Source organism: Gossypium hirsutum, chromosome D03, assembly GCF_007990345.1.
Source record: "Gossypium hirsutum isolate 1008001.06 chromosome D03, Gossypium_hirsutum_v2.1, whole genome shotgun sequence".
Lineage (NCBI taxonomy): Eukaryota > Viridiplantae > Streptophyta > Magnoliopsida > Malvales > Malvaceae > Gossypium > Gossypium hirsutum.
This window is the reverse complement of record NC_053439.1, coordinates 6,540,856-6,612,944: the sequence shown is the minus strand read 5'-3', so window position 1 is coordinate 6,612,944 and position 72,089 is coordinate 6,540,856. Positions and strand designations below refer to the sequence as shown.

At 34.0% G+C, this 72,089-nt stretch overlaps 3 protein-coding genes across 4 annotated transcripts; 1 reads left to right on the top strand and 2 right to left on the bottom strand.

The window, feature by feature from the left end:
• Positions 1–35,373: 35,373 nt before the first annotated feature.
• LOC107950373 (uncharacterized) lies at positions 35,374–39,594 on the top strand. Of its 2 annotated transcripts, XM_016885217.2 has the most exons (10): positions 35,374–35,773; positions 36,248–36,343; positions 36,522–36,596; positions 37,074–37,142; positions 37,529–37,605; positions 37,691–37,779; positions 37,864–37,993; positions 38,965–39,055; positions 39,148–39,213; positions 39,298–39,594. In XM_016885217.2, the coding sequence occupies exons 1-10, from the start codon at positions 35,570–35,572 to the stop codon at positions 39,415–39,417; spliced, it is 1,017 nt and encodes a 338-aa protein (XP_016740706.1). In that variant the 5' UTR covers positions 35,374–35,569; the 3' UTR covers positions 39,418–39,594. The 2 variants fall into 2 exon arrangements, with proteins under 2 accessions (XP_016740706.1, XP_016740707.1); XM_016885218.2 differs by lacking the exon at positions 35,374–35,773 and having other exon boundaries at positions 36,248–36,429.
• A 400-nt stretch (positions 39,595–39,994) lies between these two features.
• Positions 39,995–51,345, bottom strand: LOC107950372 (4-alpha-glucanotransferase DPE1, chloroplastic/amyloplastic). Its single transcript, XM_016885216.2, has 16 exons — positions 50,623–51,345; positions 50,462–50,512; positions 50,016–50,104; positions 49,863–49,923; positions 49,710–49,788; positions 48,634–48,770; positions 48,368–48,526; positions 48,200–48,276; positions 47,610–47,749; positions 47,488–47,519; positions 47,332–47,406; positions 41,670–41,742; positions 41,462–41,550; positions 40,859–40,903; positions 40,627–40,779; positions 39,995–40,325 (listed from the first exon to the last, which is right to left on the bottom strand). The coding sequence occupies exons 1-16, from the start codon at positions 50,965–50,967 to the stop codon at positions 40,221–40,223; spliced, it is 1,710 nt and encodes a 569-aa protein (XP_016740705.2). The 5' UTR covers positions 50,968–51,345; the 3' UTR covers positions 39,995–40,220.
• A 7,724-nt stretch (positions 51,346–59,069) lies between these two features.
• LOC107950375 (stress enhanced protein 2, chloroplastic) lies at positions 59,070–60,354 on the bottom strand. The gene is made up of 2 exons (XM_016885220.2): positions 59,725–60,354; positions 59,070–59,619 (listed from the first exon to the last, which is right to left on the bottom strand). Exons 1-2 carry the CDS (start codon positions 60,031–60,033, stop codon positions 59,347–59,349), a joined length of 582 nt encoding a protein of 193 aa, XP_016740709.1. The 5' UTR covers positions 60,034–60,354; the 3' UTR covers positions 59,070–59,346.
• Between the last annotated feature and the right edge of the window lie 11,735 nt (positions 60,355–72,089).

The following is a 72,089-nucleotide window of genomic DNA, read 5'->3' as shown; positions in this document are numbered from 1 at the left end:
AGCATTTGTTGTAGATTCACGTCAGCTTGTGTGAGCAGCATCGTGTATTGGTTAATGTCCCGATTGTCAGCTTGCGTGAGGATTATTTCCCTTGTATCCAAAGTTAATTTGTTATAATTCTCCAGGAAAAACAATTAATGAAATGTATAGAAATGAAATCTTATGGCATAAAAGGTTATGTACTTATTGATTGTGATTTGGTATGTGAGTTATGTTAGCTTGAAATCTTGATGATGTTATATGTTCATACCTAACCATTTGGTATGGTAGGAAAATGTGAAACTTGGCAAGGAATCCTACATATATGTAAATTTTGAATCGCATGCTTTAAATGATAGGTATGTGATATTTAATTATATGAACGTACTAAGCTTTAAGTAAGCTTACCTCGTTTCATTTTCTTCTTTGTAGATTGTCGGATTTGATATGTTGATTGGATCATCTTTGTAGATCACACTATCTGCCAACTCTTTTGGTAATTATTTACTTATTTTGGTTTGGTTATAATTGGCATGTAAATAGGGTTTGACAATATATGTTTATGAGCACTTTGGTTATGTTTTGGTAATTATTTACTTATTTTGGATGTAAGATATAATGGTTACTTATTTGTTTTGGTAGCTTGTGTTGGTATAAGCCTTTCTAGTATCTTTTATGTTATCTTGGTTAGGAGTGTTGTTTATGTATTTGGTGAATTGGTGAATTTGGTTTGTTAAATGTAGTCATGAGAAAATGAAGTATATTTGATGATTGAATAGACATGAAATCTTAGGTTGTTTATGCTTGAATAATTAATGTTTAATGTTTGAATTGTGGTGACAATGATGGCATATTCGTTAGACACTTAGGTTGAATGCTATATGGTGAATTTAGGCAGGTATTTGATGTATTTTGAATAGGTTAAATGGCTGGTATTGCATGAATTGTGACCTAAGTGAACAGTGGTGTGATTGCTTGGTTGAAAAGGCATGCTAAGGTACACGCGGTTTGTGACACAGTCTACCACGCGGCCGTATGCCATACACGGGTGCAGGGTACGACCATGTTGTTTGTTGAATTTAGGTGCAAGTTCGTTCACATGGCATCAGTTTGTTACACGGCCTGGCGACACGGCCGTGTGACCTAGGATTACATGGCATCAGTCTGTTACACAGTTAGGCAACACGACCATGTCATTCGACTTCACTCGACATCAGCCTGTCACTTTTTACCTATCTTTTCGTAAAAGTTTTAGATTAGTCTTGATTTTTTCCTGAGTTATTTTAAGAGCTTCATAAGCTCGATTAAGGTTCGTTTTTGATTGAATATCATTGAATAATTGTATTTATATTACTTTATGGATTGGTTGATTATTTATGTTGAATTATTGAATGATAATGATGTTTAATAGTTGTAATACCTTATAGCTTGGGTCAGGTGACCGGACTAGGTATGGGGTGTAATAGTTACATTCTAAATATAAGGTGGTTGACCGCATTCCAAATAATGCATCATCAAACCAATACAGTTATACTTGGAGATCGATGATATGCATTTGGAATGATCTACAAGAAAATGTCTTGGAAGGTTGTTACTGGTCAGGATGCGAAGTTTTGGATGGATACTTGATTTAAGGACTTGGGATCACTGATTGATTATTGCACTTCGCCAGTACGAACCTTTATGGAAGCTATACTTTTTGCAATGGTGACCCAGAAGGAGATTGTAATTGGCAGTGTCTCATAGGTGAGTTACCACATCAGATAATTCACTTGCTTGTTGAATCAAGTCCAAATTTGGAAGATTGGGGAAGGGATATATGTTTTTGGGAAGCAGCTAATTCTGTTACGTATACAGTGACAAGAGGTTATAAGTATCTTAATCAAGTTTCTTGGTTGGAGGTGAATAAGAAATGGAGAATGATTTGGAGAATCAAGGCGCCACAAGGGATAAGACAAATCATGTGGCTTTGCATGCATGGTAGAGTGCTAACCAATGAAGAAAGATGCAAAAAGGGAATAACGGATGATGGGTTGTGCTACATCACCATATGTTGGAAAGTTTGACCATGTTTTAAGAGCATGCTCATCGGCGCATGCTATTTGGAAAAAGGTTAGTTCGTGATAATTTTTTTAATGATTTCTTTACACTCGATTTTGAGAATTGGTTGATGTTTAATATTAAGAATGTAGCAAACCTACTGGTTAAGAGGATAAGATGGGAAATTATGTTTGTGAATGTTTTATGGAGATTGTTGAAAGATAGAAACTTGACTATTTTTACTGATCAACATCTAAGTACGGATGATGTAGTTATGGCCAGTTGGTATTGAACTCAGGTGTCAATGAATTTTGTCATTGAAGCGCAGCAACATGATTCTAAGCATTGGGAAAACCTTCAAAATGGATGGTTTAAACTAAATACGTATGGTGGAGTTGATGTTAATTCTAGGAATGCAACAACAGAGGGATTTAGTGAGAGGATCGGAAGGAGAGTGGGTAGTTGTTTATGGGAAAAATATAGGTGTGAGTTCAGTCTTAGATGCTGAGCTTCAAGCGATTGCTGATGGTCTAAAAACGGTTGGGAATAAAGGGTGCGGCTGTTGCTAATTGAGTGTGATTGGAAAATAGTGTGGATCGAAACTGAGCATGGAAATTCGGATTTGGAAGGTAGAAATAAGACAAGTTCCATGAATGAGGAATATGGTTGTTGATGCGATGACTAAATGGGTTCGATGTTGCGCGATTGAATTCATGTTTTTGACAACCCGCCCCAAGTGGTTCTAGTTGTTATGGCGCTAGACAAAGGGCAAAGAAGCTGAAGTCGACGATCTGGTTAAGCATTGAGTCTCAACTTCCTATATTGTAAAAAAAAATACAAACTTTGTACAGAAATTGGGTAAAAGACTACAAATTTTTTTTAAAGTCATTGATTAGTTGTAGGTTTTGGAAAAATATGTTTATTTCTTACCTATTATTGACCATATTCACGTGATTAAGAAGAAAAATCACAGAATTTGACTTTTCTATTTGGTATTAGGGTTTAGGATTAACCTGATATAGGGACGGAATTTACTTTATGACTCATTTGTTTTTTTGGTTTGTTTAAGCATGAAAATGATGTAAACCCCTCAAATGGAAAAATGAAGATCAAAAATAAAAATAATTGGTAAGAGAAAACAACTACATTCATATTTGATTTCATTTAAATCAAAATTTTTAACAATCAATATAGTCGATCCAATCTAATCTTAATTAAACTGAGAAGAGAAACAACCATCATTAATTTTGAGCATAATCAATCATTTATTTCTAGACTTTAATTTAGATTTAAATGTATCGATGAAAATGAAGAATCATCGGATGAAATGATAGTAAATTTTTTTGGATGCAATCATTGTAGTAATTCAACTTGTCCTTGTCCTCTAACCGCATTACTAATTTTAGGTAAAGCCCCAACTTCGCACATATATATATGGTACTTTACATTTTGGGGAAATTTATTGAAAAAAAATAGTCCAAATTGTTTGAGAAAATATAAAAAATTTATTGACGACCCTAGTTTTAACCCCTAGAATCGTGTTCTCTGTTTCTATTTATTTTATGCAAAAATCCAATACGCCCCACGTTTTCCAATTTTTATTTTATTTTTTCAGGCAATTATGCTGTGGGCAAAAAGGTCGGTGGACGACAGCCATAGACCAATTAAAAGCATGCGTGCATGCATGAACGCATTTGACTCTAATCTGTTTGACGACCGACTGTCCATTAGTCCACCATTCTAGTTATCAAATATTTGTGTTAATGCAAGTTAAATTACAACTTACGTAATTGTTAAAAGAACAAAAAAACAGAAATTTGTAGTTTTAAATCTTTTGCGAATCTTAGAGAATACTTCACAGTTAATTAATGGTATAAGTCGTTATTTAAATTTAACTTACTTAATAAGTTGCAATTTCATTTTCATACTGAGATCATTCACTAACGCAACCCCACTTCTATGCATTTAAATAAGATTACTCTTTTCACTAAGACTTGGAGAAAGACTTTTCCCATCAAAAGCTTAGACAATATTGATTAAGTAGTATATACACAAGTAATTTGAATTGATAAAAAGCTCCCTACACAAATTGGAATATACTCTCTTAAATCTCTTATCAAAGTCGAATTACTAATCTTTAAATAGGCATTGTAGTCATTCGTAAATGAACTAGTACGGACATAAATAATCTTTAAAGTTTCTTCCCAATTAAAACTTTTTAATATGGTATGTGATAAAAAGAGACCTTCATCAATTAAATTTCTTCTAATCTTAAATATGTATAAACAAAGTAAATGAATCATACTAGAACTCTTCAAAATATCATTGCTTGACCAAATATTTTCATCAATTTAATACCATAAAAATTGCCAATTCCTCAAAAAGATGCACAGCAATAGTTAAAACAATCTAATTAAAACATGCCGATAGGCAAGTTGCATTGCATCTAGTTGCGAAGGGAGTTGCAATATATATATATATATATGATGAATTGTTTGTGCATGAGTCTCATGCACCATCAATGAACCATAATTTATCACATTATTAATGAATAAAATAAGAAAATATGGGAAGATAAATAAATATCTTAAATTAATTTAAACATAATTAAAAATATAATTTTTCATAATTAATTAGGTGACGGATTATAATTCATTAATGATACATGATATTCATGCACTTAGGGTAAAATAAAAATTTGATATTAGAGGGCAAAAATAAAATTTTAAGAATTTGAGAGGTTAAATTAAAAAAATTATTTAAAAAAACTGAAATTGAATAAAATTGTTACTATTCCACTTAACCAAGAGAGCTAAAACTCCCTAACTGTGCCCCTACATGCACTAGGAGGACATGAAATCTATAGTATTATAACATAAAAATTGCAGGGATACAGGTAATATATGCATAGAGAGGAGATCCACTCCATTCCTAAATTAAGAAAGTAAATCTAATAGGTTGTCGGTTCAATGTAAGGTTGGATAAACAGACATAAGATTTTCGATCCATTTTGTCGTGTACAATGCATGCATTTAATTCTTATGTTTATATTGAGATGTGTGCTTGCATTGTTTGTGAATTTTTATTTAATTATTTGTAAGTATATTATTTATGTTATTATATAGAGAGATATTAACAAGTACATTGCACCATGGATCCGGACTATAATTCTTTTTCTCTTCTTTTTTTTTTTTAAATAATGCAACCTAAAACAGTTCAATGTTACGTGAGGTTAGATCTAGGCATCTGATAATAGGATAATGGGTTCTACTCAAAATGAGATATTTGTCATGTATACATTTAACCTAGAAAAAACAAAAAGCTCATTATATTTTAGAGGATCAAAAAGAATTTGGGACAAATGTAGGGCTCAAGAATTTAAATTCGGGCTAAGCTTAAACAGAAGTTGAAAGAGTATGGGCTAAGGCCCCCATATAGATCCATCTGTGATGGACCTAAGCTAAAATGTAGAAAAGCTTAAAGCCATCGGCAAAAGGGCAAAATGTTAATCCCAAACCAACGCAAACCATGTAATTTATTAGGTCAAATTCTGTTATCAGTCCTTGTACTATATGCAAGTTGTGGATTCACTCCATGTACTATAATTTAGTCAATTTTAATCTCTATACTTCTCAAATTTTAAAATTTCAGTCTTTATACAAACAGTAGCAATTAAATACATTTGGTTAAATTCTATTAGTTATGTACTATGCGTAAAGTTGTATAGATTTAGTCCATGTTCTTCAATTTTAGCATTCTTAGTGTCTATCCTTTTCAAAATTTGAAATTTTAGTCTTGATGTAAATGATAGCCATTAAGTCTATTTTTTTTAATTTTTTTGTAAGTTATATGTGAAAATTGAAAGCTAAAATTTATTGAATTTAAAAGCTACCATTTGATCAAGGCTTAAATTACAAAATTTGAAAAGTAAAAAAATTAAAGTTGACCAAATTAAAGTACAGGGACTAAGTCCGTAACTTACGCATAGTATAAAGACAAAGGCTCCCTTTAGATGGGTGGTGCAATTAGCTTGGTGAGATTAAAAATACCGGAGGCAATGAGATTGAGTACTATAGAGATAAGATTAAATCATCAATGGATAAGTGTTTGGATTCAAATGCAGTTGCAGAAGTAAGCTGAAAATTGAAAATGACAATTAAGGATATTAGGTTAAAAATTATATATAATAAAAAAGTAGTACCCAAAAATTTTAGTCTTTGAGAAAGGATAAGTATTTTAAAGGTGAATTAAGTATTTGGAGAGAAAGTATGAATGATGAAATTTAGTATGAATTAAATTGCAAAATTTTGAAAGTTGAAGGACTAAAAGTGCAAATTTACCATTTTTGAAAAGGGAAAAAGTTTGAAGAAATATTTTTTTTATGAATGTGATATGGATATGTATTAAATGAGGAGTTGGAAAATCAAGATAGGGGCTAAATTGAATAAAGTGGAGAGTGTAGAGACTAAATTGTAATTTTCCCATTGTATGGAGGTGGGACCTAGATGCAATTTTTTCATTTTGAATTCATATTTAGGTGCATAATGAGGGGATTAAAATCCCATAGTTAATGATGTGGAAAGTTTGGTGGAAATTTATGGATACTAAGGTTGAAAAGTGTTGAAATTTGATTGAAATTTGAAATAAAAAGAAATTTTTAGAATTTTCTATACTCTTTGGAAAGTGAAACGGAAGCAAGCATCATCTAAAGAAAACAAATAAATAAAAGGGAAAAAAGGGAGAAAAAAAAAAGAAGAAAGAAAGGAAATTTTTTCCATGCATTTTTCTTGAGTTTTTCTTTAAAACCATAGCCTAAATTATAAAGATATAGGCTATTAAAATGGTGAAATTTTACTTTTGCTATCATAAAAGTATTCAAATTTATTCCGGCCCCCTTTAAAAAATTTTCTGGCTCCGCCCTGTTTCTAAGTCCAAAATAATATACCAAAAGAATCATAAAACTTTGAGAGTTGACGTGATCCTCGTGAAGAAGTGCTTCTCGTATTTTCAATATGCTTTATTTCACCTATGCGTTGTGATAAACGTGTTAAGCTATGTGAATAGCTTAGTAAATACTAAACTGAATTCAATCTTACCATTATATATATACAATTTAATTAAATTTTAATAACATGTATTGACACAGCTTCATTCACTAATATACTTAAAATTTTAATTCATTTCCAAAATATGAAATCATTTAAATTAACTTTACAACTTATAACTTTTACTTTAACACCTACTGTAACACCCTTAACCTGTACCCGACGCCAGAACAAGGTTACGTAGCATTATCAGACTTATAACTCAATCAGGCAAACATTACATGTATATTTCTCATTCAAATCAAAAACCATTCATAAACAATCATATGGTCCCTAATATGAGCCATCGAGGCCCCAAAATAAATATTAAAAATGGTTCGAGACTAAACCGAGTACTTAAGAAATTTTAGGAAAACATTAAAAATTTTCAAAGTGCAGGGGACACACGCCCGTGTCGCTAGGTCATTGTCTCACATGGCCAAGAGACATGCCCGTGGCTCAGGCCGAGTGGGCAATCAAAATGGGGACACACGACCGTGTCCCAGCCCGTGTCCGTACCCGTGTAACTCACCGGCATGAGTCACACGGCAAAACCACACGCCCGTGTGCCAGGCCGTGTGAAAACTAGAGGCTATACCGACTTGTGTCACACAGACAATGTAACACCTTTAACCCATATCCGTCACCGGAACAAGGTTATAGAGCATTACCAGAGTTTACGTAACAAATACGGTTAATTCATGACATTTACTATTTATATCTGAAAGCAATCATATTCAATCATATTGTCCCTTAAATGGACCCTCGAGGTCCAAATTATGTGTTAGAAACAAATCGGGGCTAAATTGAAAACTCAGAGAATTATTCACGAAATTTCAAAAAAATTTCTAGGTACAGGGGACACACCTCCGTGTCTTAGGTCGTATGGGCGTTCGATGTGAGGCACACGGTCATGTTTTAGCCCGTGTCCTTACCCGTGTAACTCTCTGACTTGGGTCACACGGCCAAGCCACACACCCGTGTGCAAGGCCGTGTGCAAAAACCTGGGCATTCTGTTTCGAAATTTCAAGGTGCAGAGGACACACGGCCAGGCCACATGCCCATGTGCCAGGCTGTGTGTCACACATGGCTGAGACACATGCCTATGTCTCTGCCTGTGTGGAAGAAAATAGGCCATTTTTGGCCTCTTTTCTCACCCATTCTTGTCTTCAACCTATACACCTCAAATTTTATACTTATAGGTCATAACAAGATCTTTAAACAACCAATTTCTAACTTTAATATGGTCATATTATCATATATATTCTAACATTTTAAACAAGAACATAAATCAATTCATACATGTAACTACCTATATCAACATGTTTTACGAAGTTCATTCATTACTATGTCTAGGAATTATTCATCCACTAACCACAACAACACTTGTACCAAACATGACAAAACCATGCATAAATAAGTTGACTTGAAACATAAACAAAAAGGTAATTATTGACATTTACACAACCATTTCAATACCTATACATGCCATATAAACCATAGTATGTATAGAAAATCTACTAGAGCGAGTTGGATGGTGTGGCCCGATGTGTTGATCCGATCCTCTGATTTTACGTTAATCTACAAAGACATTAATCAAACAAGTAAGCTTAATGAAGCTTAGTAAGTTCATTGGCTTTTAAATCTAAATCTTATTGAACATACTGTCGAAACCACCCCCTTTTTAAACAAAAATTTGAAAAACGGGGATCGACTTCGAAAATAAAATGGAAGTCGCCACCGATCCTTTATTGAGGTGTGATCGGTACACCTTAAAATGATTTTGGCCTACGAGATTTGAGAAAATAGGTTCGAGAGTCGGTTACGCATGAGGAAGGGTTAGCACCCTCGTAACGCCCAAAATTGGTACCGAATCGATTGTTTAATGTCTTAATGTCGAAATTTTGAAAAGATTTTAAAATACGATCCTTTGAAAAGAAATTTTGAGTAAAATGAATTGGACGATGAGACTCACTTATTTCGAAGACATAGATTGTCACACTCAATAAGTTAGAGTGTAACATTTTAAATCTGCGAAATTAATTTTATCTTTTGACTTTTAAAACCTATGTATTTGAGAAGGATATCTGATCATTTGGGTCGAATGAAGAAATCAAAACCTAATAAGTTAGGGTTCAATTTCACCAGATTCCTAAATGTCGAATATTGCCTTTATTTTAAAATCTGGATAACAGAATGTCACATCCAATAAGTTAGGACCCGACATTTTGAAATCCTAAATGCTTAATTTTAAAAATTGAATGTTTTTTTTTAGATTGAACACTTGATTATCTGAATTCATCGAGAAGAATCGAAGCCTAGTAAGTTAAGGCACCATTCTTTTGAGAATTTATGAACATCAAGCTTTTAGGAATTAAGTAATAAAACAACTATGATGCCTTAATAAAATACAATTCTCGCAAAAAGAACATGATTGGATAACAATACATACAATGTAAAAGATGAAATACAATCTAAATTTAAGCTAATACAAACATTCTTTAATCATGTTATACAAACATCCATATTAATAATTAAGCAACCTAAAAATTAATAATCAATAAATAAAAAAATCTTCGATGAAAAATAATAATAATAACAAGTTTGAATAAATTCTAATGAAAGATTTAAAAAAGGCAAGAAAATAAAAGTGAATAACACAAAATTAGTACCTACATTTTGATTTATAAAAATAAAATCTAGCATAAATAATAATACATACATAGTAATAATATACAAAAGTTAAATAAATGAAATAAAATAACAAATTTAAGGAATAATATTTCTATGCATAAAAAAATCATTTGAAATTAATAACATATTATTATATATATATACATATGTATACTAAAAAATACTATATATACATATATAAAAATATGGAGTATTATTAAAAGTTTGAAGTTAATTATATATATATACATAAAAAAAATGTGTAAATTATATTAAGATAGAATCTAAAAACATATATAAAATATTTATAAAATTAAGTAAAGAATACATAAAGTAATATTATATAATAAAAAAATTTATGGTAAAATTTGACTAATTGATATATAAAAGAAAAAAATAATAGATATACTAAACAATAAATGAAATTAATAATAAAATGTTTAATTTAATGAAAAATGGATTTATTTTAAATTCAAACAAAAATTCCAAGGGTTGATTTGAAATTAATAAGAAAACATCTGTATTGAAAACCATTGAATATCATAGGGACCATTATGGCAATTTAACGTAAAATCCTCTTTGGCTTACGGATTGGAATTCTCAAAACGACACCGTTCTAAACTGTACTTAATTGAAATCTGAATCAAATATAACGTATAAATTAAAATAAATAAAACAATTGAATCAAATTCATATAAAATATAGAAGGACTTGCTGTATAAATAATCCATAAAGGCAAAACGCGCGGATCCCTCCCTCGGATCGGGTCACCACGCGGATCTCTGCCTGCAAACGATGCCGTTTCGGAACCGTGGTCCTATCATCAAACGACGACGTCCCCCTTTTACCGTCTAAAACACCAAAACCCTAAGCCATTTGACATTTACCCTAATTGAAAAGAAAATCAAAAGAAAAAAACAAAACTCTATGCGCCGCTTCCTGGAAAAACAGCACAAAACGAGACCTCCGATCCCTCGCTCCAGCCCCGACTGTGACGGAGAGAACGAGGATTCGACCGCAAGGTATGTTTTTTCTAATTTCTTTACACCTTTCTATTATTTTTCCTATGGTAAATTAGAAACAAGAATAGTAAAGAGAATATATAAAAATAATAATAAAAAAACGGAGGAAAGAAGAAAATACGTATGAATCACCTTCAAAAACCCAGTCTTTTTGCTTTTGGATTTTTTTGTATTGATATTGTGAAAAAAGATCCCGAATACATATTTGAATCGGTCTTTTATAGCCGAATTTCGTAAAAATAAAAAAAAATCGTGATATATTTTTACATTTTTATTTACTGCCCTCCTCTTTGCTGTGCTGCCTATTCTGTTATTTTTTCTTTTTTTTGCTGCTTCATTCCTGTGCTTCCTCTTGTTGGTTGTTGTTTCTGCTGCAGGTACGGTCGTACGAGGGCCAGCTGGGACGTGGCACGTATGGATGTGCGCAGGCGCGAGCGACAGAGGCTCGCGTGAGTGCTGCTACGTGCGTGGGGAATGGCTCGGGGGCATGGTTCGTGGGGCACGTGAGGGGAGCCTGTTGGCTGCGTCGCTTGGAGGCTGAATGTTGCTGCCTAGGGTTTCAGTCTCAGTTAGGCTAGGTGGGCTAGGGTATTGGGCTTAGGCTAATTGGGTTTAGGCTAGTTGGGCCGTATTGATTTTGGGTTTGTAATATGGACTGATGGACTTTTAATAATTTTTGTTTTTATTTATATTTTTGTTTATTTATTTATTTCTGATTTAGGCCGGGCAAATTTGGGTTATTACACATACTATTACAATTCATTTAAGTAAATCATTCAATATACTATTCCTGCCAAACACACATTCAATCGATGAATTCACTTATTTTAGATCGATATCAAAATAACTTTAAGTCTTCAAACATTAATTCCATATATCACTTACCAACCGTCTCAAATCAGAGAACATCTTACAGATATGAGTACATCGTATACAGAAGCCCGAAGGCTGCACAGAAGCACATAAGTGCTAATAGAAACCCGTAAGGGTTGAACAGAAGCTCATAAGAGCTGAACGGAAACCCAATAGGGTTAAACTAAAACTCATATGAGTTAACTGAAGCTCATGAGAGCTAAACAGAAAGTAAACACGAGAGTTCGCAATAAATGCTGAACCTCAGTTTACTTGGGTAATTTGCCGTCAATTCCTCCTTTGCACTGAACGACTGTACTTAATCCCGCGTTCCATTTGTTTCGAACATTCAATTCAATTTCATAACTTTAACAATAATTTTATTTTCAACCAATGATATGAATAAATACAAATTACTAATCATTAAATTTAAACAAATAACATTAAATTTTACCCATACGAACTTACCTGGGTTAAATTGTGGAATTTGTAGTAGTTCAGGGACTATTCTGCTAATTTCCCTTTTTCACGATTATCTTCGGGCTCTTAATCTAAAATATAAAATTATTTATTCATTAGCACATATTTCAGTTTTAATTCACTTCACAATTAATACCTTTCAATTTTCAAAATTATACATCTACCCCAACTTTTATAATTTTTATAGTTTAGTCCCTCACCAATTAGTCTATCAAATAAGCTAATTTTTATCAATTGACAATTTATCTAATTATTCTAAGCCACCATAAAGCCTTTGATCAACAAAATTTTAGTATCAAACCCTAATGTTTAATCTTTTCACAATTTGGTCCAAAAATCAATTTCAATTGAAATCACAAGATAAAATCATCATATAAAAAAATTAAAACTCCAAATCAATGTTAATTCATCACAAACATCCAGCACTCATCAATGGTAACTTTCAAAATTACTCATAAAATAAAAAACTCGTGAAATAGATAGTTGGACCTAATTATAAAAGTCTCAAAAACATAAAATTTTCAAGAAAAGAACAAGAATTGAACTTACAAGTAAAATAAAGAAAACCAGTTTAAAAAAATTTTCTCCTGTGGCATATTTGGCTGATAAATTGAAGAAGAATAGCCTAGAAAACTTTAGAATTCAACTTATGTAAGTTAATTTTATAAAATTTACAATTTTGCCCTTATTTCACCTATTTTTTTTTTTTGCTTATGCCGCCCAAGCTATTCCAAACATGTCTATTTACCCTTTTAATGCTCCATTATTTACCACTTGGCTATTTAAATCATAATTTCTTTAATTAACAAGTTTGCACCTTTTTCAATCTAGTCATTTTTATTTAAGTAACTATCAAAACGTTAAAATTTTCTAACGAAACTTTAATACTAACTCAATGACACTCCGTAAATATTTTTATACATATTTACGGCTCGATTTATGAAATTGAGGTCTCAATACCTATTTTTCGAAACCACTTAACTCAACACTTTCTTCTAAAATACAAATCACTATTTCAAAAATCTTCCTAAAATCACATTTAACTCATAAATACTAAATAATAAAATTTTTGAACTCACTCATTAGATTTAGCGGTCTCGAACCACTATTTTCGACACCACTGAAAATTGGGCTATTACAGCCAAGCCACACGCCCGTGTGCTAGGCCGTGTGAAGCTACTGATTTTATTTCTATAGAAATATAAGAGGACACACGGCCGTGTCACCTGGTCGTGTGTCACACATGGCTAAGATACATGCCCGTGTCTCTGCCCTTGTGGACAACAATATGTCATTTTTCAAGCTGTATTTCTCACCCAAATTGGTACCAACGTAAACACAACAATTTTCATATAACCATGGAATATTTAGACATTCAAAACCCACCAATATCAAGTTTATAACATGTAATATCTACACATTCAACATGATGTCCCTAAGCATCTCAATTAACCACTTTAAAACATGTCAATTATCCCTCCAAAATCTACCTAAATAGTCAAAGACATATATGCATCATTGTGCCTAAAACTTAACATGCATGCCACTTATCAATCTCAACCATTTGATACCTAAAATATCAATTCACAAATAAGGCATTCACATGGTAACCATACACCACATACAATAAGACTATTTACATATTTACATAACAAAATATATCAAATTCAAGCCAAATCAAATGACTAAATACATGACTAAAACATATAGGCTACTATTAGCCAAAATGACCTATACATGCCATTTAACCAAAATATGTAGTTAAAAGTACCTAAATAGGGTCTGCTAGTGTGATGAGATCTCCGACAACTTCCAATCCGAACGAGCTTTCGAAACACTGTAAAACTCGAAAAAATAAACAGAGTAAGCAATTAAGCTTAGTAAGTTCGTATAATTAAAAATTCAACTTACCATTCAACCATAATTTAGGTAAGTAAAATTAAGACATAAAACAACTCCATTTGGCCCAAAAGCCTAACACATAATCCACAATCATATTAGCCATGAATTTATATGTCAAATGTATATCACTTCCCGTATTTCACAAAGATAATTGTACTAGTTCGTATCGAACTCATATAATCCTCGTAACCACACTATGCTCGTTGAACTACTTTGAATAATATCAGATACGCGAGTATCTTGCACACTAAGTGCCAATACGTGGTCAAAACCACCACTATCTCATATCAATGCTCACTCTCGAGCCATAACTGGATCTGCTCACACAAGCTGTCAGTCAAGATGTAGCTAGACAATGCTGCACATACAAGCTGTAAAGTAACCGTAAGACATGCTGGACACTCAGCCACCAGTAGGATATACGAGACCACTGCCCAAAACACGATAACCCTTAATGACAGGTCATTTGTATCCTATATATTCCTAAGGTTCAACCGGGATCCATAAGTCTCGAAAACTTCGTCAAATATTTCCGTAGAGTTGTATCATTAAGAATGAAATAATAAATCATTTAAAACATATATAATTTAATGCTTATTAAGCATACGAACTTACCTAGAATTTGTATAGAGAATAACGATCGATTACTCCAACTCTTGATCTTTTCCCCGATTTAATTCCATAAGTTACTTTTCTTGATCTATATAATCAAATTTAACTAATTTAATTCTCATTATATTAAAATAATCCAAAAATCCTGTTATGGCTAAATTACTATTTTGCTCATTTACTTTTGACTCCTTTACAATTTAGTCCTTAGGCTCGTAAAATGAAATTAATACAATTTCACCCCTAACCAAGCGTAGCCGAATTTAATATATGTTCATAGTAGCTCATACATTTCACAATTTCACACATTTAACACAATTTTTGCATTTCTCAATTTAACCCCTAATTAACTATTTCAATAAAAAGCACTTAACAAAATTTTTTTAACTTCCAACAAGGATTCATTTTCTTCCATTAAACTTCAAAACCCTATCATATTCGTCAATGTAAAATCTCATGTTATTCAATAGTTTTGCAAATTAGTCCCCTATCTAGCTAGGTTAAGCTACAATTATCCCGAAAACATAAAAACCATAAAAAAATGGGACAAGATTTCACTTACATGCAAGGGAGAGCTTGAACAAAATTTTTATCTTCTCCAATGGGGGTATTCGGTCAACACAAAGGGAATGGGAGAAAGATGATAGCTATTTCGTTTATTAATTTAACATTTATTTACCCAATTACCAAATTTCCCTTACCTAACTTTAAAATTTTCATAATTACCAAGCCATGCACATCCACTATTACCTTTAATGGTCTAATTACCATATAAGGCTATATTTTTTCTTAATTCTTTAATCTCTCGTGCCAAAATTTTGATCGGTTCCTCGTTATACAACATGTCGGGCTGAATCTCAACCTCTGTCAGATAAATTATAAGCGAATGTTATGATCGATACTGTCGTAACCTAGATACATGAATCACATTATAAATCTCTTCTAACTCCAACGATAATTGAAGTTGAGATGCCACTGGCCCTATTCTCTTGATAATCTTGTACGGCCCGATAAATCGTGGACTCAGCTTTCCTTTAGGACCAAATCAAAGAATCCTTTTCCAAGGTGATACTTTCAAAAACACTCTATCACTGATCTAAAATTCAATTTCCTTACGTTTCAAATCCGTATACGATTTCTGTCGACTTGAAGTCGCTTTCAAACTATCATGAATCACTTTCACTTTCTCTTCGATCTCTCTGATCAAATCAACCCCGTGAATCTTTTTCTCACTAAGCTCGGTCAAATACAACAGAGTTTGACATTTATGACCATATAAAGCTTCATACGGTGCCACTTATGCCCGACTGAAAACTACTGTTATACGCGAAATCAACCAGCGGTAAATATTTTTCGCAGTTGCCTTCAAACTCTAACACACGGCAACGAAGCATGTCTTCAAGAATCTAAATCACTCTCTCAGACTGACCATCGGTTTGAGGATGAAAGGCAGTGCTAACATGCAACCGCGTACCCAAAGCTTCTTGTAACTTTTTCCAAAATCGTGATGTAAACTGCGGATCTCTATCCGTAATAATAGAGACTGGCACTCCATGTAATATGACGATCTCAAAAATATACAACTCAGGTAACCTATCAAGTGATAAGTTTGTACGCACCAGAATAAAACGTACAGACTTCGTAAATCTATCCCATTTCTTTTCCGGATAGTATCTTTCTTTTTCGGAGATAGGGGTAACCCCGATACAAAATTCATCGTAACTCTATCCCATTTCCACTCTGGTATCATCACTGGTTGTAACAGTCCTAAAGGTACTTGATGTTTGACTTTGACCTGTTTACAAATCAAACACCTGGACACAAATTCAGAAATGTCGCATTTCATACGCTACCACCAGTACATCTGTCTCAAATCACTATACATTTTATTACTCCCCGGACGAACAGACAAGCTACCACTGAGAGCTTCGTGCAAATTTTTTTGTATAAGCTCCAGATTCTTCGGTACACTAACTCTACCTTGGAACAATAAACAATCATCAAGTCCGACCTAAAATTTAGAATCAAAATTCGACTCACACTGTACTTGTTTAGCTTGCAGTTTATTATCACATTTCTGAGCTTCGTAGATTTGCTATAAAAACATCGATTTAGCTTTTAACTCAGCTAAGACCGAACCATCATCAGACAAGGTCAATCGAGTATTCATTGCCCGTAAAGCAAATAAATATTTTTTACTCAAAGCATCCGCGACTACATTCGCTTTTCCCTTATGGTAATCAATGACTAACTCATAATCTTTTAACAGTTCGAGCCATCTATGCAGTCTCAAAATCAGATCTTTCTTTGACATCAGATACTTCAAACTCTTGTGATCGGTAAATATGTGGCATTTTTCACCGAACAAATAGTGTCGCCAAATTTTCAATGCAAACACAATAGCAGCCAATTCCAATTCGTGTGTCGGATAATTCTTCTCGTACGTTTTTAAATGTCTAGAAGCATAAGCTATCACTTTTCTTTCTTGCATTAAAATACATCCCAAACCGTTCAATGACGCATCACTGAAAATCACAAATTCTTTACCCGACTTAGGCTAAACCAAAACTGGTGCTTCGGATAACAGTGCTTTCAACTGGTTAAAACTCTATTGGAATTTCTTAGACCACTCAAACTTTACATCTTTCTGTAATAACCGAGTCATTGGTGTAGCTATCATCGAGAACCCCTTTACAAATCGCCGATAATAGCCAGCTAATCCCAAAAAACTTCTGACTTCAGATATGTTTCTTGGTGGTTTCCAATCAACAACTACTGAAATCTTACTCGGATCAAGTCTGATGCCTTCTGCCAATACAATGTTTCCTAAAAATCCAACTTCTTGGAGCCAAAACTTGCACTTGCTAAATTTAGCAAATAGTCGTTTATCTCGCAGAGTCTGTAACACAATTCTCAAATGCTCGCATGCTCAGACTCGTCTCAGGAATATATCAGGATATCATCAATGAACACAACAACGAATCCATCCAAATACGGTCTAAAGATTTGATTCATCTAATCTATGAATACTGCAGGAGCGTTAGTTAACCCAAATGGCATAACAAAAAATTCATAGTGCCTGTACCTGGTCTTGAACATAGTTTTTGGCACATCCAAATATTTAACCCGCAACTAAGAATAACCAGAACGTAAATAAATCTTTGAAAATATCGTTGCACCTTTCAGTTGATCAAACAAATAATCGATTCGTGGCAATGGATATTTATCCTTGATAGTAACTTTGTTGAGTTGTCGATAATCGATACACAATCTCATTGAACCATCTTTCTTCTTAACGAACAAAATCGGTGCCCCCAGGGTGAGAAACTCGGTCGTGTAAAACCTCTATCTGTTAACTCTTGCAACTGAGCTTTCAACTCTTTCAACTCTGCAGGAGCCATTTTGTATGGAGTTATCGATATCAGTGATGTTTCCTGTAATGACCCAAAATTCACAGGCACCGAAAAAATGAGTTATAGTGCCTCGATCTTAGTAAACCGAATTCGTAAATAATTATTAGGAGTAATCATGAGTCTAGTTGAGTGTTTAATTTGGTTCAAATTGGGTGAATTTAGCTTAATTAATAGATATTAAGAAAAAAGACTGAATTGAATAAGGTGTGAAAGTCTAATTATAGATTAAAAGAAGATAAGGGGGACTAAATAGCCAATTAAGCCTATTCTAATGAATGAGACGCCAAAGCATAAAAATCTTTGATTTTTATGATTGTTTAATCATAAAATATATTATTTTTTTATATTATAAATTAAACTGATTATATTATTATATTATATTATGAAATAAATTAAGAAAAAACAAGTGTAAGGTAAAAATAAAATACAAGTGTATTAATTTAAATAAGTACATTTGTATTATTTATATATATTTAGTAAAAAGATATTTTATTATTTATTATTAATTAGTAAAAGATTTTTTATATGATAAATAAATTGAAATTATGACAAGTGGATGGTGATGATAAAATACAAATGTAAAATATATATGTGTACATTTTGCCATATTTATAATTGTTATTAAATAGCTATTTATCATTATAATAATTATTATTTTTTTTGTTATTATTATTTAATTGATATTATATTATTAGATTAATGAACAAATTAATAAGTTGACAAATGTATGGTGATAGTAAAGTACAGGTGTAATAAATCATATGCATACAATTGTAAATTACATATTTATTTACTTAATATTTAAGAAATAATTATTATTATTATTAAGTTAATATAATAAACTAAAGTAAAATGAACACATAAAAAGAAACAAAAAGAAATAGAATAGAAGCGAAATAGGGAGAAAAAGAAAGAAAAGAAAAAGGGAAAAGAATGGAGAAATAGGGTTTTTAAAGCTTGGAGTTTAATTTTGTAAGTCAATTTAGTCCCTTTTCTTATAATTTTGATGTTTTTGGAGACCTAGAGTTGAATATTATTGAATTTAAGTTGAAAATTTGAAAATTAGTAGATTTTTTAGTAGGGTTCATGTTGAATGAATGATTGAATTAGGGGTTTATTTGATAGAATTATTGATTAGAATTGATTAACGGATTAAATTGTAAACTAGGTTATAAGTTTTGTGTTGTAGGGACTAAATTGAAATAAATTCGAAATTATGAAATTATGATGAAAGTTTAATAGTTAAATTTAAGTTTATATGAAATTTGGATAGAAATAAGATATAAATTGTAATAGAAAAATAGATGAATTTAGTTAGGACTAAAATTGGAATTTAAGTGAAAGTTAAGTAGAAATTTAGTATTTAATGTAAATTAGTAATATATTAATGATTGTAAATTATTTTAATTTTTGTAGCTAACAAAGAACCCGAGAATCGGCACCGAAAGGAAAGGAAAAAGCTATCGAGGAGTAATCGTGAAATTCGGGTTTGTGTTACTATAATTCAAGTTATTCATTATTAAATATTAATTTTAAATTTATTTAATTTATGTTAAGTAAATATTGAGGTAAGTAACTTTATTGAATTGAATTTAGAAAATTGAATTGAATGAGAAATATGTGTTAGCATTGAATTGAATTTTGATTAGTAAATGAAAAAGTGAATTTGATATTGAAAGTAAATTTTGAAATGAAAGTGAGTTTGAATGGAGAATTGGAAACCCTATGAACTAGTCGGGCTGAGTCGGATATAGTTGGCATGGCATAGAATTGGAAGAGTTCAAGGATACTTCGACCTCGAGTCGATGAGACACTGGGTGTCACTATTTTACTTCGGATAAATTCGATGAGATACTGGGTATCACTTTACTTTGGCTAGGCCGATGAGACACTGGGTGTCAACTTTGCTTCAAACTACCCGATGAGGCACTGGGTGCCAATCTGGTGTATCCGCCAAAGTCTGAGTCTGTTAATAGGTGTAATTAATTGAAAAGTTAAATCAAACGAAATGAATCAGTTCAGCCATTGAAAAGAAACGTGATTGTGGAATATAATTTGAAAATGTGAATAGAAAGTATGAACTAAATGGTCATGAGATAAATAATGGCTCAATGTGATAGTGTATGATATTAACTATTGAAAGCTAAATTGAATTGTAGATATTGAGAAAAGAAAGTTAAATAAGAATTAGTTTGGTAAATTTTAAAGTTGAATGATTTAATTTACTTTTATATTATATTATAATTTGAATTATAGTAATACCGCTGAGTATGAAATACTCAGCGTACAGTTGTTTTCGTGCGCAGGTTAGTAGAAATTAAGGTTCCTGCTCAGCATCCAGAGCGATCTCGACTCTAGTACAAAATTTGGTGATGTAATATTTCTTTTGGTAAAGTGGCATGTACTTAGGTGTTATATTGGTTACTTGAAAGTGTCTTATGCTTTTGGTTGAAAATGATACTAAAATGATATTTTGATACTTAGCGTAATGAAATGGAAATAGAATTATCATAACATATTTGGTATATTTGATTACAAGTTGAAATAGAAAGAATGAAGTTTATTAATTTAAACAATATATGCGAATATTTATTTAGTAAATTACTAAGTTGATGTTTAAGATAAGTTTAGGTATTTTTGAATACGAAATTGTATGGATTATGATATTGGTTTTAAATTGGATGCAGGCTGAAATTGCAGGAAAGGTTAAATATTTATAAAGGGGTTATATTGAGTTTTTATTTTATTTTATTTTTAAAAAATAAAGTCAATTAGTAATAAAAAATATTTATATGAAATTATGATTATATTATAATATGTTTGTTATTTGTTTAAGATTTTTTTTGTAGATTTTCTGATATGTCCAGTAATACCTCGTAACCCTGTTTCGACAACGGTTTAGGTTTAGGGGTGTTACATTTCGGATACTAACTCAATAGAAAACTCAACCTCTCTGATCGGTGGCAACCCATGTAACTCTTCTGAAAACACATCTGATTATTCACAAACCACTTGCACTGATTCAATCTTCGATTCAGACAATTTAGTATCCAGCACATATGTAAGGTAAGCATTGCAACCCTTTCTCACATATTTCTGCGCTAGCATTGTCGATATCACAATAGGCAACTCACTCGAATTATCTGAATCAATACGAAGAGTCTCACCGTTCTGACATTTTAACACAATAATCTTTCATCTACAGTTTACAACAACATCATGCAGAGTCAGCCAATCCATACCCAAAATCACATCGAATTCATCAAACAGTAAAAGCATCAAAGGATAATTCTTGCAAACTTTATCAATTAAAACATACTGACCTAAGGGGTTCGATACCTTAACCACGAATTCAGTGGACTCGATAGGTAAACTCTTACTAGACATTAAATTCGTACATACATAAGAATAGATTGATCCGGGATCAATCAAAGCAGTTACATCAGTGTTATAGAGAGAAAAAGTACTGGTGATAATGTCTGGCACAGATACATCTTCGCCAGTGCGAATAGAGTAAGCTCTAGCTGGTGCCCGTGCCTCGGATCTCACAGCAGAATCCTTTGTTGCACCTCTACTACCACTCATATTTCCAGTATTTCAGGGTGGTCTCCCTTCTGCAGCTGTATTGCTTGGCCGAGTAGTCAAAAGTTTATCTTTCTCAAGTAACTTCAGACTATCCCGAATGAAATGCTCCTGTGAGCCACATCTGAAATAGGCTCTGTCATTCATCAAACATTCTCCAAAATGTCATCTACCACACCGTTTACACTCAGGTCTATTGGCCTTAACACTACCAACGCTCGCTACTGAAGTGGCTTGACCTATTGAACTTGCATGTTGCTTTCCACGACCTCTACTAGAATACCTCACTGAAACGGTCGAGCGATTATGGAAATCTTTCGATTTCTTTGACGATGAATGATATAATTTACTCATTGACCTCTTTCTTTAATCTCTAGCCTCAGAATCGGCTCTTTTCTTTTCTTTACTAAGCTCCTCAGCTTTGTGTGCTCTATCAACTAACACAACAAATTTTTTCAGTTCAAGTATTCTGACTAAAAGCTTAATGTTTTCATTCAACCTGTCTTCAAACCTTTTACACATAGCCACTTCAGTTGGAATGCACTCTCAGCCATACTTGCTTAATCTGACAAACTCTCTTTCATAATTGGCTATGGTCATATGACCCTATTTTAGCTCTAGAAATTCCTTGCGCTTTTCATCAAGAAATCGTTGACTTATATACTTCTTTCTGAACTCTATCTAAAAGAATTCCCATGTGACCCAGTCTCACGGTACTAAAGAAATTAACATGCTCCACTACTGGTATGCAGCATCTTTCAAAAGGGATACAGCACATTTAACACATTCTGTTGGTGTACAAAACAATTCATCAAAGACTTTGATCGTATTCTCTAGCCAAAACTCGGCTCTCTCAGGGTCATCATCAACTGTAGCCCTAAACTCTGCGACTCCATATTTTTGAATTTTATCTACAGGCGATTTGCTCATGCGTATAGGTTCCAACACTTGAGGACCTACGGGAATCAGTTGGGGAAAAGGTAGGGGTGGAGGTTGCTGAACAGCCAGATTAGTTCGGACAAACTCAGTGAACCGCTCGTTCATTATTTAGAAGAAGGCTTCCTTAGCCTCTCCTACACCACCCTCAGATACGGGTCTCAATCCAGACGACACTGCTCCGCGAATGAAGGCTGGAACATTACTTTTTACATCATTGGAGTCTGCTCGATTGGAATCTATTACTATATGAAAACATGAACTAAACTGTCAGGAGACATCACGCTATCACAAGTTATAAAATGGCATGTATAGCTAGACTCACAAACGCTACTGTAACAGCCCAATTTTTAGTAGTGTCAGAACAGTGATTTGAGATCACTAAATTCGATGAAAAAGTTAGAAAAATTTATTAATTAATAATTATAAGTTAAGCGTGATTTTAAAAATATTTTTAATTTAGTAAATTTTGTGATTTAAAAGAAATTATTAGGTAAATTGGGTCGAAAACGAGGTATCGAGACCTCGATATTATAAACTAAGTCACAAATAATTTTATAAATATTTACGGAGTGTCATTAGAATAGTATTAAAGTTTTGTTAAGAAATTTTAGTGTCTCGATGGTTAATTGATTAAAAAGGACTAAATTGAAGTAAGGGTGAAAGTTGAATAATAGATTAAAGAAAAGTTAAAATGACTAAATAGGTAAATATGCCAAGTCTCATAGATGAGGCGACATAAGTATGATAAAAATATTAGATTTTTATGTTTTAAATTTATTATATTATATTATATTATATTATATTATATTATATTATATTATATTATATTATATTATATTATATTATATTATATTATATTATGTAAAAATAATAATAAACCAAAATTATGACAAGTGTGTAGTAGAAATAAATCCAAGTGTATAAATAAAATACACATATTTGTGATTATTATGTATTTACTTATTATTTAAGTAAAACTATTATATTATTATATTCTATTATTAGAAAAAGCAAATGAAAAAGAAAGAAACAAAAACAAAAAGAAACAGAGGGCAAAATGAAACAGAGAAGGAAGGAAGGAAGGAAAGAAGAAAAGAAAGAAAGAAAAGGGAAAATTGAGGTTTTAAGGTTTTAAAGCTTTAAAGCTAATATCGAGCCTAAAGCATCGGCCCAAAAAGGAAAAGAAAATATCGTTGAGGATTAAATCCGAAGAGAATTCCGGTTTGTATTACTATAATTCAAATCTACTTATTATTAATTGTTATATTTAAATTATGTGTATGGTAAGTAAATAATAAGGTAAGTGAAATATAAGATAAGTATTATTATTAAGTTGAAAGAAATTCAATTGAATAATGGATATATGAATAGAATTGAAATGAATATTGACTTGAAAATGGAAAAATAAATTTTGAAATGAATTATGATTGGGAATTGAATTTGTAAAATTGAATTGAATGAGTGATGTGTTGGTATTGAATTGTGTTTTAATTAGTGAATGGAAAAAGTATAATTGATATTGAAAATGACTTTTTGAAATAAAAGTGAAAATTAGATTGAGAAATTTATATACCCTATTAACTTGTCGGGCTGAGTCGGATATAATTGGCATGCCATAAGATTTGGAAGAGTACGGGATTTATCGGCTTTACCGATTAAGCACTTTATGTGTCGTACATCAGGCACTTTATGTGTCATATCAGGCACCTCGTGTGTCGTTTCAGGCACTTATGTGCCGTTTACTGATCAGGTACTATATATGTACCGTTTTAGGCACAATGGCCGTACTGGTGTGTTTGGGTTGGAATCCGTGTATCCGTCAAAGTCCAGGTTGTTAATAGGGTGAATAATTGAAATGAGAAAATCAAATGAATTTGATCGATTATCGTATTGAATATGAGAAAATTTAAAATTGTGATATGTGATTGAGATTGAAGAATAGCTAAAAATTGTATTCTTATTGTCAAGTAATGAAAATTTATGAATTAATTGATATTTAAGAAATTGGATAGTTACATACTTGGTAACTATAATTCTTTATTTCTATTATAATTTGAATTATGGTAATACCATTGAGTATACACATACTCAGCATACGGTTTTTTCCGTGCGCAGGTTAGTAAAAAGTTGGTGTTCGGTCCAGCATCCAGAGCAATCCCGACCTCAGATAAATTTTAGTGATGTGCCTTTCTTTTGATATTGTGGCATGTATCTAATATCTAGGCAATGTATTGATTAAAGTATGCTATGTATGTTATTTATTTGTGAATTAGTGATAAGTTATCTGATATATCCAGTAATGCTCCGTAACCCGGTTCCGGTGACGGATACGGGTTGGGGGTGTTACAGCTACGTTAGTCCGAGAGTTGACTAAATCGTAGCTCTGATGCCAATAAATATGACACTCCTAACCTGTACCCGATGTCAGAACAAGATTACGGAGCATTATCGGACTTATAACTCAATCAGGTAAACATTACATGTACATTTCTCATGCAAATCAAAAATCATTCATAAACAATCATATGGTCCCTAATACGAGCCCTCAAGGCCCCAAAATAAACATTAAAAATGGTTCGAGACTAAACCGAGTACTCAATAAATTTTTAGAAAAACATTAAAAATTTTCAAAGTGCAGGAGACACACGCCCGTGTGGCCAAGCCGGGTGGGCATTCGAAATGGGGACACACAGCCGTGTCTCAGCCCATGTTCGTACTCGTGTAACTCACTGAATTAGGGCACACAGCCAAACCACACACCCGTGTGCTAGGCCGTGTGCTAGGCCATGTGAAAACTGGAGGATATACTAACTTTTGTCACACGGCCAAGCCACACGCCCGTGTGCTAGGCCGTGTGAAGCTATTGACTTGACTTCTATAGAAATATCAGGGGACACATGGCCGTGTCACCTGGCCATGTGTCACACACCGTGTCTCTGCCCGTGTGGACAACAATAGGTCATTTTTCAAGCCATATTTCTCACCCAAATTGGTACCAACTTAAACACAACAATTTGCATATAACCATGGCATATTTAGACATTCAAAACCCATCAATATCAAGCTTATAACATGTAATATCCACACGTTCAACATGATGTCCCTAAGCCTCTCAATTGACCACTTTAAAACATGCCAATTATGCCTCCAAAATCTACCTAAATATTCAAACACATATATGCATCATTGTGCCTAAAACTTAACATACGTGCCACTTATCAATCTCAACTATTTGGTACCCAAAATACCAATTCACAAACAAGGCATTCACATGGTAACTATACACTACATACAATAAGGCTATTTACATATTTACATAACAAAATATACAAAATTCAAGCCAAATTAAATGGCTAAATAGATGACCAAAACATATAGGCTACCGTTAGCCAAAATGAACTATACATGCCATTTAACCAAAATATATAGTCAAAAGTACCAAAATAGTGTTTGATAGTGTGATGAGATCTCCGACAACTTCCAATCCGAACGAGCTTCTGAAACACTATAAAACACGGAAAAATAAATAGAGTAAGCAATTAAACTTAGTAAGTTCATATAATTAAAAATTCAACTTACCATTCAACCACAATTTAGGTAAGTAAAATTAAGACAGAAAACAACTCCATTTGGCCCAAAAGCCTAACACATAATCCACAATCATGTTAGCCATGAATTCATATGTCAAATATATATCACTTCCCATATTTCACAAATATACCTGTACCAGTTCGTATCAAACTCATATAATCCTCGTAACCACACTGTGCCCATTGAACCACTTGGAATAATATCAGATACGCAAGTATCTCGCACACTAAGTACCAATACGTGGTCAAAAGCACCACTATCTCATATCAATGCTCAAACTCAAGCCATAACTAGGTCTGTTCAAACAAGCTGTCAGTCAAGATGTAGCTACACGATACTGCTCACGCAAGCTGTAAAGTAACCGCAACACATGTTGGACACTCAGCCACTGGTAAGGCATATGAGACCAACACCCAAAACACAATAACCCCTAATGGCATGCCATTTGTATCCTATCTATTCCTAAGGTTCAACAGGGATCGAAAAGTCACCGAAACTTCGTCAAATATTTCTATGGAGTTGTATCATTAAGAATGAAATAATAAAGCATTTAAAACATATATAATTTAATGCTTATTAAACATACGAACTTACCTCGAATTCGTACGGAGAATAATAATTTATTACTCCAACACTTTATTTTCTCCCCGATTTAATTTCGTAAGTTGCTTTTCTTGATCTATATAATCAAATTTAACTAATTTAATTCTCATTCTATTAAAATCAAATCAAAAATCCTGTTATGGCTAAATTACTATTTTGCCCCTTTACTTTTGACTCATTTACAATTTAGTCCCTAGGCTCGTAAAATAAAATTAATGCAATTTCACCCCTAACCAAGCCTAGCCGAATTTAATATATGTTCATAGCAGCTCATACATTTCACAATTTCACACATTTAACACAATTTTTGCATTTCTCAATTTAACCCCTAATTAACTATTTCAATAAAAAGCACTTAACAAAAGTTGTTTAACTTCCAACAAGGATTCATTTTCTTCCATTAAACTTCAATACCCTATCATATTTGTTAATGGAAAATCTCAATCTATTCAATAGTTTTGCAAATTAGTCTCCTATCTAGCTAGATTATGCTATAACGATCCCGAAAACATAAAAACCATAAAAAAAACGGGACAAGATTTCACTTACATGCAAGGGAGAGCTTGAACAAAATTTTTCTCTTCTCCAATGGGGGTATTCGATGAACACAAAGGGAATGGGAGAAAGATGATAGCTATTTCTTTTATTAATTTAACCTTTATTTACCTAATTACCAAATTACCCTTACCTAACTTTAAAATTTTCATAATTACCAAGCCATGCATATCCACTATCATATTTAATGGTCTAGTTACCATATAACAACCTCCACTTTAAAGTTCTATAGCTATTTAATACCTGTAGCTATTAGCACACAACTTTCACACTTACGCGATTTAGTCCTTTTTCACAAATTGAACACATAAACGATAAAATTTCTTAACGAAATTTTTATATTATAATACTATCATGTTTTAGATCACAAAATAATACTAAAATAAATTTTTCTTCATCAGATTTGTGGTCCCAATACCACTGCTCTGATTTCACTGAAAACGGGTTGTTACATCTACAGTCACTAATCAACTTTCACATTCACATATCAAAATTTTTTCTCATATCACAATCACTTAATTCACATATTTTATTTAACACTTAATTCATATGTTCACTTTTATCTTTATTTTCAAATATTATTACACATACACTTTTACTTTCACATAGCACTTTCGCAGTCCTTAGTGAGTCTCAGTGGAGTTCAATAATTTTGATACATTGCACAAATCCAAGGCAAACACGAACTCCCGACCTATAACGGAAATCCGATAACTAGAACTCCAAAAAATATATGGGAACTCCTGTAAACACATCACATAACCCAATACTCATCTCCTAATCCCCTTTGAATCCTCGTATCACCAGATCGGCTCCCATCCGAACCCCTTCTAACACCTCTAACCCGTATCCATCGTCGGATTAGGGTTACAAAGTATTAACGATCAACCAAAAACCATGCAACTTTATATCATTCAATAACCTAAATATATCATTAATCATTCAATCACATACATTTTGTCCCTAAATCGAGCCATCGAGACCCTAAAAATAGCTTGGGAGAAATTTAGGACTAATTTGAAACAAATCAGGAAGTTTAGGAAAAACATACAAAAATTAAAAATAGGGGTCACACAACCGTGTGGAACCTCCCAGGCCATGTAAATTTCAAATAAGGGACACATGGTCGTGTCCCAGCCCGTGTCCTCACCCGTGTAACTCTCTGAGTAGGGTCACATGATCATGTCACACGCCCGTGTTCCAAGCCATGTGTTAGGCCATGTAACTCAATGACTTGCATACAAAAGAACTCTCAGATGACACACGACGATGTCGCCAGGCCGTGTACCTCACACGACTAAGTTACATGCCCGTGTGGACTCAAAATTCACCTAGAATCAAATCATTTCAATACCATATCATGCTTAACTTCTCAAACCATTCATGCACATATTAAAGGGGCCTAAACATCACCTAAACACACATCAAAATGCCATTTCAAGATCCTATTTCAACCAACCAATATGTCATTCAAAGGCACCACAATATACCAAAACATAACATGCCAAAACAAGTCAACTTTACAATATTTCAATCATCATAACCTAGTTCAATGTCTTACCAAAACATACCACATATTGACCATTTCCAAACCAACATCTGATACCCAATATACCATATACTTCAATCATCAAAAAGTGACCAAAAGAACTTACCTAAACAAGCATTATAATTCCTTCAACCATACTTAAACATCAAGGCACAAGCATACCAAATTACCATTTACATGTTCAGCAAAACACCATTACACAACATCCTATACATGTCATTATAAACCTTGGCCAAAATGTTCAAAAACTACCGCATTTTTTGCTGGATAGTGTGATAGATCTTTGACGAGCTTCTGATAATCTATAAAACAAAGGGAACAACTACAGAAGTAATGAATGCTTAGTAAGCTCGTATAAACCAAAACATAACTTACCATTTCATTTGCATAATATAAAGCATAAGTATAAATCAATCAAAACCATAAGCTTGGCATAAGCATATACAACACCATCAAAATCACAAGTTAGTACTTTTATACATAGTTCAAATGAATTCATTTATAAACAAGTAGATTTGTACATATAAACTCATCATTTAATTCATAATTCCCTTTTCATAAGTTCATGATACATTTCATTTGAACACTTACCATTTTGTTCCTTTTCATACCTGTTGAACCATCTAGGATTACATCGGATACACGGGAAAGCTCACACAAAGTGTGCCTTTACATATAACCATAACATTTCATTTACATCATTGCTCACACAAGCTGTGAAATGAGCCTGCTCACACGAGCTGTGGGTTGGAATATAAGCTGCATGATGCTGCTCACACAAGCTATGGAGTATTCCCAACAAATTCAGGACCTCAGCCATCGATTGGACATTCAAGACCAACATCCGAAACATGAAATCCCTAATGACATGTCATTCGTATCTTAAGAATTCCTAAGGTTCAACCGGGACTCGATATTTGTCAATTCGTCATAACATTGATAAGTTTATAATTCAATTCATTATATCTCAACAACATAACAAATATTCAAATTTAACCAACATTAAAAATGGTTACAGTTCATACGAACTTACCTCGACAGTTAGGGGCGTAGGAACAAAGTCGAACTAATCCAAAGCTTTTGCTTTACCTCAATATAGGTCCAAACATGGTTTATCTTGATCCATAGTTCAATAAATAAAGTACCCCTAATATTCAATTTAATCGATAGTTCACATTTATGCAAAATTACCAATTTACCCCTAACATTTTAACTTTTCACAATTTAGTCCTTAAGTTCATATCTTGCAATTTAACCATTTTAACTTAAATACATGTTAACCATAGATACAAGGGACCTTGAAATAACCCATATTTACTATCATTTCACAAAAAAATCCTAGAATTTACACCTTTAACAATTTAATCCCTAACTATAAAATTCATCAAAAATCAATTAACAAAACTTGTTTATTTTTCAACAAAGATTCATAATCTATCATTTAACATAAAAACTTACTCAAAAACATCAATGGCATAACCCTCAACCTTTAACAGTTTTGCAGATTAACCCTCTGGATAGCAGATAAAGCTAAAACGATCTCAAAAACATAAAAATCATTAAAAATGGGGCTCGAGATCACTTACATGCACACACCTAAGCTGACGGGGCCTTCAAGCCATAGAAATGGCTATTCTTCCTTCAAATTTCAGTGGAGAAGAAAAATAATGAAGATGAAGCAAATTTTGTTTTGTTTAATTTAGGTTTTATTTGTTCAATTATCATTTTAACCTTTAAAAACTATCATAATTACAATAAAACCTTGCCATATACATCCACTACCTCATTTAAATGGTTTATTTAGTATTCAATCCCATTAAATTTCATTTTCAAAGTCATTTAACCCCTTTAGAAAATAGAACTCTACTTTTTTTACTTTTTTATGATTTAGTCCTTTTCACTTAATTAACTATTTAAACATCAAAATTTCTTAACGAAATTTTAATACGACCTTAATAATATCCCGTAAACCTATAATAAATAATAAAATAATAATTTACTCACTGAAATTGTGGTCCCAAAATGACTGTTTCCGACAACACTGAAAATGGACTATTACACTCTTATCCCCTCACAACTCCAAAGTCTTTTCATTATCATATATATTTCCTCTAAGTTCATTAAGGCATTTATGCTCATATCACTTTCATATAACATACTTGATATATCACACATATACCACTTTGTATCATATTACTTATTCTCTTTGAATCACATAAACACATTCACTATATTTTTATTTCACATATTCACTTTATTCACAATTCATAAAAAATACAAACATAACATATATTCACAACACCTAGCACTTTATATTTCAATTCACTATCATTAAGCACTTTACTTTCTTATAACACTTCACTTAAATATTTTATGCACACATAATAACTTTTGAACATTTTACAATTTAGTCCTTAAATTTATGAAAATCTAATAATTATTATATCACTTTACACTTCATTACTATCACATAATACTTCATTTAAGTCTTTAATCACAAAATTGGTTCCACATAACACTTTTTTATATACTTTACATTTTAGTCCTCTCTATAGTAATTTCACTATACTACATCTATTCACTTATCAATTTATGATAAATAAATAAATTTTAACTCTTTATAATTTAATCCTTAATTTCATGAAATTCACTAATCACTAAATTATCACTTTATCATTTCTTACATTACTAACATACATTTATTTATATATTCACTAATATATTCAATATTCATAATCATATCTTTTTTCTTTTTCATATTAAAATTTTAAATACTCAAACATTCAAAATAAAATAAACAAGCTTGAATTTAGTTAAGCACTTACTTTCTTTTTTCCACTTGAACTCAACCTTTTTCTTCACTTTTCTTTTATTTTCTCCTTCAACTAATTGATTTCAATGTTACAAAATGACTTCATAACACTTTAAAATATGAAATTTAAAGAAAAACTCAAGAAAAATGAATGAGAAATTTTTTTCTTCCTTTTCTCTCTCTTTTTTTCTTCGTTTTCTTTCTTTCTTCTCTTTTTCTCGTTCTGTCGTCCCTCTTGCTGAAAATATAAGAATTCTCTAAATCTTTCTTTCATTTTCTAATTTTTATTATATAACTTTTTAACTACCAATCATGTAATAACATATTTCCACCTTTAATCATTACCTTTTCCTTAAACTTTGCGTATATGATACTTTGGGATTGTAATATCATCATTATGCTTCTAGATATTAATTAAAATCATAAAATTATAATTTAGTCCCTCTCCCATAAAATGGAGAAATTGCATTTTAGTCTATGTACTTTTTAATTTATTCAATTTAGTCACTAACTCAATTTTCTATATATGTGAATACATATCCATGCCACATCCTAAAAATCATATTTATTAAAATTTTCGTCCCTTATAAAAATGGTAAATTTACACTTTTAATTCTCCAACTTTTAAAAATATTCAATTTAGTCTTTACTAAATTTCATTGTTCATACTTTCTTCCAAATTCTTAATTTACCTTGAAAATACTTTTCTTAGAAACCAAATTTTTAGGTATTACAAATGATATTCTTACAATTCAAAAGTTTCACCAAACTTATGGTTAGATATATTATAGATATATAAATCTATGATTAAAAAAATTCATTTTAATCTAAAGGCTGGAATTATTTTGATTCTCCTAATTTTCATTATAAAAAAATTCATTTTAGTTGTTAACTGCTTTTACATGTTTTAACTTTTTTTTTGTCAAAACCAGAGTATCCACTGCTAGTAAAAATGATTAATTCCCTTGTCGTGAGTGCTTTTCAAAGAGATAAATGGTTGACCATGAAATGTGCTCTATTTTTATGGGTGGGTATAGAACCCCCAACCTCACGGTTAAGGGATGAGGTGATTTTAATAAAAATAGAAATACATTTATGGTATTAACATTTAATCATTTAACCTCCATATCACATATAACTAATCTTTGTGATGGTTGGATATATCACCTTGAATTTATCATTAAAAACAAATATAAGTTTACTAGATTATGGCATACTAACAATGTGGGTAAAAATAGAAGTATGTAATAAATATATTTATAAAAAATTGATATAAATAACAAATAAAGCTTCGATTGAATGAAAACTTTAAACGTTTGAATTTAAATTATATTATTTGTATTTATATTTCTATTTTTTATATAAAAGATATAACATGGAATAATATATATTATTTTATAAATAAGGATATTTTTTATTATTCAATTGAGTTAATGTTTGATTGAATTATGACATCAAACTCAGATTAATATTGGTAAAAATATATAATAAAGAAATTTTGATATAACTAAATTGAACTATTTTGTTAGAAAAGCCATTTTCCATTTGATTGTCAAATCAAAATTTTAATTTTATAGAAAATAATATTTGGAATACTTTTATTATTTATACTAATTATAATATATTTGATTCAGTTTAGTGATACAAATTAAGTGAGAATAATTCAATTCATGAAATTACAAATAAAAACAAATAAAATTATAATATTTAAAATGAAATAGAGATACTTGTATATGTTAATTTTTCATTTTTCTTTAAAATAACCCACCATCTTTTTAAGTAAAAAACTTTTAATTTATTTTTGGTAAATTGCATCATTAATCACTAAATTATGAGTAAAATTTTATTTTGGTCATTTAATTAAAAAGTTGCAATTTGGTAACTAATATTTTCGAAATTATTTTTTTTGGTCACCCGATTCTCGAGTGACACTATTTTAGTTGGTATAGTAATAATTTTAGTTCTTAATTTTTATACTTCCTATTAATTTGACCCTGGTTATATATAAAATGATAAAATAAAATTGAAATTCTTTTTAAAATTTTAAAAAATTCTAAAAATTAAAAATAAAATAAAAGTAGATAAAATTTTCAAAAATAGATAAAGTGAAAGAACATGAGGGAAAATTATTTCTAGACCCTCCAAAATTTCTCTCCGTTTTGTCTGTATAGAAATATTCAATATCCATTCTTTAAAAAACATAGAAAATAATGAAAACATTGAGCAAAATTATTCATTCTTTGTTTTTTTTTATCTCTTATGTTTCTTGACATAGCTTTTTCGTTATAAGAAAAAAATATAATTTATTTTTAAATTTGGGTTTTGAAAAATAATTTAAATGAATTGAAATTTTGAATTGAGTAAAAAAAAGAATTTTTTTGATATTTTTTGGAAAATAAATAGCATGAAAGTCGATTGCATACGCCTCTGTAATATCATTTCTAGATATTCTTCAAAGGTATGGAACTCAACTAGAAGATATTACTAATTTGATTTTGAGAAACATTGAGAAAGCTTGTAATGATCTAACCTTTTTTTTTTGTTTTGTTTTGTTTTTAATTTGTTATTGAATTCTATAGAATGATAATGTTCTTTATTTCCCATACATATTAGTTCTTCAACAAAAAATATTTTAGATTTTATTTTTCTAGAATTTTTATATAGTATTTTTTATTTTTAAATAATTTTGATTTTTTTATCATTTTTATATAGAATTAGGGTCAAATTGAAAGAGAATATAAAAGTTGAGGACTAAAATTGTTATTATACCAACTAAAAAAGTGTTACTTAAAGGTTGAGTGAAAACATTAGTAACCAAAATGAAAATTTACCCATAGTAATGGTGTAATTTATCCTTTATTTTCTATAACAAACCAAAATTCATTCATTATTTAAATTTTACTATTTTTTTAAATTAATCTACAAAAGTTGTATGTAATGAAAAGACATATTACACTTTTAAGGGAAAACTCAAATTTAACCTTTGAAAACGAAATTGTTTGGAGGGATAGCAACGAAAAAAACTTGAATAACTATTTTTCTATAAATAGCTACCACTTTATTTTTTAAATTTCAATTTTTGGTAGAATCAATGTATCATTCGTGTTTGTTTTACAATTCATGAAAGATTAACCTTTTAGGGATTTATAGTTGTCCCTCCTAACAATATCGTATTTTGTGGTGTGTCATGGTTAACTAGTAGGTGGTTAAAAGAAATGTCAGTGGATTTTTTTTTTCCAAATATTTAGATTGAGTTTGAATCCTTGGATGATCATTATTTTGAAAAGGTTTTACCTAAAGATCATTCTGACTCAAACAAAATTAGTTCTAGACCATAAAACAGATCTCAATACCCATAGTTACATAAAAATAGGTAAAAATATGTAGTTAGTACTTCTATAAAATTTGAGATTTAGTTTATATACTTTTAAAATTAAAAATCCAATCCTACAACTTAATCAATTGAAAAGTCCTAGTCTAATCATCATGGTCATTGATATTTTATGTCAAAAATTTTCAACTTAACATGTTTATTAAACAAAAAGAATGTGCCAAGTAAAAAATTTTAACGAAAAATACTAATATATTTATTTTCTGTCATTCGTATGTCTTATGAACTAGATCTCAAATTTCGTCAAACTACGTGATAATGATAATACAATATTTTAACCTAAAAATATTTTATGGCCTTTGATAAAAATGTTGAAACGAATATGAAAAAAAAAAGGCCATTAAGCTTAGCCAACGTGGAGCAAAAATAACGTTTCCTTGCGCTAAAACCCAGCGAACCTTATCCACTCTTTGTAAGTCACTGCAGCATTTTTTTTCTTTTCTGTTTTTTCATTTCTGGGAATAGGAATAGAGAAAAGACAACAACAAAGACAATGTTGAATGTGAATAGCATGGCTTCTCTATCAAACTCAAAGCTTCCATTTCAATATTTCCATTATTATAATAAGCATTCCAGCAAGTGTTTTAAGGTATTAACACCCAGGAAATCAGAGCTGCAACTGCAAATTATAAGGGCTTCTTCTTCAGCTGCTGCTCCTGATGTTGATCTCAACACCCTCGAATCTGCCATTTCCAAGGTTTATTAATCTTTTCTTTTCTTTTTCAATTTCCTTGCCCTGGCTTGAAACTATTTGAAACTGGGTGTTTAACTTCGGGTTTAGTTTTTTTTTTTCTTTTTAAATGAATTATCCTGCATGTCATGATCATTTGATGGTTGATGAACTATTTGAGATTGCATATCATTTACAAATCATATCTATATATATATATATATTCACCATGAAAGAAATACCCACTAAGCATCTATAGATTGTTTAAAGCGTTCAACTTATAATTGAAATGAATTCGTAGCTTTAATTCCTACTAGATGCACATTAATGGGACCATTCAATAAGTCTATTAGAATTGACTCGAATTTATATATATATATATATATGAGATTGGAATTATATACAGTGGTTTTCTCTTTTTGCAAGTTAGGATATGTGTATGTTTGAACTTGTAAATCCTTTATAAGGTAGTTTGATATGTATGTATATGTTTTGGTTCAGAAAGACAGTGAAGCAGTGAAAGAAGCACTTAATCAGCTGAGTGAAGTTGGGTGGGCAAAGAAATGGAGTTCACAGCCGTATGTGTCACGTCGCACGGTCAGTCTCCGATATCAAGTCTGAAGTTATGGGAAAAAGTGATCACTCAAATGTTAGCCTGCATGCTCATATGCATACCTGTACATGTATACCATACATCTTATCTGTTCATTGCTATATATATAAATATTTAACCGAGCAAATTAAAGGGGCTTGACTTTGAGATTGTTTGCATCAGACATCTCTTAGGGAGCTGACCAGCCTTGGTATTAAAAATGCAGAAAACCTTGCAATTCCAAGTGTTCGAAATGATGTAAGTATCACAATGCTCATCTTCTAGTTGCGATAATATCATTCTACTCACCTTCCTCGTATTTTAGAGTCAATAGGCTGAGAAGCTCTCACAATGCAGCCTTCACCTAATCGAGTTTTATTTTTGAACTTGGAACTCAATTTGAGATAAAAACAAATTAAGTTCATTTTCTTTGTAAAAACTGAATCTGATTCCAAAACTAAATGTCAACTTGATTATTTGAGTTTGAGAGATTTTTGAATATTAAGTAAAAATGATTTTAAAAGAAAAGCTGCAAGCTACTCAAATCAAGTATTAAGATGCTCAAACTTTTGGAGCAGGAGCTTTTCAAATTGAACCCGAAAGACGTGTGAATACACAATGTCTCATTTACACCTTAGTCTAACCGGAATTTCATCACATAAAGCAATCTTCACATGGTTAAAACATTAATTTCAAATTGCAGTTCATGTATTTGATATGTTTCAGTTGTAACAGGCAGCATTTCTTTTCACAGTTGTTGGGACAACAGGGTTTTTGGGAGTTCTTGCTGGCCAGCTTCCTGGGGTAATTTTAGCTATATATATATATGTTCTCTATTATCTTTGTTTTTCATTTTCTTTTCTTTTGCCCATATTTTTTTAAATAATGCTTTTAAAATATGACCCCCATTATTATGCCTTGAACACATAATTCTTACACTTAAAAGAAGTGCACTTATGCATGGAATAGCCTTACACTTTTTATCCCAAAAACTTAAACTAGTAAGAAATAATTCAACTATTATATTTAAGTTTTGAATAGCATTATTTACTTATATTTGTATTGGCATTGTTTTCTTTGATGGAGCTGTAAGATTCCAAGGTGGTAATATGTATGAAAAAAAAAAGAGAAGAGGAAAGTAGAGAAGTTCTTGCTTTTAACTGGTTTTCTGGTTCACACTTTGCCTACAGGATTGGGGTTTCTTTACACCATATTTAATTGGGAGCATTTCTTTGGTAGTTTTGGCAGTGGGGAGCATTTCACCAGGGTAATTAAGTCTAATGCAATTTTTCCTATCCCATGGTTCCAACAATTTTGGTTTACAAGTGACGGTCATTCATTTGCTCCCACAGACTTCTTCAAGCTGCCATTGGAGGCTTTTCATCATTTTTCCCTGATTACCAAGAAAGGATTGCTAGACATGAAGCAGCTCATTTTTTAAGTAATCCCTAATCACGTATAGTATCTAGTCACATGTGCCTGTGCATGTATATATTCATTCATAATCTTTTCTCTTTGTATGTAGTTGGTTATCTGTTGGGCCTTCCTATCCTGGGGTATTCACTGGATATTGGTAAAGAACATGTCAATCTCATTGATGAAAAGCTGGAAAAGCTTATATATAGTGGACAGCTTGATGCTAAAGAGCTTGACAGGTACTAATCTTAATAATCTGAAAGCTTCCATATAATATATTATATGGTGCATGAAGCAGTAAAAGTACCATGGAAACCCTTGTATTAAAAGCTAGATTGCATTTTACCTCCTCTACTCAAAAAATGAGAAAATTTGTCATGTATGTTAAATCAAAGAGCAAATGGGTCCTTCTGTTAAAACTTTCATCTATTTCTATTGTTAAAAATTAGTCCTCGTACATCAACATGAGGTACACATAGCACGCCATGTGTAACTATTTGGTTATTTAGTCAATCAAGTCAGTTTTTATCAGTAGGAATGGAGGGAAAATTTTAACAGAAAAGATCAGTTTGCTCTTTAACCTAACATACAGAGATTCATTTGCCCATTTTTTGAGTAAAAGAGGCAAAATGTAATCTGACTCTTAATAGAGGGGTTTCCATGGTACTTTTACCTGCATGGGCCTCAACAATATCATTTGCCCTTCCTGGTTATTAGTTATTGTAAAACACTAGAGAAAAAAAAACTCTGTTATTCATCTACTGTTTTAGTTTACAGATTTATAAAGAGAGGAATGATCATTTTAAAGGAAATAAATCCTAATTTCCTAAGAATCAGTAATTGATATCCTAATTTCCTAAGAATCAGTAACTGATATTAGTTTTCCTAAGAATCAGTAATTGATATCCTAATTTCCTAAGAATCAGTAACTGATATTAGTTTTCCTAAAAATCAGTAATTGATATCCTAATTTCCTAAGAATCAGTTAACTGATATTAGTTTCTATTTACAAGAGAACTAATAGTAATAAGGTAAGATTTCTATCCTTAATTATAGGGATTCCAACAGTTATTATGTTAATGATAAGCATACAAAAACATGGTATCATGTGCTTGGGCCACTTCTCACAAGCAACTAATGGGGGCTATATCAACAACTATAAAAGCTTGAAATTAAAAGGAAACTCACTCAACTGCAATGTGTATCTCAGGTTGGCAGTGGCTGCCATGGCTGGACTTGCAGCAGAGGGTTTGAAATATGACAAAGTGGTGGGTCAATCAGCTGATCTTTTCACACTCCAGGTTTCAAAAAAAACCCTTTTAGCCAAAGTTGAACTAGATTTCATTAGTTGCTTACCTTTTTAGCAACTAACTCTTGTCTGTATTCTCTGCAGAGATTCATAAACAGGAGCCAACCAAAACTAAGCAATGATCAGCAGCAAAATCTAACTAGATGGGCAGTAAGTTACTTAAAGTTGCCTTTCAGCTTCATAATACCATTAAAGGATAAATGAAAGCTAATGTTAAAGGTGAAACTAACACAGGTTCTGTTTGCTGGATCCCTGTTGAAAAACAACAAGGTGATTCATGAAGCCTTGATATCAGCAATGTCAAAGAAGGCAACTGTATTGGAATGCATCCAAGCAATTGAGAACGCTGCATAGGTTTTACCTTGCTGCTCCATTTTATATGCCCAAATTCGGGAAAGAATTCACTACTTGAAATTTTCTTCTGATTTTCTTTTTATTATTATTAATTTCATTTTCAATACCATTAATCTTGATATTCAATTTATATACCCAAAATGATTGTAAAAGGAAAACAATCAAGTTCAAGTTCAATTCTGTTTACTATGCTCTCTACATCATGAGTTAAAGTAAAAAGGCAATTTAATCCATTGGAGTAATTTAATCTTTTGTACATTTGAAACAAGAAAAAGTGTATGTTCTTAATAGAAGAAATTGGTTTTGCTGCTTTAATTTTATTTACAGGTCTATATTGTCAAATTTCATGAACTCAAATCAACATTGAAATGGATTTTCCATTAATACACTATCAATTTTACTTAATATCTAATGTATAGGATTAAACTATTCAGTTTCATGGTACATAGACTAAACTGCACTTTTATCTATGATAAAGGGACTGGTTAAATACTTCAACCAACATGATTCTACTCATCACAGCTTGCTAGTGGGTAGATGCTGAAAACTTACCAAAGTAGACAGATAGCGCTCTCAATGAAGCTAGAGACTGATTTCATTACTCTTGAGTAGCAAACATGGCAATAGGCATATGCATATATTTAGAAAGTAAGATATTAACGAGAAAGAAATGAAAGGGTATCAAGCTTTTTAAAAGAACTTATTCAAAGCTAGAGAGATTGTTTTTAGACACATAATGTTGGGGGTGGCACTAAAATCATGTGTAATGACTGAGGAAAAGAAAGATATGAAGCTTTCCTGAACTACTTTCGACCGTACATGGAAAGCATCTCTCTTAATCTTAACGCTTCTTTTTCCAGGCTATCAAAACTCGTGGAATTAGGTATCCTCCAACTCCAGTTTCCATGCTGCACATAGTAGTTACCAAACAAAAAGCTACGGTGAGATGTGTGAAAACCCTAGTTTGAATATGAGACGCTTAAATTACACAAATCACTTTTTCTTTTTTCCCATAATAAAGATAAAAGGAAAAATAATTAAGTTCTGATCAAGTTAAAATAGCAATGAATATTCTGAAATATGGCATCAGAACTTAGACCACAATTAATGCTCTATTCCTTAATCAACAGGTTTCTAGATGCATGAACCTGAACTACCTCCTGCTACAGACCATTGTCATATGCACGCATTTGAAGAAATTATGTTTACCTGTGTTGCAGGAATGTTCATCCTGGCAGAACTGTCCAACCCAAGAACATCCTGCATGGTTATGATAGTAGTTTGAGCTATTGAAGAAACTGCAGCTTGGATCAGTGCCCATGAGATCTCATCTTCTTCAGTGATACGAAGATACTTGAATACCTGGGATGAATTTATTATGTAAGACAAATACAAGATGATAAATCCGGTCAGAAGATTTAGCATAACAAAGAAAACTCACATTGGACCTCTCTTGTTCCATCAAATTGCTCCACCAACCTTGGATCTATGAGACAATCAAAAGAACTATTAGCATGCAATATCTAAGCATTTGGTAAAATAAAAATGTCAAACCAAACCACAATATGCCTTTAGCTCGAATTTATGACTAGCGACATCAAATTCCAGACCTCAGTGCTCTCTTTCATTCTTCATTCCTACTCTTCTTCCTCCATATTATATATTCAGAGCCAGACAATTTTCTAGATTGGGATGTTTGCTCCAGATATTAGTATTCAGGACAAGGGTGATTACCTTACTGACATTGTTGTTCGTATTTTTTTTTCAATATTTTTTTTCTGAAAATTGAAAGAGAGAGGTACTGGCATATCTTTTTGAGTTTTGCCTTCACTGGTTTTGTCTCGATGGTTATTGTGATTTCCATCATTCCATATCCAAAAAATTGTGCTTGTTTTGTTTAAAATTGCATTTGATTAATGAAGTTTGTTCAGATAGAATAAAGTTCCTAAAAGCACCTATCCTTCCTAGCATGTAGCATTCCAACTTTCAAGCAACAATGAAACCAAAAATAAGAGATCAATGAAGAATCTTGAAGGAGATTTACCGTGTCATTGTCATGTGTTCCAGTGTACACAACTTGATTGTGCTCGTGATTGTGAGGTAAATGAGGGTTGCTAGAGTCACTACCAAAACCTAAACCAAGAGAAAATGGGACAAAACTACAATATCACAGAATGCCAAATTAAAGGCCATCAGTCAAAAATGATAGTTCAAAAAGATGATATCACAGCTGATTAGTAGCAATATATTACCAAACTGGAGAACAGCCATTCCAGGTGCTCCAATATATTTCCTGAGCTGAACTACATCCTCAGTTATAACTCCCTGCCACATGACACCCAACGAGATGAGAGTTTGCAAAGAAGAAAATGAACTTAGGAGTCAAACAAAACATTCTTCTGGACCCCCAAAAATCCTCAGCATCCCTGCTAAATAAATTATTTATTTAAGAAAACAAGCAGTACAAGGACACCAACGATTTGTTTAGTGGTGCATGCAATGTAGGAATTAAAAGAAAACAAGTTTAGTTTTATAATTAATTACTTGATCTATAATTGTCATTATGACTATGATTTATCTAGATTGCCATCCTTTTTCACTCATTATATTTTTTATGTAACACATAAGCATACAGACAGAAAAACAATTAAGCATGAAATAGCAATGACGCATCAAACAATGCCAAACTAGAATTACAAGGAGCAAAATCTGCAACTTGTGTCCCATTCAAAATCAACTAAAGTATCAAACCAGCGTTCAGTGTACACTGAACTAGCTCGTGCATTAGCTCACATAATCTTCCTCCCGTTTGTGGGGGTGAACACATCATAGAAGGGGTTTCAGCAGATATAAGCAAGAACATTGAACTATAAAGACAAGTTATTGTTAGAATCCCTATAATTAAGGATAGAAAGCTTACCATATTACTAGTAGTTCCCTTGTAAATAGAAACTAATCTCAGTTACTGATTCTTAGGAAATTAGGAATTGTTTCCTTTAAAATGATTATTCCTCTCTTTATAATCTGTAAACTAAAGCAGTAGAAATATAACAGAATATTTTTCCTCTAAGTTTTTTCATGGTATCAGAGCTTTAGGATTCATTCGGTCCTTTTTTTTCTCTAATTTCCCTTCCTAAAAATTCCTTCAATTTAGTCCTCCAATGGGTGATATCAATGAAGATTTCTCTGAAACTGAGACATCACAAATAACTCAGAATATCAATCAGGGAATCACTCAAGGTGAAATTAATTCCTCCCTTATAATCACCAATCATCGGCTAGATGGGAAGAACTTCCTGCAATGGTCTCAATCGGTTCTTATGGTGATTCGTGGTCGTGGTAAATTAAGGTACATCAATGGAGAAATTCCACGACCAACCGTAGCTGATCCTTCTTATGCCACTTGGGAACTCAACAATTCAATTGTAATGGCTTGGCTAATCAATTCGATGGAAGGCCATATAAGCCGCACCTATCTTTTTTTCAAAACTGCAAAAGACATGTGGGATGCAGTCAAAGAAAACTACTTAGATCTTGGAAACGCCTCCCAAGTATTTGAGATCAAACTTAAGTTAAAGGATATCCGACAAGGAACACTTTGAGGTAACTCACTACTACAACAATCAAAAAAATTTTGTGGCAAGAACTGGATATGTACTATAAGGCAGATTGGGGTGAAGGCTTAGAACACAACAGGTTTATGACCCATCTCAACAATGAACATCTTTATGAGTTTTTAGCAGGACTGAACCGTGAGTTAGATGAAGTCCGTGGCCGAATTCTGGGTAGATCACCTCTCCCAACGATCGGTGAAGCATTTGCAGAAGTTAGAAGAGAAGAAAAGCGTCGTCTTGTCATGATGGGAGATTCAAAGGAACCTAAACCTATGACTCCGATTTCTAACCGTCCTACTGAATCCTCTGCTCTCATCTCGAAAGGTCCACAGCCACAAAAACGTGCTGGAAATGATTCTGGATCAACAAGACCATGGTGTAGTCACTGCAATCATGTTGGTCATACAAAAGAAAAATGCTTCAAACTCCATGGCTATCCTAAAAAAATACAGAAGGATAATAAGACTGCCATGTTATCCTCCACTACTGCAGATGATGTTCTTGATGTTCGCTTAACCAAAACACAGCTTGAGACTCTCCATAAGATACTTGGTACTCCCACTACTCATGGATCTCTAGCCACTCAAGGTACTGCCCTCAACATTGCTTTTGAATCTAATAATCAATCTCCTTGGATACTCGATTCGGGTGCCTCCGATCACATGACAGGTGACTCCACACTGTTTCACACCTACACTCCTTGTCATAACAAATCTCAAATCCGCATAGCTGACGGTTCTTACTCACCTGTGGCAAGAATAGGAGAAGTACAAATGACAGAGAGTTTTTCTCTCGATAAAGTCCTACATGTCCCAAACTTGTCCTGTAATTTACTTTCAATTAGTAAACTTACTGAGGATGAAAAAGTTCTTGCTGAATTTTCTGCAATTGGTTGTGTGATACAGGAACAGAAATCGGGGAGGATGATTGGCATTGTTAAAGTTGATGATGGACTATATATTTAGAATAAAAACAGTACACAAGGGGGATTGACTCTATCCACTTCAAAAGAGGACACTATTATGTTATGGCACCGTAGGTTAAGACATCCAAACTTTGTGTATTTGAAAAAACATCTTCTGTTGTTATTTCGAAATAAAAGTATTAATTCTTTGAAGTGTGAAATTTGTCAATTATCTAAACATACCCGTGTGCCATACCCATTAAAACAATATATTCAGTCCCAACCTTTTTCGTTAATCCACAGTGACCTATAGGGAGCCAGCCGAGTGAAAAATATTACAGGGGCTAGATAGTTTATAACATTCATTGATGATCGTCTAGGGTCTGTTGGGTCTATCTACTTAAAGAAAAATCTGAAACACCCAAAGTATTCCAAAATTTTCACTCAATGGTTCTAACCCAATTCAACTCTACTATACATACCCTTCGTGCTGACAATGGGAGAGAATACTTTAACTCTATCTTAAGTCCATACCTTTCTAACCAAGGCATTATACACCAAAGCTCTTGTCCTGACACTCCTCAACAAAACGAGATCTCTGAGAGAAAAAATCGTCATCTCCTTGATGTGGCTTGAGCCATAATGTTCACCATGAATGTTCCAAAATACTTGTGGGGAGAAGCTGCCCTCACTGCCTGTTATCTCATAAACCGAATGCCATCAAAAATCCTCAATTTCCAAACACCTCTAAATACTCTTTTAAAGGCCTTCCTTCTATTTCATGTTCCTAATCTTCCAGCCAAAATATTCGACTGTAAAGCTTTTGTCCATAACCATCAACCAAATCAATCCAAACTTGATCCTCGAGCCCACACCTACATCTTCATTGGATATTCCCCTACACAAAAAGGCTATAAGTGTTACTCACCAACATTGCGCTGAATGTTTGTCTCTCGGGATGTTACCTTCTTTGAAAATGAACCATACTTTGCAGCATCTCATCTTCAGGGGGAGATTTTTAATGAAGATGAGACCCTTAATACTCTCCTCATTATACCTCCTGATCCTACTACTATCACAAACAAACCTATTCCAGATTTAGTTGTTGTTTCCTCTGTGCAGCAAGAATTTAACACCGTCCTTCCCAATAACAATACCTCCACCGAAGTACAACAGCCACCTGATCAAGGAAAACAGCAAATACAGGTTTACTCCCGACGGAATCGTTCTTCCGAAACTGATACAACAGTGCCAATTACATCTCCAACCGAGGACTGTTCTGAAACAGAAGTCCCACCTCCGTCACCATCCATCTATCTTCCAATTGCAGTTTGAAAGGGTACAAGGAGCTGCACTCAACATCCTATTTCTTGGTTTGTATCCTATGGAAATTTATCTAAGTCTTACTAAGCTTTTGTGACTAATGTTGATTCTATAAAAACTCCAAAAAATATAGAAAAGGCTCTTGAATCAGCGGAGTGGAGACAAGCCGTGATGGAAGAAATGAAGGCCCTCAAAAACAATGAAACATGGGAAGTCTCGGATCTACCTAAAGGGAAAAAAACCGTAGGGTGCAAATGGATTTTCACTACGAAATTTAAACCCGACGACTGTATTGACCGATACAAAGCTCGACTTGTGGCTAGGGGATTCACCCAAACTTATGGTCTCGACTACAACGAGACGTTTGCACCGGTTGCCAAGCTAAACACCGTTCGGGTCCTGCTATCTCTTGCTGCCAACCTTGATTGGCACTTGACTCAATTGGATGTAAAAAATGCTTTTCTCAACGGGGAATTAAATGAGGAGGTGTACATGGATTTCCCACCCGGGTTTGAAGAAAATAAGGACCAAGTGTGTAAGTTGAAGAAGTCCTTGTATGGGCTGAAACAATCTCCACGAGCATTGTTCAGCCGATTTGCAAAAGCTATGACTAGCAGAAATTACATTCAAGGACAGGCAGACCACACCATGTTCTACAAGCACTCAGAAGAGGGTAAATGCTGCATCCTTACCGTTTATGTCGACGATATAATATTAACAAGAAATGACTCGAGCGAAAATTTGAGATTGAAAGAATTTCTTGGTACAGAGTTTGATCTTAAAGACTTGGGGAGTCTTAAATATTTTCTTGGTATGGAGGTAGCAAGGTCGAAAAAAGGTATCTTCATTTCCCAAAGGAAATATGTTCTTAATTTACTGTCGGAAGTTGGTTTGATGGGCAGCAAACCAGCCGAAACTCCTATGGAGTTTAACCTTAAATTGGGAACTAATGAGGATGGAGAAGAAATCAATAGGGGGAGATATCAACGTCTAGTAGGAAGGCTCATCTACCTATCTCACACCCGTCCAGACATAGCCTTCAGTGTGAGTGTTGTTAGTCAGTATATGCATGCCTCGAGGGAGAAGCACCTGGAAACTGCATATAGAATACTAAGATATCAAAAAGAAACTCCTGGTAAAGGCCTGTACTTCAAGAAGACTGTCAACCGAAGCGTGGAAGTCTACACTGATGCAGACTGGGCAGGTTCTGTTAATGATAGACGCTCTACAAGCGGCTATTGTAGTTATGTTTGGGGTAATCTCGTGACGTGGAGAAGCAAAAAACAGTCTGTGGTAGCACGCAGCAGTGCAGAGGCAGAGTATCGAGCACTATCTCATGAATATGCGAAGGAGTTTGGATACAAAGACTTATGGGAGAACTAAAAGTGCCTTACACCAGACCTATGAAGATGTACTGTGACAATCAGGCTGCTGTCAGCAGAGCACATAATCCTGTGCATCATTGATCGGACCAAACATGTGGAAATAGATCGTCACTTTATAAAAGAAAAAACACACTCAGGAGAAGTATGCATCACCTACCTACCTACTAGACAACAAGTTGCAGACATGTTAACTAAAAGTTTGAACAGAAACATGTTTGAAGAACTTATTGGCAAGCTGGGTTTGATTAACATCTACACTCCGGCTTGAGGGTGAGTGTTAGAATCCCTATAATTAAGGATAAAAACCTTACCTTATTACTAGCAGTTCTCTTGTAAATAGAAACTAATCACAGTTACTGATTCTTAGGAAATTAGGAATTGTTTCCTTTAAAATGATTATTCCTCTCTTTATAATCTGTAAACTAAAGCAGTAGAAATATAACTGAATATTTTTCCTCTGAGTTTTTTCAGTTATATTTTACTCAATATCTACAAAGTAGCTGAAATGCCCCCAGAAGAACTTTGATCATAGGCAGGTTAAGCTTATTGAAAAATCAAGTATTTATACTTACTTTCCCTTGAAGAAGAGATAAGCAAATAAAGCTACAGAAAGAAAAATGATAAAATAAGTTCTTCATATTCTATCAAGATAAAATAAGTTCTTCATATTCTATCAAGCAGAACGCACCAGATCTTCAGCTATGATATTAATCTTTCCAACTGCTTTGGAGATGGCGTCGAACAAAGATTTTTGAGGACCAACCTACTATCATGGAAATAACATCAGTAGTGGAAAATGGGACAGTTAAAGAAAATTTTAACATGGTCAGATTAGAAACCTGACCTTCCATCGTCCAACCATTGCAACTTTCGCTTCTGCATAGATTAATTGTGTCAATAACATGGTTTCAGTGTTTCACATTTCTAGCAAGCGCCAAAAGCTCAGTATAGTTTACAACATCTCACCAGAAGGGACAGCCCAAAAGCCAGCAAATCCTCTAAAGTGATCTATCCTGAATTCATCATATAGATTCTGTGCACGTCTAATGCGACTTATCCACCATAAAAATCCATCTTTCTCCATGGCTTTCCAATCATATAGAGGACTGAAATAAAGCATACATTAATTAAAGATGATTAGTGCAGCATGAAACTAGCATAAAAATTTTAAACTGCAAAGATACCCTACAAGAAAATGAGAGCAGAATATCTGGATAAGCAAAACATCATATATAGGTTAACAGGCTATGACTAAAATAATGTGAGTTTAGCCAACTGTCAAAAAGTATTAAATAAAAGCCCCCTAAGTCCCTATCCTTGTTAGAAGATTGAAAAGACATCCATGGCATAAAAAAAAAACAGCGGAGGAAATGTGGAAAAAGAAGATACAAAACAATCGTCAAGTTCAAAACTGCATACAATTGGATTTATGATGCATCTCCAAAATTAATGAACATGAAACAATACCTTGCTTTTACTAGCACAGATAACATTATTTATGAAAATTAGATTGTTTATATAACATGCATGTAAACTTGTTTCCGGTCAGTACAAACCTCCCCCAGAGCTGACCAGTATCACTGAAGGCATCAGGAGGAACACCACTGACTAGCATAGGATAACCATGCCTATTCTGCCAAAGAGAACAGGAAACAACAACAATTGAATGATTCAGAGCATAGTTAAACTATTACCAAGTTCTCATTCATGAATAAACTCCTCACCAGCAAAAAATGTTTCTTATTTGCCCAAACATCAGCACTGTGATAACCTACATAAATAGGCATGTCTCCCATTATGCTGACTCCCTTTGTCTGCGCATAGTCGCGAATTTTCTTCCACTGCCTTTGGAACAGGAATTGTTTAGCAATGAACAAGTCTATCTGCCAAGTGAAAGCAACAGCAGGTAGCAATATTAGCATCTAAATTAGGTAGATAATGTATGATACCACGGAGCCAATATTTTTAACAAGAGAGGTTCAGATCATACGAAATCCTTGTTTTCCTCGTATATTTTTTCTAAGGCTGAAAGATGGCGATTTTTCAAAGGTTCAGGCCAATCATACCAACTGAATGCTTTTAAACCGTCATTAATAGCAGCAAAATAAGCTGCATCTTCAAGCCAGCCTAAAAAAATTAAAATAAAAAACATGAAGAAAGGCCTCCAATGGCACAAAATTAAATTCAAAGGTAATGCAAAGGAACATGATAAATCAGTACATCTACCTTTACTTCCTCAGTGTGTTTTTTAAGGAAAAATTCTCCTGAGCATTACTTAATTAATTAGGATAAAGTAAAACTTCTTATAAGGCCACACATGCACGCAAGTGAAATTTCTCTGAAAATTATTTACTGCTGTAGACAACTCCCTATGAGATTTCTTTAACTGTCAGGCTACATAAATAAATGAATGGCTCTATACATATAGAGATGCAGTCATATTATTTGCCAGAAATATTTCAGTATGCACTGCATCATCAACGAAGCTTGCAGTTGATTTTGTGTATTATATACAGAGATAGACACACAAAGGAGCACGGAAGGATCAGGACACCAAAGTAGAACTTTCATAAAAAGAATGGCAAGGATTTTGCAAAGCAAATTCAGAGAAATTTGGGTGAAAGAAGGTATTGAATTTAATTTGTTAGCTAACTTCAAATGATACCAGCAACAGATTTGTATAAAATTCATCTGGTTACAGTAATTTCATACCAGTAATGGAGAGAACATAGGAAAACAATTTGATTTTTATTAAAAAAAAAACCATAAGCAGCTGCACCAAATGAATGGCTAGTACATGATTTAAGAATGAGAAAGTAAATATGCTAAAAACTTGTAAGTCCAAAACCTTTGTCAACCCTTAATGATCTTTAAAACAGAGTCAAACCCTTTCAATCGCAGCAAAAAACAATGTTCTTTTTCCACCAAAAACCTTTCTTTCTCAAACTCCACATATTCATCAAATTCATTTAGTAATGAAGATTGAAGCTCGGTGGATATTTAAACTAGAAGTACACAGGAAAGTGATAGTAGTTGGTGCAATTATATGGAAAATAAATAGCTCACACGATATGGTAGGATCTCTACGGAAAGTCTCAAGCTGAGTTTTAAGTTCTCCATCAGTCGAAAGTAGCCTTTCTGCAGCCTAAGAAATAATGCTGTGAGTTGAACTGGGCACCGCTAACCAAATAAAGAAGTGATGTTCAGTAGATGCTTTACCTTAGTTATAAGTGGATCCTTTAGCTTAGCGACGATAGAATAGTTCACACGGTCACAATCACTGAACAAATGATATAGTAGGATTGTAAGTGTCAACATTATTGTCATACTACAATTTTAGCTGAATATAATGGTATATATAACACTCCTCACATTGGTTGTGGAAGCTCTTTCTTTGTTAGCAAACCATCTTTAACAAGCTCTTCAAGTGAAATCAAGAAAGTATTACCGCAATTTGCATCCTGAATGGTAATCATCAAGGAAAATTATACAATGCCGTCTAGCAACTAAGAGTGTATATATATATATATATAAGAGAGGGATTTACTTACCTTGTGTAAAACTCAAGTAGTTTCATAACTTTAGTCAACAGTTGTATTGTTAAAATATTAATAGTACAAAAAATTATGAAAATGTTTAAAATTGCTTAGTTTTACCCTGAATCTCTCCCATATACATTCAACAAGTAATTAAAAGAAAACCTACTAAATTGACCAAAAACTTTCAGGATTTTTCATTCTTAAATCCGCAGAATCGATTAATATTACTTATTGAAACAGGAAAACAAATAATTTAAGAGTATATTACTGAAGAAACACCTGTCCTGCATATGGTGATCCCTCATCATCAGGAGGAACAAGGGGAAGCACCTACATTCACAATCAATTATTTTCCAAAATTAGGATTAGGATACTAAATATCGTTATCATTACAAGATGCAATGCGTTAAACCAACTACATTAACTGAAACAATATATACCTGCCAAACGGAGCAGCCCGCTAAATGAAGCCAGTCAATGAATCGAAAAGCCTCTTCACCAAAATCACCAATACCATAAGCTCCCTTAAACGAGGTCGGGTGGAGCAAAATGCCAGCTCTTCGGCGCTGGTCTGGATCGGGTTTGGGAAGCCAATCACCATAATCAAGCGGTAAATCTTCACCGACTTCCATAGCAGTCAAAGTGGAAGAGGAGGCAACATTAGCATGAAAGTGAAGATTGAAGGATTTGGAGGTGTTAATTTTGGGTTTGAAGAATAAAGGTAAGGATTTGGGAGAGGAAAGGAAAGAGGGAGAAGAGAACAAGAGAGGGATAGGAATCGCCATGAAAATTTGCAAACATTGGTGAATTGGGGAAAGGGATATATGAGAGAGGAATCATACAGTGATTTTTTAAAACCAACGATCTATATTTAGCCAGAAAAGCAAAAGAATTGTAACAATTATTAGTGGGAAGCAGCAGCCAGATGGGGGTGGCACTTGGTAGCTTCAGCAAGGTTTAGGCCAAAATCAAAGCTAAAAGCATGGGATGCACGTGAAGCTGTCGCGCCGAGCGCCATAAGTGCACGAAAACACACATCTTGTAAAAACTAAAATTATCACATGATAAATGACATTCAAATTGTCTGATTTTAGGTTGAACATTTCCCTACAAGCCCATCTCCTCTCTCTCTCAAAGCTGATTAAAGAAATATCATTTTTTTACGCCCAATGAATCTTGGGATTGGGATTGGAAAATTAGAGTTCACTTCTAAATCTTTTATTATAATTGGTCAAAATTTTCTATTAGTCCCTACACTATGTGCACATTCTCTAATTTGGTCATTCTAAATTAGTCATTTTTAGTTCATGTACTTTTTAAAGTTTGAAATTTCAATCCTGACATAAACGATAGTAGTTAAATCCGTTAAGTCAAATTTTGCTATTGGTTCCGAAAGTTGTGGATTAATCTTTGTTCTCCGATTTGATCATTTTTAGTTCCTATGCTTTTGAAATTTTAAATTTTTAGTCTTAACTCAAATGACAACCATTAAAACCATTAAATAAAGGTTTTTTTGTGAACATTACATGAAAATAACAAATTGGCATGGCATTGCAAATGTGATAATTTGTTTGTCACTTCAAACTTTAGAAATAGCAAAATTTAACTTAACGAATTTAACAATTATTGTATGGTCAAGAATGAAGTTTTAAGATGCGAAAAGTAAGGGACTAAATCCACAGCCTACGCATAGCATAGGCACTAATAGCATAATCTGAACATTATAATTTATAATAATCAAATCTAATGCTACACAACATTTTATTGAGGGTTAAACACAAAATTGACCCTTAAATTATACCATTTTTTTCACTTAGATACTTAAAATTGTTTTATCAAAAGTCATACCTAAACTATCAACTTCATCTCATTTTATCCCAGAATATAATACAAACCGATAAGAATGTTGCACATAATCATTGACTTTTCGAATTAAATGAAACAAAATTTGTAGTATAAGGAAAACTTTTAATAAAAGGAAAGGTGTAGGTATATTTTCTATAAATAAAAAAAATGTGTAGATTAAATTTTGTTTGAGCGTCATATTGATAACATAAAGATATTGTTATATTCGAATATTGTTGAAGAATAAGGCATCCTCAAAGTTTTGTCCCCTGCTATAAAGAAAGCTAAGAGGCGCTTACCATAGTGCAAGTGACATATACACACTTATTAAGGATATAAAATGAACCTTCAACAATCTTATTTCATATAAATTTTACTCTTTCAACTCGTTAGATCATATCATTGTCATCAAATTAAATATTAGATAAAAAACGTTTAATAACATTTCCCTCAATCAAGAGACGCAATTCTTATATGGAACTTTCTCACCTAAATTAATTGCATCAATTAAGGGAAAGAGGAAGAAGGAATTCACCGAAAGAGACCTCTCACCCAAACAATGAGAATAAATCCCTTGCCTAGACAATGATAAACAAGGATTGGTCCAAATATCAATAAGAAAGCGACTTCAAGAAATAACTCGCCAAAGAATAAGCCTCATCAAACAATACATGATCTTCATATATTAAATATAAGTTGTTCCCCTGATTGACATCAATCTCCCTCATGTATAACACATAGACAAGCGCCAAGTCACATTGACTCCACCTGAGGACTCCTCAACATGATAACAAACCTCTCAATCACATCTTAGTGCAAGAGTTAAAGGCTCACTACCGTCCAGTTGGTTGCTTCCCGTAACAAGACATGTGTACTAAGAAAACTCGACTTGGAGGAATGAAAGCCCTCTCCAACAATTAGACCCAATCAAGACTAATCCTCTATATTAAAACCCGACAAATCAAGCCCATAGCCTTCTAACTAGAGGTGTTCATTGATTGAGTTGGGCCTAGGCCCATTTCCAAAAAAAAGTTCAAGTTTGAGCTAGAGCTCAATTCGCCCAAATGGCTCATTTTGTCATTTAAAAAATATTTTTTATTTAAATTTAATTATAAAAACACATAATAATTTTTCATGCATTTTTACTTTTAAACAGTGAAATGGGTCTGTCTAACTCAATCAGAGGTTGATAAATATTAAATTATCTTGTCCAAAACTGGTTAAGTATTTGGCTTATGAACACATCTAATCCTTACCCGAATGCTTGAAACCATCGATATCAGCTCTTAGCAACATTGTACAAACTGTCGTCTTTCGCCTTACCCCTAATACCGTGTCAACAAATTTTGTTGAGTTTAAGTAGTTAAAAAGTTCAAGCACAAATTGGAATTTACAATTGAAAATTTTGGACTTTGATTTGAGAAAATAAAGTCCCCAAACTCGCTTGCTAAGATGTATATGAATTTTGATTTTGTGCAATTTTATACATGAAATTTTGATTTATTCTAATCCTCATTAACTATTAATACAATTATTGGTATAACATCATTTTATGTTTATATCTTGTATACAAAAATAATTATATTTATCCAATGTAAAAATGATTAGAAAGATCCTTTTCAAATTTGAATTTGTTCATTTAGATTCTTTTAACTTCATTCTTATTTGCTTATTTATTATTTTCCCTCTTTTATTTCTTTTATTTATTCTTTTTTGGATGTAGATGATGATATGTATACAAATAGATATATATCATATAATTCATATATATTGTACAATGAAGACTACATCATTTTAAGATCTTCTACATCTTAGTTCTTCCTGTTCTGTCATCTGGCTTATGTTTTTTATGTAGCATTTAGACCGAATGACTCTATGGGATTACGCCAATACTTCTACATATTACGGGTAATGTAAAAGACATCTATGTTTTTCACTAATGTATTTATTTCTTCAAATGTGTATTGTAGGGCCTAATTTTTGAACCGGGGCCCAATTACAAACCTAATACCCAAAACCCAAACAACCAAACCCAATTACAAAACAACCCAACAGGCCTAAACTCGGAGCCCAAAACGAGGCCCAACTAGCCTAACCCAAACCAAGGCCCAATCCCAAACCAAGTCAAACTAGGGTTTCAGCTTTTCTGAAACCTTAGCGCCGCAGCCTTCTGCCCCTTAGCCCTAGCGCTGCATCTGAAGACTTTTGGTCTTCTGCCGCCGCCGCCGCCTTTGTCACATCGGCCACTTGCATCGTCACCTGCAAAAAAGAAAACAAGCAAGCAAAGGACACAAACAGTAGCAAAATCGGCTATAAAAGCCAACGAAAATGTAACTTGGTTCTCTTCTTCCGGTTTTTGTAACAAAAAATAGATATCAACAGAAAGAAATAAAAACAAAAAAAGCAGATTCAAGGTGATTTTTTTTCTTCTTTTCTTTTCGGTTTTGTAGATCCGTTTTTCTATTTTCTTTTCTTTTCGTTTACACATGTAAATAAAGGAATTAAATAAAGGGAAAGAAAGAAGAGTCACCCGTTTCGTCTTTCGGTTGCGCCACCGTCGGGATCTGCCCATCGTTGAAATCGGGCCCGAAAGGTTGAGTTAGGGGGTCCTTCCGTTTGATCTCCGGGCTAAACAAGTCTAGCCTTCGATCGGATTTTAGAACGGGGACTAGAATGCCCCTTTGTTGAACAACGCCGGCCATCGTCCACGGTGGCGCAATGGCGGTGCTAGGAAGACCCAAAGGCTGGACGTTTGAGAGGGGAGGAGGACGGGTTTTTGTTTTTATTTAAAAAAAATAGTGGCTGAAATGTTTTTTTTTGAAGAAAATTGGGTTTAAATACCCTAAACGAAACGGCGCCGTTTTGCCACTAGGGGTCAAGTGCCAAAACGACGTTGTTTTGGCCCTGACCCGCGCGGTGACCCGACCCTGAGGGGAGGATCCGCGTGTTTTCTCCAAATGGGATATTTGCGCACGCAGTCCCTCCAACTTTGCAACACATTGCAATTTGGACCTTTTTCGTTATTTTCTTTCGTTTTAAATTAGCTGCATAATTTTACTTTTGTTTCATTTTAGTCCATTGCAGTGCCGCATTTTGGGTACTTGGTTTATTTACTGTTTTGGTCCCTCTCTCTTGGCGCGTGTTGCAATTTAATCATTTTCTTTTTTTATTCCGAATTTTCCCAATAATTTCGTTTTTATTTCGATTCAGCCTGTGTTTTTTAGCAATTTTATTATTTCGTTAATTACTTTATTATTATTTTCATTATTATTATTATTATTATTACTATTATTATTATTGATCATTATTAGTTTTATTTTTCTTTTATTTATTCATTATTATTCTGATAATATATTAATTAGTTTTATATTATTTTAGTTTTATTTTTATTTCATATATATATTCATATATGCATTATGCCCGTACATATATATATTTTTTATTTTATAATATTTACACATACCTACATACATGTTTATATATATATATTTCATTTTCATAAATATATATATATATACTACATATTCTTTATACTTTCAAAATATATATTTTGTTTATATTCTTTATATTTTATAATTCATATATTTACCTACATATATATATATATTATATTTGATGATTTGTTATATATGTATATATGCATGAACATACATACTTACATATATTTTCATGTATAATAGTTTTAAATATGTGTACATGCATATGTTTTTCATTTTCATAATTTTATACATATATATATACATACATTTTTTATATTGTTATAATTTTGTTAATTTTGTTCATTTATTTATTTACATGTCTATTATTGTTATTTTTCTTGCTTTAGTTTTTATCTGTTTATTATTTGTTATTGTGCCTGCATGGTTGTTTTATTTATTTATTTATTTTATTGGTCTTATTATTTATTTATATTTTGTTTTGATCGTGTTATTTTACTTACATTATCATCATTATCATTATGTTACATCCATTTTTACTCGGGTTTGTCAAAAAAGGAAAAATTTCAAATTAAAAGCAATACTCGGTATTTGGGATCTTCGAGAGAATTGAACCCTAACATATTGGGTTCCAATTTTCTTCGTTGGATCTAAATAATCGAGGGTGCTTTTTAAAACAAAAACATAAATAAAAAGCTCATTATCGATAATTCAATACGTTGTGTCCTAATGCATTGGATATGACATGTTTTCTCGAGACAAGGATTTTTCAAAATAAATGCAATATTCAATGTTTAATATTTTGAGAAATTGTGCCCTAACGTATTGGGTTGCAATTTTTCGCATGACTTAAACAATTGAATACCCTTTAAGATTTTATTGTGCAAGTTTTTAGACAAGCTCATTTCTAAAGAGGTAAAATATCGTGCCCTAATGCATTGGGCTTGACGTTTTCTCTTTCTAAAATGAGAGGGTCTTAACGAGTAACTTGATTTATATAAGTCTTCTTTTTTTAAAAATTTAAGATCGTATTTTAAATCTCTTTAAAGTTTTCAGTTTTTCGACACTAAGACATTAAGTAATCAACTAGGTACCAATTTTGGGCGTATCGAGGGTGTTAATCCTTCCTCGTGCGTAACCGACTCCGGAACCTGTTTTTCTAAATTTCGTGGACCAAAACCGTTGTTTTAATAAAATCAAATCGTTTATTAAAAACAACCACTTTTCAAGGTGACCCGATTACACCTTATAAAAAAGGATTGGTGGCGACTCCCATTTTCGTTTTCATTTTCAAAACCCAAGTCGACCCCGTTTTCACAAAAAAATAGTGTCAACATGTATGATTAAATCAAAATTAAAGTTTTCATTTAAACTATAATCAAAATTTCATGCGTATAATTGCACCAAATTAAAATTGATGTATCAAATTACACATTAAATCAAAGTTTATGTATAATTTTAAAATTTTTTCCTTTAATATATAAAAAAACTTAGTTTTCATATTCATTTTAAACATGATTATCTAGATATTGAATTTTTCAATAATAATTAAAAATATAAAGTTTTATGTTTTAAAATAAAATTTCAATTTCACCACAACGCTCATGCTGTGTTTGAAGTATTTTGGATGAATGAGAACCTTTTTAGTAAGTGCAGCTGATGGAATTGCATTTGGATTCAACTTGTCCAGCCTGTGGTGGACGAGGCAGAAATGACATTGCACGTTTTATGTGACTGTGAGTTTACAAAGGCTATTTGGTTTCGAGTCTTACCTGCTCATTGTGTGGCCAGCTTTTTTGCATCGGGATGCACTGATTGGATAGTTGGCAACATTCGAAATTGTCTTAACATTGTAACGCCTGGATTGGAATTGAGCTTATTCTGTGGTATCTTGGTTTGGCGTCTGTGGCATGCCGGTAACAAATTGATTTTTACTGAAGAGTGTGCCACCTGAGGAAATTATTTCTTATTGTCGTGGTCTGTCTACACATGTTTTGAATGCAGACCAATATACGTATGTTTGTGCTGACAGTTTGGGTTTAACTGCTCACTAGCAAGCACCGGATATTGGATGGGTTAAGCTTAACTACGACAGGGCTGTACACCCAATTTCGAATGGAGCTTCTGTTGAGGTCTTATATGGGATGACCATGGTAACGAGCTCACAGGATTCAGCGGGTATCTGGGGATGAGCTCGGAGCTGCAAGCAGAACTACATGCTATTAGAGAGGGGCTGTTGGCTGCCTGGTTTACTGGTTTTCGGAAAGTCATTGTTGAGACTGATTGTGCCCATGCTGTCACATGTATCAATTCTTCTCTGAAAGCTTCAAGTGCGTTGAGGGTGATTAATAAGTAATAACATAAGGGAGCTGTGCAATCAACAGTGGAAAATACAATTTAGACAGGTGCAACGGGTTACGGGAGTCACTGATAATATGGCAAAATTGGTTGTTGCGAGCTGGTATGTTGATGTTGTTCGGTTTGATTTGCCGCCACGATCGATTATTTTTGTTGTTAGAAATGATCCAATTTCATCTTCATTGTAGGCTTGCGTTGTGTTTCTAATTTTTCTTAGGGTATAACCTATTTTTATTACAAAAAATTTAAAAACTCAATTAGATAAGCGAATTATTTGAGAAATTATTAAAAGATTTAATTTACAATTTAGCTCCTAATGTTACGTATTTTACCATTTTGGTGCCTAAGTTTTTTTTTTTCCAATTTGATACTTAGACGATTATTTTGACTCAATTCACTCAAAAAATTCCCTCAATATTAACGAATAAAAATGTGGCATATGGAAGATGATGCTGTCCACTCTAGTAGTTTTAGGGGTAAACTAGGGTAAAATGATTGTTCAAGTACTAAAGTAGGTTCAAACAAAAAGTTTAGATATCAATATAATAAAACATATATAATTAGGAGTTAAATCATAAATAAAGTCTATAATAAAATACTCTGAACTAGATTCATTCAATAGTTTAAGCTACTTAACGAAATGTATGGATCACTTCTCAAATAAACATATAAGTAAATTTTGCTATTAGTTTCTCGACTATGTGTCGTGGATTTAATCTCTAAACTTTAATTTAATTCATTTTAATCCTCATATTTTTAAAAAATTTAAATTTTAGTCTTGACCCAAATGAATTTAATTGCAATTATAGCCTCTTGTAATAGTTAATTAGCTAATTAAGCTTTTTGACCCTTTGATTAATGAAAAAAAATACATTTTCGTCTCTCCACAAAATTAGTAATTCAGTTTAAGTTCTTTTAACAATTTTTTAAACTTTAACCCCTTAAAATGTTAAAATTTTATCTAAACCCCTAAACAAACTTGTAGCTTTGTCCTGCTTGTATGGATGGAAGTTTTAATATGTTTTGATCCCACTTATATTCAAACAGATCTATCTTATGTCGGCAACATTTGTAATACTTTATATTATTGATGAAAACTAAAGTCAGACAGTTAGCTCCATGAATATATCAGATGAAATTGTTGTCATAAAGAAATGTGCACAATAAGTTCCACCTCGATGATGTTGCTATGAGTGACAGAAGGATCAATAGGAGAGTTTTCCATATGCAATTAGAGAGTTATCAGATGATTATATAAGCATACAGAGTTTATTACTATATAGAAGTCGTAATTTTTCTACAAGTTAACATCTATAATCTCACATGAGATAGGCAGACACTATCAACTCCATCCCCCCTTCGTATACATATATGCCTTCTGATTCAATAAAATTTGCTGCAACAAAACCTAATCACTCCATCTGTAACTTTCCTTGTCATGTAGTTCCACTTATTATCATTTCTCTCAAAGGGAGATCATCCTATCTATATATAAACATCAACATAATTTACCATTCCCTACTTTCAAATATCATCAGACCAGTCACTAGTACCATCAGTTTCATAGAACAATCCATCCACGATTTGGTCGATCACCGAATCAATAAACGAGTTGCAACCGACGGTGAAGATCCGACCCACTTTGTTCCGAGCACTCGATAACCAAGCAAAAGCCGCAGCACAAGTCATTGCGCCTAAGCACGCACCCACTGCTTCAGCAATCCCTTGCAAATCCATCTTCCTAAATATGGAGGTTCCCGTCACGAACTCTGTTGTCACTGTCGCTGCAAACACAATCTACAAAAAGAAAAAGAAAGTAAATCCCCATCAGATTCATGTTCCAAATTTAGTTAAAAGAAAACAGGGGTCAACAGTGAACGAAGCTTTTTAAAGTTTAATTACCATGGCGAGACGGCCGGAGATGATCTCGAAATCTTGACTTTTCTTGGTACTTTCAATATACTCCGATAAAGTCTCGAAAAAGGGTGAAACGTCATCGTTTTCTTCCCTTCTGGTCTTCATCACCCCGACTCGATCCGAACCGTACGACCTTAACGTACATAACCTCGGCTGCAACACTATCTTTCCATTCTCGGGTTCACCCACTTTCACTCTCTGAACCTGAACCTGACCACCCTGTTCCCTCCTAGTGTTCGCTCCAGGTTTAGTGGACAGTAGTTCACAGCGAATTACACGCGCCACCGTGGCCATAACAGAATGGGAAAGAAGGGAAACGGTGTTTTGTGTTATGGTGTGGGGGAGGTTTGGTTTTGATGATTCCTAGAATGTTGGCGGATGATATGAGGAGCGTATGATTTGGAAGCTTCGTGGTGGTTTATGAATCCACGTCGAAAGTCATTTTATCTGACGTTTTAATGGGCCTGGTGGTGAGTAACGTAACGGAAGGAGAGGATTTTGGTTCGGTAACGTGGCTTTCACAGAGATGGAATTATAACATTGTTGGTAGGTTTTATTGCCTTCAACGACCCATCGTTTTATCATAAAAGTGATGTCTTTACTTTTCCAGCCCGCTCCACAATCATTACTTTACCTTTCTTTGCCCTTTTCTATTGCTTCACTGCTCATACTGCAAAATTCCAACTCAACCCATTCATATTAAAATTTTTATATTAATTTTTATATAAAATAAATTTAAAAAATATAATACATCATATATGTTAAAAACATTAAAATAAATATTTATTAATAAATTAAAAATATATTTAAAAAATCTTTATAGTTAAATAACACTAAGATAATTACAGCTTAGCAAGCAAATGTCTTTAAATTAGTAGCAAAATTAATAACAAAATAAGAGTTATACAATATCTAAATAATAATAACAAAATAATAGTAATATAATAGCAAAATGGTAGCAAAACAACAATGAAAAAAATATAGGCAAATTCAGGCCGGGCTTGAGCCGTTTAGAAAACGGGTTTTATTTTTTGTTCAAACTCATTTTTTAAGTCTATATTTTTATTTAAACCCTCTCACTTTTCGAACAAATCTTCAAATTTAGACGAATGATCCAACCCATAATAGGGTATAATAGTACACAAGTTATAATTATATTCATTAAAAATGTTAAATATAATAGTACAAGATATTTTTTATTTAAGTTTTGTCTTTCAATAGCCTATAGCCTTAGAGCCGTAGATTAAGTGAGAAAAAAACAAAAGAAAATACTTGACAAATAATGAAAAGGTATGCAATGCTGCCTATAACACCTTTAATTATTGAGAGGGAGTGATGTAGTCAATAAACAAAAAAACTAATTAGAAAATATCCAGCTAACCGGAGGTGGAGGATATATCACATAACCCTTTGGTGTCTGCCCCATTTGTCGAAATCGTTTTTTGAAAACAAAAATTTTGGTTATCGACTAAAAAAAACAAAAACTGGAGTCGCCACCGATCCTTTATTAAGGTGTGATCGGCCCACCTAAAAAAATAATTTTAGTCTGCGAAATTTGAGAAAACAGGTTCGGGAGTCAGTTACGCACGATGAAGGGTTAGCACCCTCGTAACGCCCAAAATCGGTACCAAATTGATTATTTAAAGTCTTAGTGTCGAAAAATTTGAAAAGATTTTAAATGGAAACTTTTTATTTCATGAATGAATTAAAAGAGCAAGACATTCTTATTTCAAAGAAATAAAACACCACACCCAGTAAGTTAGGGCACAATGTTTTTAATTCTCCAAAATATCTGAATATTACCTTTTGTTTTTGAAAATTCTCATTTCGAGAAGAAAATGTCATGACCAGTAAGTTAGGACCCAACATTTTTGAATTCCCGAGAATAAGCTTTTATTTAGAATTTGTGAACTTGTTGCAAAACAAATACTTGGCTTTCTAAATTCATCGAAAAATAATCGCGATCCAGTAAGTTAAGACACGATCTCTCACGAGAATCATGAATGCCAAATATTTCGGAATTTATAAACTAGGATGATTTAAGTACTTTGAAAAAATCAAGATATATGTTTTTAAAAATGGATGCTAAAAAGGGTTAAGGTATAACATGAAACAAACACCCTGATTTCAAACATATATGAATAAATATTTACAAGTATATACAAGTATAACATACAAGGAATTCACAAATACGTGCATGCATATATTTGACACACATACAAGGGTACATACAAAAAGATAGAATTGAATATATCAATAAAAAAAACTAAAACAATGCATGTATATGTATTTGAAAATCGTGAAAAAAAAGGATAAAATACAAAGATAAGAATATGTGTATATATTTACAAAAGTAAAAAAAAGCTTGAAATTTAAATATAACAGTATATATATAGAAGTTTTTTTTTAAAAAGGAAAAAAAAAAGAAAAAATATATATGTATAAAGTATAGGTAGATGTGTAACCTAAAACATGCACATATATATATTATATAAGAAAATATTATGTGTATACTATAAATATATATTTTATATATTAAAAACCATGCAAGTATACTAAAAATGTGCATATGTATATGTATTATATAAAACAATGCATGAATGTTATAAAATAATAATAATAATAATAATAATAATAAATAGTTAAAAAAAGGTCAAATTGAGCTAAAATGGAAAAAAAAGTAAATTCGAAGTAAATTTTAAAAAATAGGATCACATTGAACACGTGCGCAGGACTGGAGGACCAAAGGAGTAATTTATCCAGGCCTCCAAAACGTTGCTCAGAAGGGGACTGAATTGAAACATGAATTAAATATGTGGCCCAATTTTAAAACAAATAAAAAGGATTTAATTGATATGCGCTGCAAAAGGGAGGGGCCGTTTGCGTAAATTCCCCTTCTGACGTCAGAACGCGCGGATCCTCCCTTCCGGGTCGGGTCACCGCGCGGGTCAAGACTTGGACAAAACGACGCCGTTTTGCCCTATTATTTTAAACCATTTCCTTCCTCTGAAAACATTTGAGAACCGAGTGAAAAGAAAAAAAATAAAAAAAAGAATCAAAGGCCCTCCCTCTGCTAGGGTTTTGCCCAGACGCCAACGCCGCCGCCGTTCTCGGCATTCGGCCGATTCAAATCCCAGCCCGACTAGCTCCGATTCAAGCGGAGTAGGCTTGGGTTTCGACGACGATGCCGCAGGTAAGCAACCCCCCCTTTTATATTATTTATTTATTTTTTTTAAAAAAACCAAAATAAAAGAAAAGAGAAAAAAATAGAAAGAAAAACATAAATCTAATTTCACCTTTTAAAATCTTTAAATACTCAGTGTTTCCTTTCAATTTCTTGTGTATTTTCTCCGTTAATACCCTCTGTCCCCTTTACATGTTAAAAATGGCCTTTTATAGGACGAAAAAAGAAACAAAAATACAATTATTTTGCTTGTTTTTTTTCTTTTTGGACTCTTTGAGTCCGTTTTTGCAGGGAATCGTGAAGCAAACGGTGCGGGGGAGGTCGAGACGTGCGGTGATTGGGCGTCTGCTGGAGACTGCTAGGGGCTTGCGGCGGCGCTCCTTGCTGTTTAGGGCTAGGGTTCTTTTTGTTTTTTATTTTGCTTTGGGCTAGGGTTGTTTTGGGCCTGTTGTATAATTATTTGGGCACGGGCGTATTTGGGCTTGTACAGCTGCCCCTCTTTGCTCATTGTCGTGTGACGGGAATAGAGTAAAGACTAAAAGCCCAATTGTGCCCGGCCTTACTGAGCCTCGACTTCTTCGGTGCTTTTCTTCTTCAAGTAGCTTCATTCCTTCCTACTGCATCTTCTGAGGTACAGGAATTAGCGTTTCAATCTACTCCACTGCAATGTCAGGGAGATAAGATTCGTATGCTGTAGCTTCTCAATTTACTATCTTTAATCTGCTCCATTGCAACTTCAGGGAGATAAGACTTGTAGTTTCAAATTGTTCTGCTACAACTTAAAGATAAATCTGATGCGATCTGCTCTATTGCAACTTCAGAGAGATGAGATCTGTGATTTTAACCCACTCCATTGCAACTTCAAGGAGATGGGATTGGTTACTTTTGTCTGCTCCACTGCAACTTCAGGGAGATAAGACTCGTATCTTTGATCTACTTCACCACCAGTATGGGAAGACAAGATCTGCATTTTTCGATCTACTTCACTCCAATACATAAAGACAATATCTACTTTCTTCGATCGATTCCACTGCCGACCGGGGGAATAGAATTACTGGCTTCAAGATACTCCACTGCAACCTCAGGGAGGTAAAATCTGCCATCTTTGATCTGTTCCACTACTACTTATGGAGACAAGATCTGTTTTCCTCGATCTACTTCGCCACCAGTATAGGAAGATAAAACCTGTATATTTGATCCACTTCACTACCGATATAGGAAGACAGGACCTGATGTCTTTGATCTACTTCACGCCAGTACATGAAGACAAGATCTGCTTTTTCCTTTGATCTGCTTCGCCACCAGTATGGGAAGGCAAGATTTGTTACCTTTGATCTACTTCATGCCGGTACATGAAGACAAGATCTACTTTCTTTGATCTGCTTCGCCACCAGTATGGGAAGGCAAGATCTGCTGCTTTTCAACCTGCTCCACTGTTGCTCAGGGAGACTAGGTTTTATGATTTCACCAATCTGCTCTCTGTGAAACATGACCTGTATGATTCACTTTATGAGCCTAATTATGCCTAATGAGTAGGATGTTATGATCAGAATGAATCAAATGCTCCTAACTAGGCGTGTATGAATGACATTTGGATGTTATGTCATGAAAAATGAATATTGAATGTTTAAAGTCATTATTGCTCATTAAGGCTTCCTTCGTGGCAACAACGCTTCGTCAAAACTTGAAAAATTTAAAATCTCTACTCTTGGCTCCTATATCCGACCTTTTAACCCGATGAAGGTCTAAACAATAGTCCTGTTTCAGGTTCCTGAGTTATTTAAAGATTTCTAGGATAATATGAAAACTTCATTTGTGAAAGTTTTATTAGTCCATTAATCGTCATTCTAATGCAACATGCTTGCGAAAAGATCATAACGATGGATAAAACAAGATTAGTTTGGAAGCATAGCTCGCAATGGATTGTCAAAGATAGAGGAATTTCCTGAGGATATTTATATTGGAGAAGAAGAATGAAATATTCTAAAACAACGAATTCAATACAAATACTATGATCAGGTGCCCCAGATATCTCTGATTCGAATATCTCTGTACAAACTTTTTTTTTGAAGACCCTTCTGAATTCAACACGTGTTTAGAAGATTCACAGTAGTTTGTTGATGCCCCAAGATGTCGTCCACTCCTTTCTGCCAATTCAGGTACAACAAGACTACCACGTGACAATCAAAATTTGAGCCGCCCTTTTCAGGTTTTCAACTCAAATCCCCTTTGGTCTTAAGGTGCCCTTTGCGGGTTTTCACCCTAGCCTCTCCTTTTTTTTTTTGGAATCAAAGCGCCCTTTGCGGGTTTTCACCTTGGTTCCTTCCCTTCTTCAAGTAAAGTACCGCTTCACCGAATCTGAATTTACCGGATTAGGCAAGTTTTTACCATCCATTTCAGCCAGGATCAAGGCTCCTCCAGAAAAGGCCTTTTTTACAACATAAGGACCCTCCCAATTCGGCATCCATTTCCCCCTAAAATCCTTTTGTAGAGGAAGAATTTTCCTCAACACCAGGTCCCCCTCGTGAAATTCTCTAGGTCGGACTTTCTTGTTGTAGGCTCGCATCATTTTTTTTCTAGTACATCTGACCATGCTGAATATCCTTTAGCCTCTTTCCCTCTATCAAGTTCAACTGATCGTATCGAGATTGAACCCATTCCGCTTCATCTAATTGTAGCTCAGACAAAACTCGGAGAGAAGGGATTTCAACTTCGATGGGCAAGACTGCCTCCATGCCATAGACTAAGGAGAAAGGCGTTGCCCCGGTGGAGGTCCTGGTTGACGTTCGATAAGCAAAGAGGGCAAACGGTAATTTATCGTGCCAGTCCCTGTAAGTCTCAGTCATCTTCCCTACAATCCTCTTTATATTTTTATTGGCCGCTTCTACTGCACCATTCATTTTCGGGCGATACGGCGACGAATTGTGATGTCTGATCTTGAATTGACTGCAGACTTCTGCTATTGAGCTATTGTTCAAGTTCAATGCATTGTCGGATATGATTCTCTCAGGCATTCCATACCGACATACGATCTCCCTTTTCAAAAACTTACTGACTGATGACTTTGTAACGTTGGCATACGAAGCAACTTCTACCCATTTTGTGAAGTAGTCAATAACCACAAATATGAAACGATGCCCATTGAAGCCTTCGGCGATATTGGCCCAATGACATCCATACCCCACATGGAGAAAGGCCATGGAGAAGTCATGACATGAAGAGGCGAAGGTGGTGCATGCATTTTATCACCATAGATTTGACATTTATGACACTTTTTGGAATAACTGATGCAATCCTCTTCCATGGTGGACCAGTAATACCCGAATCTCATAATCTGCCTAGCCATTGTGAATCCACTAGCATGCGTTCCGCAGATGCCCTCATGGACTTCCTCCAGGATTTTCTTTGCTTCCACGACATCCACACATCTTAACAGAACTTGATCTTTTCCCCTCTTGTATAAGATCTCCCCATCTAAGACGTAATCAATGGCTAATCTTCTCAGAGTTCTCTTTTCATTCTCCGTTGCCTGGCCAGGATACTCACGATTTTTTACATATCGTAGAATATCCTTATACCAAGGGCTATCATCGATTTCTCCTTCTTCAAGATTATAACAATGAGCCGGGTCTTCGTAGATACTCATTTGGATTGGCTTCATATCCTCATGTCTGTTCACCTTGATCATGGAGGCTAAAGTAGCTAGTGCATCAGCCATCTGGTTCTCGTCTCGTGGGAGATAGCAAAAAGTGATGTCCTCAAACTCCTTAATCAATTCGAGGACCAACCTTTGATAACTGACTAATTTAGGATCTCTCGTTTCCCATTCTCCCCTGAGCTGATATATCACCAATGCTGAATCTCCATAGACCTCTAACACTTTGATTCTTCGCTCTATAGCTGCACGAATCCCTATGATGCATGCTTCGTACTCTGCCATGTTGTTTGTACAATCAAAATCCAATTTGCAAGTGAAAGGATAATGATCACTATTCGGGGATACTAAGACTGCCCCAATTCTATTGCCCACAGCATTCGAGGCTCCATCAAAGTTTAGCTTCCAACTGCGGCCTTTTTGGGGATTTTCTTCAGTAGCGGCTATACACATCAGGTCTTCATTCGGAAAGTCAAAACTTAACGGTTCGTAATCTTCCAAAGCCCTGCTAGCCAGAAAGTCAGCAATTGCACTCCCTTTCACCGCCTTTTGGCTCACATAGACAATATCAAATTCAGACAGTAAGATCTGCCATCGGGCCATCCTCCCATTCAAAGCAGTTGACTCCATCATATACTTTAACGGGTCTAACTTTGAGATTAGCCAAGTCGTGTGGTATAACATATACTGTCTTAATCTCCGAGTTGTCCAAATCAAGGCACAACATAGTTTCTCAATAGGCGAATATCTCATTTCACAGTCAGTGAATTTCTTGCTGAGATAATATATCGCCCTTTCTTTTCTCCCTGTTTCATCATGTTGGCCTAGCACACACCCCATGGAATTATCAAATACTGCCAAATACAATATCAGGGGCCTATCCGGGCTAGGTGGTGACAGCACTGGAGTATTAGACAAATATTGCTTCACCTTGTTAAAGGCTTCTTCGCATTCTTCATCCAAAGTACCAGGATTATGTTTCTTCAGAAGACGAAATATAGAGTCACATTTCTTGGTTAGTTGTGAAATGAACCTAACAATGTAGTTCAGTCTTCCGAGGAATCCTCGAACTTCTTTCTGAGTGCGGGGTGAAGGTAAATCCCGTATTGCCTTCACTTTGTCTGGATCAATCTCGATTCCATTTTCACTGACTACAAAGCTTAACAATTTTCCTGACCTGGCCCCAAAAGTGCACTTCACCGGATAAAGCTTGAGCTGGAACTTTCTCAATCTTAAGAATAATTTTCTCAAGACCTGCACATGTTCCTCATCCGTTCTGGACTTCGCAATCATATCGTCAACATAAACTTCGATCTCCCTGTGCATCATATCATGGAACAAAGCTACCATAGCTCTTTGATATGTCGCTCCCGCATTCTTTAATCCAAACGGCATCACTGTATAACAAAACGTCCCCCATAACGTAATGAACGTAGTCTTTCTCATGTCTTCAGGATGCATCTTTATCTGATTGTACCCCGAAAAGCCATCCATGAAAGAAAATAATGAAAAGCCCGCAGTATTATCTACCAATGTGTCAATGTGGGGCAATGGAAAATTGTCCTTTGGACTAGCCTTGTTCAAATCCCTGTAATCCACACACATTCGCACCTTTCCGTCTTTCTTCGGAACCGGTACGATGTTGGCCACCCACTCAGAATACTTGACCTCTTGTAGAAATTCGGCATCAAACTGCTTTTGGACCTCCTCCTTTATCTTTAACACGATATCAGGCCTCATCCTTCTGAGCTTTTGCTGCACTGGCTTACAATCTTTTCTTATAGGAAGACGATAGACTACGATGTCGGTACTCAACCCCGGCATATCCTGGTATGACCATGCAAACACGTCCTTGAACTCTCGGAGTAATTCGATGAGGTATTGTTTTGTCTTTGCAGAGATATTCGACCCGATCCTCACCTCTTTACCTTCCTCCAGGCTCACAGTTTCTATTGATTCCTTGTGAGGTAGGATTTGCTTCTCTGCCCGTTCTACCATTTTCAATAAGTCCGGAGATAAACCACAGTCTTCGACATCTTCAAAATCATGCGACCCCTCTAAACACATGTTTCGTTCAAAAGGGGATTCTGAATTTGTAAGAGTGACATTCGTATCATTGATATCGTAAGACCTGTTATGAAGAACAGTATGGATTTAGGAATTTGTTTGGTGCAATATGGTCATGAATGAAATGCAAGTGTAGTTTGAGAGAAATTCAAAATAACTGCTCTTATGGAAAGAAAGATTTGCTTCAAAAAATGACTGAAAAACATGAACTTTATTAAAATAACGATTTTCTGGACATAAGCCTATTTCACAAAAGAATCCTTATCACTTCTAGGCTAAAAAGCAATAAGGGTGTTCTGGACATTACTCTGAGGAAATCCTAAAAACTACAGGTATTTCTTCTGCAGTCCAGTTGTTTAGCTCCATTTTCGACTCATAAGGACAAATATCCAGCAAAGTTCTTCCCCCCGTCGCTTCTTTATACACGGCATGTATACCCTCTAACTCCGTGTTAATGCTTCTGTCCCCTAGCATTCCTTGATAGACAAATCCTCCTGATACAAAAGTCTTGGATAGGTGAGGAAAGGACATGGGTTCCCATTTGACTTCATCACCTATCAAACGAGCCTTTCTTCTCTCTCGCTTCTTTTCTTGCTCTATCTTCCTCTGCCTAGCATCTGGCTTGTATCCTAAGCCAAAGCGGTCCTGCTTGTCCTTCAACACTGGAACCTCAACTCGGCCCTGAAGATATTTCCCCAATCCTTTTCTCGGTAAAGCTCCCTTTCCTACTGTCAATTGCAGACTCATCTTTGTGGTCCTTGATATTCTTGGCATCGGGATCTTGTTTCCCTCAAGGATGAATGTTGCATTTACGAACTCCAAGGAACGAAAAGAGCACTCGATTGCATCATCACTCATCTCCAAATAAGGTGCATCATTAGTCACAGATGCAATGATATCCTCTTCAGCATCTATCGTCACTACCCGGCCTTCTGACACCAGCTTCAGTTTTTGATGTAACGATGACGGTACCGCACCTGCTGAATGGATCCAAGGCCTTCCTAATAGGCAACTGTAAGAAGGCTTGATGTCCATAACCAAGAAATCTACCTCATAGACAGTTGCGCCAATTAACAAGGGTATCTCAATTCTACCCATGACTTTCCTCTCGGTGCCATCAAATGCTCTCACCATGTTCTGGCACGATTTCATATGCGAACTATCCACAGGTAGCCTGTTGAGCGTGGATAGGGGCAATACATTTAACGCCGACCCGTTGTCTACCAGGACTCCCGGTAATATACTCCCTTTACACCTTGCAGTGATGTGTAAAGCTCTAGTAGATCCCATACCTCCAGGTGGTATTTCATCATCGCTAAAGGTGATGAAATTATCAGCGCTTATATTACTGACCAGTCGATCCAACTTGTTAACAGAGATATCGTCGGCCACATAAATTTCATTTAGCACCTTCAGTAGTGCATTTCGATGTCCCTCCGAGTTCAGGAGTAAAGCCAGCACAGATATGCGAGCTGGTTGTTTGTGCAGCTGCTCCACAACGCTGTACTCGCTATGCTTTATAAACTTAAAGAATTTTCTAGTTTCCTCCTCCTTAATTGGTTCATTGACCAACAATTCGGGTTTGACCACGTTCTTCTTTTTTCCAACTAAAGTTTCCTCTCCTATTGGCTCGACTCGATCTTTCATCTGTTCGCAGTGCCTTCCTTTATCCTGATCCTCTTTACTGACCATATCCTTTTTCCCCGGGATTGTCACATTACAATCGTAATTCCAAGGAACCCTCCTGTTATCCTTGTAAGTGAACACAGTCAGTTTTTGAATAATAACCTTTGGTGTTATTCGTGCCCCAACCTCACTGTTCTGAGGTCGCGAAATGATGACCACGGGACGGTTAACCTTCGGGACCCCCAACGCCAACTCTGATGCGCATACATCACTTTCCTCTTGAACTCCTTCACACAATTTCACCTCCCAATTGTCCATCATGCCTTGTATCAGGGCTCTGAACTCCGTGCATTCTTGGATTTCATGCCCCACTTCATGGTGGAACTCACAGTAATTCTTCTTCCTTTCGCAGCTTCCTTCTGAGACGATTAGTCCCCTTTTCACCATTTCCTTCTAGACCCTTCTCAAAGGAGTCTTTACATCTGCAATATCTGCCTTGATTCTTCTGTATTCGCCCACCATATTTACCCCACCATCAGTGTGGTCTGGTAATGGATTTTTTGCCTTGGTCGCGTCGTCAAATTTAACGACTCCCATACCAATGAGCCTTTCAACCAACTTCTTAAAAGCCGTACAGTTTTCTATAGAATACCCCGTTATTCCCGCATGATAGTCGCACTGTGCATTTGCATCGTACCATTTGGGATACGGGGGTTGCAAGAGCTTTAGATAAAAAGGGGAAACTACGTGTGCGTCAAATAAATTTCGGTATAGTTCCCTGTACGACATAGGAATTGGCGTGAATTGGGGCCTCTCAACATTTCGCCTTGTACTGACCTCCTGTCTCGACGAGTTTTACTGACTGGCAGCCACCTTTCCTGGCTGACTCACTGTTACTGACTTCGAGTAACCCTTGTTGTACATGCTCGTGTTGTTCACCTCACTCTCCTTCCTTCTCGAGGCTGATCTTTTGTTACTCTCTCCAGCATCGATCTTCCCACTCCTGATGGCGTTCTCAATCATCTCGCCGTTCATGACTATGTTAGGAAAGCTTTTTGTGGCACTTCCTAACATATGTGTAATGAATGGTGCCTTCAGGGTGTTGATGAACAACATGGTCATTTCCTTTTCCAGGAGCGGTGGCTGAACTTGGACTGCGACCTCCCTCCACCTCTGTGCGTACTGCCTGAAGCTTTCACTCGGCTTTTTCTCCATGTTCTGAAGGGTGATTCTGTCAGGAGCCATGTCAGTCACATGACTATATTGTTTCATGAACGATTGTGCCAAGTCCCTCCATGATCCAATCGTGGCACGACTCAACTGATTGTACCACTTGGATGCTGCCCCAATAAGGCTATCTTGGAAACAGTGTATCAAGAGTTGGTCGTTGTTAACATAACCCGTCATTCGCCTGCAGAACATGGTGATGTGAGCTGCTGGGCAGCTTGTCCCATTGTACTTTTCAAATTCAGGCATCTTAAATTTATGAGGGAGTACTAAATCTGGCACTAAACTCAGCTCTTTCGCATCAATGCCTCGATAACTCTCAGCAACCTCCATCGCCTTGAACTTCTCTTCGAGCCACTTGCATCTTTCTTCCAACTGCTTCGGTAACTCTTCCTTCACTCTTTCCTTCTCAACCACTTCATTAAAGTCAGGGATGACAGAGTTAATAGGATTGTTTTCGGGATTAAAACCCGGCCCAGTTTGGAGGTTTGAAATACCAGCTCGAAATTGCTGAGGCATGATGGTGACAGTAGATTTGCGCGGGTATTCAGCTTGAGCTCGCTCATGTGGAGGGGTGAAACCTGGAGGATA

What these genes read in the sequence shown, in the direction of transcription:
- LOC107950372 (XM_016885216.2), bottom strand. Translation starts at nt 50,967, where the DNA reads ATGGCGATTCCTATCCCTCTCTTGTTCTCTTCTCCCTCTTTCCTTTCC. An exon ending in AGGATCCACTTATAACTAAG is followed by an intron (nt 49,789 to 49,862) that starts GTAAAGCATCTA and finishes ATTATTTCTTAG; the next exon opens with GCTGCAGAAAGGCTACTTTC. An exon ending in CAATGGTTGGACGATGGAAG is followed by an intron (nt 47,407 to 47,487) that starts GTCAGGTTTCTA and finishes CCATGATAGTAG; the next exon opens with GTTGGTCCTCAAAAATCTTT.
- LOC107950375 (XM_016885220.2), bottom strand. Translation starts at nt 60,033, where the DNA reads ATGGCCACGGTGGCGCGTGTAATTCGCTGTGAACTACTGTCCACTAAA. An exon ending in TCTCCGGCCGTCTCGCCATG is followed by an intron (nt 59,620 to 59,724) that starts GTAATTAAACTT and finishes TTCTTTTTGTAG; the next exon opens with ATTGTGTTTGCAGCGACAGT.
- LOC107950373 (XM_016885217.2), top strand. Translation starts at nt 35,570, where the DNA reads ATGTTGAATGTGAATAGCATGGCTTCTCTATCAAACTCAAAGCTTCCA. An exon ending in TGAAGCAGCTCATTTTTTAA is followed by an intron (nt 37,780 to 37,863) that starts GTAATCCCTAAT and finishes CTTTGTATGTAG; the next exon opens with TTGGTTATCTGTTGGGCCTT. An exon ending in GATGCTAAAGAGCTTGACAG is followed by an intron (nt 37,994 to 38,964) that starts GTACTAATCTTA and finishes TGTGTATCTCAG; the next exon opens with GTTGGCAGTGGCTGCCATGG.